Source organism: Mirounga leonina, unplaced genomic scaffold, assembly GCF_011800145.1.
Source record: "Mirounga leonina isolate KUSES-001 unplaced genomic scaffold, KU_Mleo_1.0 Mir_154, whole genome shotgun sequence".
Lineage (NCBI taxonomy): Eukaryota > Metazoa > Chordata > Mammalia > Carnivora > Phocidae > Mirounga > Mirounga leonina.
This window is the reverse complement of record NW_023270389.1, coordinates 13614949-13687037: the sequence shown is the minus strand read 5'-3', so window position 1 is coordinate 13687037 and position 72089 is coordinate 13614949.

Sequence of the window (72089 nt, the reverse complement as noted above, 5' to 3'; positions counted from 1 at the left end):
AGGACATTTTTTAAATTACATTCAAGAGGTATTTATTGTCTACTATGCCGGGCACTGTTCTACAAGCTGGGGGTATAGTACGGATGAAAGTAAACCCAAATTCCTGATGTCACAGAGCTTACATTTTAGTGGGAGAGAGACCATAAAGAAGAAGTAAAATGTACAGTGGGTGAGAGCTGCTCAATAGTAAGAGGTAAAGGGGAAGGGCTGGAATGGGGACGTAGGGGGTCAGGGAAGGTCGGCCTGACAATATGGATGCCCAGAGCCTACCGTCTAAGACCTTCCTGTGGAGATGACTGATTCCCGAATGGCGCTGAGCTTCTCTGGTCCACAAATAGGACAACAGAGAAAGTAAGAACAGCTAGGAATGGAGGGCAGCCCACCAGACAGCAGCACTGCGTGTTTGTGTCAGCCAGGGTGTTAGCCAGAGGAGCAAATGTCTGTGTCGGGCAGGCACTTAATTAGGATGGTGTCATAGAGGAAGTGAGCTTGGAGGAGCTCCTTGAAGAAGAGAAGGCTAATGTAATCTGACCACATTGTAGAGTTTCTCTGGAATAATAATTGTCTCGGGACAAACAGAATGCTCTTTCCATGGAATACATTAGCTGAAACTCTTCAAAAGGCAGCAAAGTAAGTGCATACTCACCAGCTCACCCTTTGCGGGTGGCCCAGGCCCTCACTGTCCCTGCCCCTCTCACTCCCTCCGTGTGGCCCCACTCGGGGAAACTAAGCAGAACTCCTTCAGCCAGTCCTGGCTTCCTGGAGGGGACGAGCAGAAGTAAGGCGCAAATACCAGAGCCCCTAAGCCAGAGGCTAATAAATAATACCAGCAACTTGTTATGCCAGGTCCTCTCTGTTTTCGTTCTGCAAAGCCGGAAGGGACCACAAAGATTTCCCCCCTTTTACAGCAAAATAGGATCTCCATTCTAAGCTGGTACTAGCTGGGGGCCACTCCTGTTCCCTACTGCTGTGAGGCACATATGGTTGTATGGCCAGGACCCCACAAATCATCCGGTAAGTTCATTTTTATTAGTAGCTTCTGCTTAATTAAGGAATGCACCATGCTCCATCAGTCAGCTTCTGTGCATTCGAGTCATCCCCAGTCACTCCACCACTAATAGATGTAGGTCTGCTGTAGGAAAAAGAAAAGACCTGGGGCATCCTGGCTCAGAAAGCCAGGAGGGTAACGTCTGACAGCTGGAGCAGTTCCTTTAAACAGGAGACCGTGACTACAGGGGCAGGTCGTGGGCGACACTCTGAGTGTCTTTACCCTTCAACTATGTGAACTTTGACACGTTGGACCAGACGCCTGTTAGATATACAGTGCTTGAACATATTTATATTAAATCCTCCATTGTATGCAGTAGAGTGAACCACAGTTTTCATTATTTAGAAAATGTTTTTTAATGCAAAGTATGTGGAATCCCATGAGGCAAAGTAGATGGACAAGAATGGGATTGGTATCTATTTTTTCACACTTTGCCCCTATGTAGATGCCTTCTTCAAGATAAGGCGCTGAGTCAAAACTATTTTATAGCATCTTTTGACTGAGTTGGTTTCCAGAAGCTTCCCAAGTACAGTCCATCTTCATTATTCACGGATTCTTTATCTGTGAATTCGCCTACCTGCTAAAATCTATTTGTAACCCCCAAATCAGCTCTCTCACTCCCATTTGTGGACATGCTTGGAGTGGTGAAAAATTTGGGTTGCTCAGTGCTCACCTTCCCGGCTGGGGCAGAGCTGACTGGAGGGGGTGGTGTGGTGGGAGGAGGCCCCGCCCTGGAGCCAGTTGGCCCAGGGGGTTTGAAGTCCAGCTCTGGTATTTGTCGCTGCAACACCTCCATCAAGTACCTAACACTTCAGAACTTCCTTTTCCCTTTCGTAAAATAAAACAATCTGTCAGAATGAGTTGTTTTTAGGATTTAAGATTATAAATTATGTGAGGTATGTATGTATATGTACATATTTCCGCTAGGAGCAGTGGTTCAGTATTTGCTCATTCAGTGTTTGTGATGACTTTATGGAACATAACTACCATAAACAATGAGAATTGACTGGAGTATATTCCCCATGGATAAAAGAGATATACAAACGTTTTCTTTTTATTTACAAAAAAAGAAGCCATATTGATAGGGAAATATTTATTGAAATTAATTTTATAAGAAAACAATGTAATTTAAAAATTGGCAAAAAAATATATGAACAGACACTGCCCCAAAGAAGATACAATGATGGCAAGGGAAAATAATAAAGCTAGCAGATGAAAATACGCTCAACATCATTTGTCATTAGATAAATGCAAATTAAAGCCACAGTGGGGTACTGCTACATACCTCTTAGAAGTATTAGAACCATAAAGAATGACAATACCAAATGCTGACAAGAATGAAGATCAACAGGAACTCATTCATTGCTGCTGGGAATGCAAAATTTCTTTTTTTGTGTGCATGATCCAGCAATCCCGTTCCCAGGTGAATTGAATTTATTTCCGAGTAAGTATATTTACCCAAGTGAGTGGAAAACATGTTTACACCCAAAATGCTTACTGTAGTTTTATTCATAATGATCAAAATCTGAAAATAACCAAGATGTCCTTCGACAAGTGAATGGACGGCACATCCATATAATGGAATACTACTCAGCAGTAAAAAAGATGTGTTAACTGATTCATGCAAGAACATGGAAGAATCTTGAATGTGTTTTGCTGAGGGAAAGAAGGCAAAACCAAAATGTTACAGAGTGTGTAATTAGGTGTAATTAGTTCTATTTATATGACATTATGGAAAAGGGAAAATTGTAGGGATGGGAGCAGATCAGTGGTTGCTGGGGAATGGGGAAAGAAGAGAGATTAAATATGAAGCAGCCACACGGGATCTTTAGGGTGATGGAACTCTTTTGTATTCTCTTTACTATGTTGGCGGATACATAACTATGAATTTGTTAAACCCATAGAACTGTATGTAACAAAGAGTTAAGCCTTCCTGTGTGCAAGCTAAAAAAAAAACCCAAAATGTTGATGATCCCAGGATAGAATGAAGAGTGTACCTATTTTACTATAAGAGTATGGCACAATGAAAGCTTTAGCAGGGAAAGGAGCCAATGTAATTAACTTTGGAAAAATAGTGTTTTGACTGGACACTGTAAAGATAAAGGGGAATAAAACAATAAACGAGGTACTCTGGTTGGTAAATTTTTTTTTTCTCATAGGTGTATGCATTATCAGTTCTGGAATTAATCTACATGTATACTCGAGCTGAAAAAATCAGTAAATAAATTGGAGATAATGGGAGCCAGCTTTCTCAATGTTCGAGAAACAAGTTATAAATAAGCAGGCAGAAGGGAGGAGAGGTTAGAATAACGCCTGTGTGGTGGCTTAGAGTTGGAGATACAAGTATGATTTATGTTAACATAAATACAAATAGATAAATACAGCAATAGAGATATGTGTTTATACCTGGATCATTTTAGCCCCGTCTCTGAGACAGCCTAGAAGCAATGATATGTCGGTAGCCACGAGCACGTCCAGTGCCCAGATCTTGGTTTTCAAACATCGTTCTCAAACACCAGAAACCAGGTATCCTTGGAGAAATAGCTGATTCTAGGCTTGAGCCAAAGCAATACAGGATGGCTCTAGAGCATCTTGCAGGATTGTAGTATTCTAGTGACAAGAGTAAGGGAGGGATGGGAAAAAAGGTCGGGAGACCATGCCAAAAGAATATAGGACTCAACCTGAAAGAATCCCTAGGTGCCAAAACTAGAATGATTGGAGGAACGAAGTAATAATGGTAGTATTGGACTATAATCCAAAGAATAATACATATACCTGAGTGCATGCTGATATAAGTGTGTAAATGGGGAAGAACAAACAAATCTTTGTTATAGAAGAATCTGGAATAATGTAGGTAGATATTTCCCCCTCTATGAGATGAAGCTTAATTCCCTTCCCCTGTGTCAGCCGGACTTAGTGACTCACTGCCAAAGAGTAGACTCTGCAAAGAGAAGCATAGTAACTTGATAGTGGAGAAGCCTGGCACATATGCCCCACCATAACCAAATAATCAAGATTAACATCACTTGTGATAAATTATATTGTTCCCATGTACTCCCTGATACCATGTGTACTTTACCTCTCTGTTATTCTTCCTCCCAAACTCATAAGCCCATTATGAAATAAAGGGCATTCTGTAAAGCTTCTGACCAGCAAGCACCCTTCTAAAGCGTCAAAGGTATGAAAAAGAAAGAAGGACTAAGAAACCATCACAGATTAGAGGAGACAACAGAGACATAACAAATCAATGCAATGCGGGATCCTGAATTGGATCTTGGCATAGAAAAAGGGCATTAGTGGAAAAACTGGTGAATTCCGAATAGTCTGTAGCTTGGCGGTGTTATATCAGTGTTAACGTCTTAGTTTTCGCAAATGTAGTGCAATTATGTAAAACGTTACATTAGATGAAGCTGGGCAATCCGGGAACTTTCTGCACTATCTTGGTGACTATTCTGAAATTCTAAAAAGTGTTCCAAAATAAAAAATTAAAACAAATGAATACATATGTACACGTATAAGTAAACAAATTGTTTAAGATGTTATTACAAATAATTTATTTTTCCAAACACAACAGAGAAATGGTATTTTAATGCCATGGGGCTAGAGGAGGGGGAAAAGGCTCAATATTGTTCCCTCTAATCTACAAATTCTATTGCGATTCTCTTCACTCGTTCTCCACTTCAGATATTATAGAGGAAGGAGAGAAGCAAGCATAAAGGAAGCTGAAGAATAGAGGAGAACAAGAAGAAATGACAAATGAGACTGTAAATACAATTAAAACTTTCAGAACTGTAAAAGCCACAGGTAACTAATTCTTCCCAACCACTTGAGTATCAATATGGTTCAGAAAAATAGGAATAATGAAGATCAGCAAAACCAAGGGTGGTTCAGAAGCTGTCTGGAAACTAGCTCTGAGCTCTAAATTCAACAGCCCTGCTTTAGCTGTCTTTGACCTGCCTCCCAATTCCGTTTATACACGGAATAATTACTGTTCTTCTCTCCTGGAGCACGAAATACTTTAGATCACAATGGCTGCTTTTGTTTTGATTTGCTACTCTTTAATTACAAACCATCATGTTTAGATCTTTTCAGGGCAGAGCAATGCCGTGATAACACCACTTGTAGAAACAGCAAAAAATGTGATGGAAAATCTGCATTAAAAATGACAAAGGTATGTCCAGGGTTAAATTTTGGCTTCCATACATTTGGCAACAGCACCAATGACAGCAAGGCCACTTAGTCCAATATTCATCCATGCTGAGTGGCGCTAAGCCCTCTTCAAGGAATAGCAAGACTAAAAGCCTGTTAGGAAGACTGTTTTGTGAAGTCCAATACACAGTTCACTTGAGAGGAAAATCAAATTCTCTTTCAGTCCTTGAGCGGTGAATAGGTGGCACACTAACCCCCTGCATTCTTTCAATAATGAGAAAAGTAAATCTAAGTAATACCTTCCAATGAATGAGGCTATATCGTCAAAACTACATAGGTCAACATTTCTCCCTGATGCTTTTTCACAGTCATTTTATCCCCTATGCATTTTATTATGATGATGGTTATTAAAGATCTCATGCGCTCTTTGGAAAGTGTGAAAAATAGCATTCAAACATTGAGTATGTATTTTTATAATATAAATAAGAGCGTCCTATTATTTTACGTATATTATTATATACATTCATTATTACAGTAAATACATGAAGGAAGTTTTAGACCGGCAGGGCATATCTCAGGCCATTTCCCCTCATTTATTCTGAGAGAGATTTTCTCCCTCAGGGACTGTATTAAGTTTTGTGACTTTTGGGGGAGAATATATAGGTGGCATGATGTAGCCTTAAGCCTCCTCCACTTGCCACTCTTTGTGAATTGAGTTGGATTATGTCATTTCCTCTGATGCCCTATAATGCAGCCTTAAGAATAATGACCCTGCAGTGCAGCTCTGCTGAAAATAGCTTTTCCACTGCCAGAAAAAGATGATTCATACTTGGCATAGGAGCCATTTCTGGAAACTGCCAGAACAAAGGACAGAGGTAATTCACTAAGAGGCTCCATCGTCATCTAACTCAATTTGGATGGTACATTTAATGATGGTACATCACTAAATACAGACATTTCCATTGATATATTTACATATATACATATGTACTTACGTCATGTACCCATCTGTTTTGTATGTATGTATTTATACTACAGATGTGTTTATGCATACACATATGTATGTTTTTATTTAAGGGCAGGGACATATCAGGTTGTATGCTACAGTTATTTGTCATTCCTTAATTTTAATCATGTGGTCTGAGATCATTTGAACAACAAGAACCTGAAAACAAGAGCTTGGTTGAAATTGGAACCCTGCCACCGTATGTATCTTGTTCCCAGAAGTTACTAAAACCTTGGGGCACCTGGGCGACTCAGTCGGTTAAGCATCTGACTTCTCTGCTCAGGTCATGATCTCAGGGTGGTAGAATCAAGCCCTGCATTGGGCTCCTCACTCAGCATGGACTCTGCTTGCTCCTCTGCCTCTACTCCTAGCTCTCCATTCCCTCTCTCAAATAAATAAATAAATAAATAAATAAATAAATAAATAAATAAATAAATAAATAAATAAATAAAATCTTAAAAAAAAAAAAAAGAAGAACGAAATAAATTACTAAAACCACACTGGGAAAAAAAAAAAAAAGGCATGCATGGTCATCTTTCCCACTTGTACAGCCTGCCACCAAATTTCAATAAGCTTCTGGCCATTTGAGTTATCAGTACTTCCAGTGGCGGGACTTTCCACCACTTCCTGGAGAAGACTGTATTCTCGGAGGCTAGAGGGAATTTATCTCCCCATTCCTACAGAATGCCTTGTATACCTCATTGACCACCCGGTTATGATATTCCTCCTTGGCTATGTGTCAGACTGCACATTTATTTTTCTTAATCTTTTCTCAAAAATCAATTCTCTGAGTCCCTTAATCATTTTTATTGATCTCTGTTGAGTTTTCTCTAATATGATGGCACCTCTCTGCTCCTGAACTACTTTACTCATCTTTACCATTCAACATTCAACTTCGGCTGGGTACCACATAGTATATAGCATGGAGGGTACCAGCTGAAAGTTTGTCTCACAAAACATCCACTTCCCACCATTGTGTGAACCTCAAAAATACATTCTATATACTGGAAACCTAACAACTTGCTGTTTGACCATGTATGGGATCTCGTGTTTGTTTGTTTTTTTTTCTAAATCCGATTCTGCCACAAACATGGCTTCCCATTACTAAGTAGTTAGTGCATTTTCCAGCTCACAACTCTCTGAATGTGTCAAACCCAAGTCTAACTTCCCATCTGTAATTCTACTTCCCATATCTTTACTAAACTGCATTGCATGTCAGCTGAAATTTTTTTAACTGCATTAGAAGGGGAATAAAATGCAGATTTATTTTCCAATTAAAACTTCCCTGTTTTACGAAGATGATAAATTAGTTGTGCATGCAAAGAATTCATCCGAGAAGTAGCAAAGAATACCTGGGAAGTAACACAAGAATCCGAGATTCTTGTTAGGTCACTGGGTTCCAGGATCTGGGGAAGGCCGGGCAGCTTAAAATATAAGCTCCACCAAAGGGGTGGGATTGATGATAGGCTGTACATGATGATAATTGCTACCATTTTGTGAGTGTTTACAAGGTGAATGCTGCTATTCTAAGATTTTTTTTCACACAATTTAAACTTAAAGCAAGTATTTGTGAGAGACACAATTATTACGGCCCTTTTTTTAAGATTATTTATGTATTTGGCAGAGAGAGAGAGAGAGAGCACAAGCAGGGGGAGTGGCAGAGGGAGAAGCAGGCTCCCCACTGAGCAAGGAGCCCCATGCGGAACTCGACCCCAGGACCCCGGGATCATGACCTGAGCTGAAGGCAGAAGCTCAACTGACTGAGCCATCCAGGTGCCCCTATTATGGCCGTTTTTATAGATCCAGAAACTAAGGTACAGAAACACAGAAGGTGCTGAAGGTCAGTCTGATTGGCTACCAAGTCTGCAAGTGTGGAATTCAAACTCAGGCAGTCTGCTTAAGGACCTGCAGATCTATTCACTTTTCAGCATCACAAATAAGCCCCAGCTAAAAAGTATAAGCAGACCCAGGTAGAGGATATATATTTCCGGTATCCCAGCCTTGGTTATCAAGACTTCTTGTGAGAAACTTTCTTTGAGAGTCAAGTTGCCAACAACGTTATGTCAACTAAGGATTGTTCAGGGAGGTAGACAATTCTGGCTATAAAACTCTGCTAATTACATGTGGTGTATTTTTTTTTTTTTTTAAGTTTTCTTTGGTTAACTTTTTTTATTAGTGAACAACAGCAACCAAAGTTTAGTGCTCTATGGAGGCCTCTTTAAAAATTCTTTGCCTGTGGGGTCATTGGATGAAAAGGAGGCATTAAGGAGGGCGCGTGATGTGATGAGCACTGAGTGTTATATGAAACTGATAAATTATTGAACACTACATCTGAAACTAATGATGTACTATAAGTTGGCTAATTGATTTTAAATATATAAAAAATAAAAATAAAAATTCTTTGCCTGGATATTGACAAATTGACTCTCTTTCAAAGGAATATTCTTAAGACGACCCTAGACCGTAAAATCTTTGTGAACTTTGCTTCATATATGTGCATCAAGTTTCTTCACCAGTTGTTTGTACAAATCAAGCGAGAAGGAAGGACAAAAATTTACCGGGAAAGGATTCATTCAGAAGGAGAGGCACTTGATCATTGGTTCTTCTCCATCTGCAGTGTCGCTTTGGCCTTCACTGGAAAAGCGAGAGCCAGTCTCCATCCCCAGATTCGGCTCAGCTAAAAGAAAATACACATTCATCAAATCTCTCCATTTGGATCACTTATTATGTTAAAGTGAAAAGTAGTATTTCAAGGAGATTCAATTTATGTTCCAAGCGACATAAGAATCATTCTTAAAATATGAATGATTCTCACAGTGAATTATTAGTGGCAACCTCTGGTCAAGTCTCTTAGAACTGTTCCAAGGAACTAAAGATGAATTTCCCATTTCTCATTCCCAGAGTTTAGAGGCCTACAAGAATGAGTGTTTTTAATCTCTGACTTACTGCCTGTTACTAAGTGATTCTGGCTATGTCAATAAATTTGTTCACAGCTCTAATTGTGTTAATGAATTGAACATAATTAAACTTACAACATGTCATGAGTTTCTTCTGGCAGAACTCCGTAGATTTTTCAAAAGAAGAGCTCTGTGGGAAAACAAATAAACGTACTGCACAACTTCTGCCATCATCATAAAGTAATCTTTAGCAAAGATTGAAATAAGGGATTCTGAAACTGACTTTTTAAAGAATTTTCCTCTTTGAAGTTTTATTCAGTTTGCAATGAGTGTGACCTGTCCTTTAATTAAATGCACTAGGTTGTAAGCTCCTTTAGGACGGAGGTATATATTATTTTATCTTTTCCCCCAGTACTTAGTAGAGGGCATGTTACATAAACATGACGGGGAGTAGATATGGCCACATGAACAAAGGCACTCTCAAAAATTCCATGTGGGGGCTCACACAGGGCAAGGGGGGATAGGGAACTTACCATTTATTTGGTCGTCTATGTGCTGGTCACCAGGCTCGGCGGTCTCACATACAAAATTGTATTTAATCCTCACAAAACCCACTGAGGCGATACAACTGTCCCCACTTTACATGTGAGGAAGTTAAAGCTCCAAGAGGTTGAGTAATCTGAGCTCAGACTTAGGTGTGAAGCTTGAGAATCAATCCTTTTCTGTCTGGCTCTAATACTTCCAGTCCTTCATGACTCCAAACTGTCCTCAGGCATTATGTATGGGGCAGGCATGCTTGTAGGGTGACTGGGTGGCCAAAATGCACTGTGGAAGTCATCAAGAGTTCTTTGCTTAACTTTGTTTCGATGACTTGTTCTTTCCTAGATCATTCTTTAGAAAATAAAATTAGTTGGCAATTAATTAAGATGTGTTTGCAACTTTTCTCAAGGTATTTTATTTACATGTTGTCTTCAAAGTTAAGGGCAATATTTCTTTTCTGTCTGCCACCATGCAAGGCCTGGGTCTTACACACTCTAAGAGTCTCGTACATGCAGATGTTTCATTTGAATTATTGTTTTTGTGATACTTCTGCCAAAAGAACACTGCTTGTAACTTAGACTTTAGAACTTGTTTGACAAATAAGGGAAAAGAGTCAAGACCTCGATAATATTTGTTATTTATGGGTCTGATAAAAGGGAAAAAGCCCCAAACCTCTGGTTTGGTCATAAGGTTTATATTCACTTAAATTTTGCAAAAACCATTCACAAAAAAATGTCATGACATTATTAGAGTTTTAGATATTCTCCTAAGGGTGAAAATCTTCAGAGACAGGGAGATGAGAAGGAGAAGAAAAGAAGCAAAGGACCCAGAGAAATTATAATAATTGTAATGTTTATATACAGTTTATAAATTCCTCCAACACTATCTTATTCCAGCCTCGTAAGAGAAGCCCCACGAAGAGGGCACAGCAGTTACCATTATCCGCATTTCATAGATGCAGAAAAAGAATAATTTAATGTTATACTTAAAATGCACAAGCCAAGATAGGCTGAGTTTATTCACTCCCCTCTGTACCTGTCACCCTCTGGAAGTGAGTTTGCCTTGGCTCATCTGCTGAGAAAGTGCTGTGAGTTCCAAGGAGACCAGGACCACAGGACGTGAAGGCATGAGGCTGACAGTGCGGCCAAGTTTCTCTAGCAGACACACACACACACACACACACACACACAGCCCGCAGAAAGGTCGGGCAGATTGGAAAGAGCTTGGGGACATCTGTGCATTGGGAGAGGCTAAAAGAACGAGAATGTAAAATGTATCATTGAGGGTAGATCAGATGGCAAAACAGCTTAATTTGTCTAAGGAGCCAAGTGTCCTTTTCACGGTCTGTTTAATGGCAACTTTTTCACAATTTTGTGCTTTTTCTTGGTGATTTTGCTGTTTGAAGTGGATCCCGAGTGCCATGCTCTACCGCTGTCTAGCCTTCCTAAGTACAAGAAGGCTGTGGTGTTCCTTACAGAAAAAATGCACGTGTTCCATCAGCTCCATTGTGGCATGAGTTACGGTGCTATCGGCCATGAGTTCAATGCTAATGCATCAACAATATTAAATAAGGTGTCTTTAAACAGAACACACATAAAACAAGATTAGGGTTGATCAGTTGATGAAAATGTTGTGACCAGAGGCTTGCAGGAACCTCACCCTGTATTTCCCCTAGAAGCAAAGGCTCCAGTTTACTACCTCAGTGTTCTCCGCCACTTTATAGAACACGACTCCTGCAAATAATGAGAATCAACTGTGTGTTTTAAGGGTTAGTCCAATGAGGATCTAGCTTGACTGTTGACTATGAATGGTACCAACAGACTGAATAGACTCTCAATAAATGTTCTAGTGAATGAATAAATGAAGCCAAAGGATTTGCACTGTGTGGCTTGGTAAAGATGTTAGCTAGAACCTATGTCAACTGGTTACTTAAACGAACTACGTGGGGAAAATGGAGGGGGGGGGGCAGGATAGCAAAAAATGGTCTGACACGGACTCCCAGAGAAAAAAATGGCAGGATAAGTACCCAATTGGCACTACCAAAGCAGTTTAGGAGAGACACGGAGGTTCAGAGAACACGGAGGTTCAGGAAAGATCTTCAAAAACAAAACAAACAAAGACAGACCTGGGACTCTCAGGGTGGAAAACTAGCAAAGCACCTCTCACTTTGGCCTGCTCGTGAGAGAGGGGGCTGAAAATGCAACCACCAAAGAGAAACTAGCAGTAGCTTCTAATACCTTACGGAAGCAGTCTGAACCTTAACACCAGGCAGGTGGCCAACGAGTCTTTCATGGGAGGTAAGTGGTGATTGGCTGTCGGAATCATTGTAGCAGACAGAATAATGGCCTTTGAAAGCTGTCCATGTCCTAATCCCCAGAACCCATGACTCTGTTACATGACATGGCAAAAGGAAATTCAGGTTGCCAATGGAACTGAGGTTGCTAATCAACTAACCTTAAAAGTCAGAGATGATCCTGGATGACCTGGATTCTCTGGGTGGGCCCAATGTTATCACCATGGTCCTTACAAGTGGAAGCTGGAGGCAGAAGAGTCAGCGTCAGAGCAAAGTGATGTGAGCAATGAGACCCTCCCTTCCATTGCTGCATGGAAGAAGGAAAGGAGTCATGGCCAGGGGATGAGGGTACCTTAGGAGGTGACAGATTGTCCCCCTGGAGCCTCCACAAAGGAATGCAGCCCTGCCAAGGCCTTGGTTTTAGCCCAGTGAGACCTATTTTAGGCTTCTGACTTTGAGAACTGTGAGATAATATGTGTTGTGTGAAACCACACAGTCGTGTGTCTGTAGTAACGTGTTACGGCAGCAGTAGGAAATGATTCCTCTATTTGTGTGGTGCTTCTAGCTTTTTCAGATACTTTCACCCATGTAACCGTGCATGATCTTTATCATCTCTGGATAAGACAGAGACTGTAGGGGTTCCCAAACTCAGAAGCTTGTGGCTACTTAGAAGTTGGACTGGAACCAAGTCTAGACCTTGTGTGCCTCTGTGAGAGCATTCCTTTAGTTCATACTTAGGAAATCCTAGAATCTTCTGGGATCACACCCAGATCTTTGGGGACCTTGGAGGTCCCTTGCATAATCTGAGAGATCTTTCTCAGGCCAGCGAAATAAGCAGGAAATCAAAACCTTGGCACAGCAGTTAACTTCGAGCTAGCACCATCCCGGGGGGGTTGCTTGATCAGGGCGGTAGGCAGAATTTTGCTCCCTGTGACCTTCACCCTCTGGTGTTGTGCCCATGAATATATTATGTTGCATGGGAAAAGGAACTGTGTGGTTGTGGTTGATGTTAGTATCAGGGACCTTAAGAGAGGGAGATTATCCTGGCCAGCCCAGTGTAGTTATATGAGCCCTTAACATGGGGCTTTTTCCATCCTGAGAGCAGAAGACGGGGAGGACTCGTGGAGACTGAGAAGGACATGAATGTACCAGTACCCGATGAGCTTGGAGGACGATCTGAGCCCCAGGTGAGAACTGCAGCCCGGACAGACACCTCAACTTTCACCCAGTGAGACGTAAGCAAAGAATCCAAATGAGCCACACTGTGTGCAGACTTCTGACCTACAGAACTGTGACATCATAATAAATGTGTGTTATTTTAAGCCATTAAATTGGTGATCATTTGTTATGACAGAAATAGCAAACTAATACAATAGGAAATGCACAATAAAAGAGAGAAATAAAGGGACATTATTCAAAAAAGGGTTAGACTCACATTTGTAACCAAGGGATCAGGAAGGATTCTGGATATGAGAGGATGAAATGGGACCCTCCAAGAGTGGATTTCAAAAATACAGTCGGGCGGGCGCCTGGGTGGCTCAGTTGGTTAAGCGACTGCCTTCGGCTCAGGTCATGATCCTGGAGTCCCGGGATCGAGTCCCGCATCGGGCTCTCTGCTCAGCAGGGAGTCTGCTTCGTCCTCTGACCCTATCCCCTCTCAGGTGTTCTCTCTCTCTCATTCTCTCTCTCTCAAATAAATAAATAAAATCTTAAAAAAAAAATTAAAAAAAATTAAAAAAAAAAATAGAGTTGGGCAAGTGGGGGTGGGGTGCAGAGAAATCTCCGGAGAAGGGAGCGGCTGGGGTAAAGGCAGCAGCACGAGGAGCCCAGGATCTATCTGGGGGCCAGCAAATGCTCTAAACATACGCAGGGCCACATTCTCCTCATCTGCATTCTGGAGGATGATTCTGGTACAGGCTAACCCAAGGATGAGGATCCAGAACAAGAATTCCAGCCTGGATGTCGACCCAGTCTCAAGACCTCCAGCTCAGACGAAAGATCAATTCCAGTTTGCGCTTATTCCAGATTAACCTCTCTCTGTGTGTGAAGGTCCCAGGACTGATAAATGAACCCTTACCCTGGGGCTGGTGGTCAGATGGGAGGGAGTCGGGGGTTGGCAGCAGTGTATGCCAGGGGCGCTGACTGCCCACCTTTCATCTTAGTAAATAATATTCAGCCCACCCATTCACTCTTAACCGTTCTGTTGTCCTCCAAAGTCCACTGGGGTATACAATTAATAAAATGAGCATGTTCTACTTGCGCAGAATGAGCAATTTGTTGCTCATTGGAGCCGTGAGTGAATGGCAATTTGTTAAGCCTACAGGAAAGGGACAGCTTCGATGATACAGGTCAATGCTAAGCAGTGGAAATGGTGACTCGCTGGGTGTTTCTGATGCCCAGTCATCAGCAGTGGCTGCAGGACCAGTGACCTCCTTGAGGTGACGAACGACTAACTGATACCAGTTGACTGATGGGTAACTTCCCACACAAGCCTGTTTCATCACGTGGGAAGACATGAGCTCCTAGGGTCAGAGAATGTGCCCCTGAGACTTCTCCACCACCTCCTTCCTCTACGGTCACATGGGTGCTTGATGGATGTTTTCTGCTGGTAGGGAGGGAAAATAAGACAATGATGGTTTCTGTGTGGAAGTCACATCCAGCAAATTGCCGGAGCTCCTCCAGTGAGTTCAGTCTTCAAAACCACGTATTTGCCCACCATTCACTAACACATGCCTATAGAACACTAGAACGGATTTTTAGCATCTTCTCATTGGTATAAAAGATAGAATTAAGTGGGAGTCTCAAACTTGTACTTTCAAAGTAAAGATCTGGCAAGAGGGGTGGGGATGGAAAGAAGTATCCAGCAGAGGCAGGAGCAGGGAAGCTCCATGTATATTGGGGACCAGCAAATGTCCTCAGAGAATGACACCTGATCCCATTAGAAAGGAATAACAGTTTTTTCAATATTTAATTTTTGATGCAATTGTCCCAAGTTTCTCTGGCTCGAACTCAGGAAGGCAGAGTGAAAGAAGCCAGCCAGCCCTGCCTGTGGAGTCAGGCGGACGCGAGTTTAAGTGCTGCCTCCACCAGGATGCCGGGAGGAATCCGGGAGCGCATATGTGTGAGCCTGCTTGCGGAGTGCTCTTCAAACACGCCTGCGGACTGGGTCTCTACATTCTGCAGTTCCTCCTCTGCTGTCTTTGAGAGCCTTGGGGGACAACTGGGACAGTGCCCTGTCATGGTAAATAGCGTAGGCTTTTTTTGCTCCTTGGGGGAGGAGGTTACAGCAGGGAAAATTCTGCCAAGTGGCCAGCAGCCTGAAAACGTGCCCAATTTGTGGACATTATTTCACTTGTGTCTACTCCAAGGGAAGTTTCTTTCTGTGCAAATGAGAGCCAGTCTGTCACCTTCGCTCAGGCATCCTGGGCTCACCGTCCTGTCCGTCACACATATGGTGCCTGGCAGGGTGCTCCTCCACTCCAAGGCCCTTTCTGGGGAGCATCTGCTAACCCTGCCAGCCTGATGCCTTCCAACCTCAGCATGACCTTTTCCCAGGTTTCTTGCTGAATCCACCAATTAGCTCGAATCGTGTCTGACTGCTTTGAACTATGTCTTGTTAAAACATGGGTGGAGGGGGACCTGGTGAAGTCCAAAAGTCACTCCAAGAGAACCAAGCCTCCTCATACAGCCCCGACGCCAGGATCTCTCCCTTCCACTTAGACCACTCCGAGGTCTTAGAGCTCGTCAGTTTGACTTCTGGAAGGATCTTGGTAGGGATTTTGAGCAACGCCTTCTTGAAGCATTCCTCAGGACATTTCCTCCAGGATCTTTCTACAACTGAAAAGCTAAACTGTGTGATTTTTTGAAAAAAAAAAAAGTAATAATAATAACTGACTCTGTGCTCAAGTAATCAATGATATATCACAGATTAGCTCTTCCTCAGCACCTCAGCTCATAGGATTCCTGTGACAGTCCCAAAACCTGTGCCTCAGACTAAAGTTTCAGTGGCTCTGTGTGTGGTTGCCAATCGGACTGGAGACAATAAATAGGGTTCCTTGCCCTTTCCCACGGAAGGTAGCTTTCGGGGTCCCCTGCACTTTTGCAAGCCAGGTGGAGGCAGGGAACAGTGATGTCCTGTCATTCTTGGAAAATCTATCTAGTGACCTGGTGTTTTGCCTTCTTTTGGAGTTGTTGTCTTGCCCTGATTCCAAATACTTACTTTACTTCCTAAGATTCTGTTGAGGGAAGTGCAAAACCTAAATGGGAAACTTCACATTCAGGAAGCCAATAAAAACATGCTTTATATAATATACGAAAGACTTCCGTAAACTCCAACGTGGCCCTTTGGAGGTTGTTTATTTTTTATAAGGGAAGTATTTCCATCAATAGATCACCTTTCTCTACTACTGATGTTTTGGTTTTTGGTTTTTTTTTTTTCTACTACTGATGTTTATTCTTGGATTTGGGAACTATTCTGGCTTGTTATACAGAGAAAGCGCACGCAGGATGTGCCAAGTAAATCTACCAGTCAGTTCCTCATGCAAACTCCTGAAACTTCTACCAGTGAAAACTTCCACCAACACAGCACAAACCAAACCTACATTTTTTAAGGAGATGTTTGCCTTAATGATTTGCAAATTGCTTTGATATCACAGGTGACAGGAGGAAGCAAATATGTATATATTTAAATGTATGTCTTTAAACCAAAGTTTTCTGTATATTTAAACAATTTCTTCTGCCCAAAAGGATTATTTTAGGTTTCCACACTCAGAGTAATTAGTGCATATGGTCCAGCTGTGAAGAAATAGCCGAGGACTCCTAACTTATTATTAATTAGGCTCATTAAAATGCAAGTAAGAGAACATTGCCTAGGTAAACAATACCTTATGTCAAAAAGTCATTACTTGACAAGAGCTAGTCTTCCTAACTAAAGTCATTACTGATATTTTGTGGAGGGTTTTTTTTAAGGCACTGTGGTGCCAGTTAACTACTTTTGACTGACATCAAGGACAGACGCGCAGAGCTGGAAGGAACCGGTGGGTACAGCCCAGCAATTCTTTTCACATCATTTCAAAATACGTCTGGGGGAGGTTAAAGGTTGACAGCCCAATGACAGGCCTTCTTCAACTGCCGTGGTGTCCCAGCAGGAGCGTGTCAGGAAAATTTTCTCGGCCCCTCTGAATTTCTTACATGTTCACATTTCTTTTCCTGTCTCCTAAGTAGGGAGGGATTGGCAGCTTTGTGACAAACACCTGGGAAAGTGAAATGTGCATTATCCCTGTTAGGAACCAGGGGGGTGGGGCGGGGAAAAGACACCTGAGCTCAGGCAGGAAGGCTCCCCTGGTATTTTGCCAAATCAGAGGGGACATCAGGCTAGACTAGTCCAGAGGGACACTGAGCAGTGGCCCTATGTCCTGTATTTTGGGGGACTTTTCCAAGGGAGCATATAGGTTAGCTGTGGTCTGCCCCACTGGAAACACGGCTCCACAGTGTGGTGGCTCAGGAATTAGCTCAGCCAACTTGGGGGAAAGCCCTCCTGGTCTGATGAGTTCGAGAACACGGGCTACACAGGATTTGAAGAATGAACACTGGGCTTCCATCCTTGGGTCCTGGAGAGTGCCCAGCTTCAGGATCAGTGCTATAGTCAGGATCTTTGAAGGTCTTAGGTATTATTATTCCCCAGGTATAATCTTGTCTCTGGGATTCTTTGTTTGAAAGCAACAGAGGTAGCAGTCCACATGCCGGCTGACTTCTAGAGTTCTAGGAAGGTTTCCCTGTCTTTAAAAGTCCATGCACGCGTCAGTATAAATCACTACAGGGATGCAGGCTCTGGTCTAAATGGATCAAAAGAGGCTATTGACAGATGCTGAAATGAGTGTCTACCTTTAACAACGGGTCAATTGATAAGTGTCTGACCTAGACTTTTGACTGACATGAAGAGCTGTCAAGAAGAAATCGTCTATTCTGGTGATGACAGTGAGGCAGGAGCAGAAGAGAGAGAGGAAGGGAAGCCCGGGGAAGGGCCTCACTCCCCGGTGAACACATCTGTGTCCCCCCAGGGGCACCCCGGGCAATGACATGTTTGATGATAACATTTGGCACTCGTGCTAGATAAAAGGTTGGAGGAGTCCAGTTAAATATGGGAGTTCTATGAATGACACTTGGAAGCAGTTAGTCTGTCTCAATCAAATAGAACATGATCAGTAATATTATTTTTAATTCCTGTTTCAAAATGATCAGAAGGAAAACATTGAATGTAAAGCAAAATTTTCCCATGCTGTCATATGGAAAAGTATGCAACTTTGAATAGAAATCTGCGCTAGCATGTTAGAGAGGTCCAGAAGCATCCTAATCTGTGCTTGTCCTAGCTCAGCATTCAGGCATATGACTTCTCCCGGGGGGGGGCGGGTGTTGTTAAGTATATCATATTTTTGCAATATCACTTATTCTATATTTTAATCCAAATAATGTCTGCAAAGTTATTTCCTTTAGGTGACGTCATATGTCCAGAAGCTGTAATTTTCAAGTTCAGCTTTTCACTTTTGAGTTGTGCCGCCCTGTCCTGCAGACAGGAGGATTCAGTTGTTAAATCACAATGCAACCCACACCCAGATGGTGCTTTGCTTGGTCGCTCTTGCCACTGCTCCACAGAGATGCCTCTTCCCCAGCCAGACAGGTCAGTGTCATCCCCGCTCCTTTACAGATGGGGGGTGGGGTGGGGAGACCGCAGCTCAGAGGGGTTAAGTAACCGACCCAAGTACACTCACGTACTTGCTTCTTCATATAATTGGAATTAAAAGAACAATGAAAAAGAGGAGTGTTTTGGAAAGAAGGTTACCATTTGAAGCTGTTTATTAAGACTCTACTCAAAAATAAACAACAAAAATTTAAAAATTTAAAAATTTAAAAAAACAATGTAGGTTCCACTCCTAAGAAAAAGATTCTACTCAAGAAGATTCTGAAAGGCTCTGTCCTACTGTGGTTTTCACCTAAGAGACAGGATCAAAGAGGGTTGGATGTTTACATGCTTAATTTTGATGATACTGAGGACAAGGATTGTGATGGTGGAGCTACTCTCAACATTGTATTTAGCTGATGTGAGGCACCAATGAACCAGTGAAATATTTACTTTCCTAATATGATACTACCAGCTGATTGACAGTTCCTTACAGACATTCTATAGATTCTATAGAATCCTATGTATTTAATATCTTCAGGATACTGAGAGAATAAGAGCATCATATGGATGAATTATTTTTTTATAAATGAAATATTGCCATTAATAGGTTACCTTCCACTACCACTTGTGTTTATTCTTCAACCTGAGGACTCCACTTGTAAAGAATACCTAACACAGCGCTTTGGTGCCATCTTCCCAGGTATCACCTGCTTCAATCGGTGTGTTCACTATCCATGAACATCTACTGAACATTTGGATGTTCAGGCAATGGTTAGGTGCTAGAAATACAAAGATGAGTAGGATGTGATTCCTAAACTCAAAACCCTTGGAGTCTAGATTGAATGCCGTGACCTGTATAACGCTAACACGATAAAGTATTATTGCTGTTGTGGCAGACTTGTGTGCAGAACTGGAAATGGGTCATAGGTTACTCAAAAGAGAAAGTCCTATCTGGGACAGCAAGTTGGGAAATATGGTACAGATGGGTTTTAAAAGCGAATCCGAGAAGATGGAAGATGCTGACCAACTGGACAGGGATGAAGTTAAGGGGGATGGAAGGGCATGCCCAAAAGAAGGGGGACGCAGAGCAAAGAGTCGTCAGTATGAAATGGGTAGGTTTGTTTGGAACACTACCGTCAGTGTGGCTTGGCTGTCCTCCCATCCAAGTACTAACCAGGCCGACCCTGCTTAGCTTCCAAGATCAGACGAGATCAGGCGCGTTCAGGGTGGTATGGCCGTAGACTGGCTTGGCTGTCCTACTCTAGATTGTGAGGCTGGACAAAGCAAGAGTTGCACACAGAGGTGGGAAAGTGGACATTGGTTTCTTTTTGGTCATCTCGCATTTACTCACCATTTTGGTCATCATAGCCCTTTATTTTTCATGTGGGGATCCATTTGTGCCATTTTCTGTCAATCGGTGTGGTTCCAGAGACTGCTTCCACTACAGCTCCAAGATGGCATATGACTCAAGTCTAGACAAATCAGAGTACTTGGTAACCAAGTGATTGGCTCAGGGCTGGGCACATGCCCCATCAGAACCAATAAGGTGTCACAGGATACCAAGAGACAGAGATGGTTATTCTTTCCTTGGTCTTGAAGTTGCAACAACATGAGGCTGGTGCTGCCGTAGCCTTCTTACTACCATGACAGGAGAATCCAGCTACCAAAGCGACCAGCCCAGAGGAATGCGAGCCAAGATGTGAATGGGGAGAAACTAATTCCTGGTGCTACTGTTTGAGCCCTAGATCACGTTCTCCCACAAAACTGCCAAGGGCTTTTCAACCACATGTTTTGTTTTGTTTCTGTTTTGAATCAGAAAGAGTCCTAACTGGTTGAGGCGGTTAAGTGTCAGTGTGTTTCCTGAGGCAAGGGGTGGGGTGAGGGGAATTAAGCCAAAGAGTTTGGACTCTGCCATATGGCAATGAGGGGGCCATGAAAATATTTAAATCAGGTGAAGGGCATGGTCATATTTTTATTTCAGAGAGATTGTTCTAGTGACAGGAGGGAGGCTGTCAGAAGACAGTCCCAGAAGAAGGAAGACTAGTTAGGACCTTAAGTGAGGGAAGTGAGGTCTGGGGTTAGACGGGAAGGTTCCAGAGCCTGGTGTCAGCAAGAGATATTCTATTTGCCTCATCATGTTTCATCTCTTGAGTGTATTCTGATCCAGATCCAGAACGATGCTCTTCATCTGCTCCCCATTTGAAAAGACTAAGAGACTAAAGTAAATACAACTATCGAGGCACTCCGATTCTGAGTACCCCCAGGGGCAGATTATGATCAGAGTCAAGCTAGAAATGGCAGAAGCATAGTTCACCAAGGAGTCATTGTATGTGTGTGTGTGAGCAGGGGGGATGGTCATGGAGCAGAGGGGCGTGAAGGAGGGAGTCTTTCCAGGTTTCAGTTTATTTCCCCCTTATTTCAAGCCGGTGGTAATATATGCACCTTTGGAACCCACAGTGAAATTGTTTGTAAAATTCATCAAAAGGAAAACTTTCAGGAAAAGTAAAGAACAAAGCTGGCATAACCCCCAGGAGGCCTTCGCACCGTGAGCGGCAGAACAGACCAGTCTGGAGACGGACGGGGCTGGGGTGGGGGCAACCTGCTTCTACACAAATGCTCAGTCCTTTGCTCTCTTTTTCTCCAGTTAATATTCTAGGAAAGAAATGCCCAACTCACACTTTGCAGGAGCACAAAGACCAGACCAGACAATTCCCAGGCTTGCAGGGGAGAGGGGGACTCGGGACACCCAGAACACCAGGTTAAGGCAACAAGAAGAGCCTGTTTGGATAGCTGCTTGTCCACCCTGCTTTCTGCCCCCCAACTCTGACCTCTGGGGACTGTGACGGTGGCTCCAGCCCCCACCCCCCCCAACATTCGGTGGATTTCCCTCAACACAGCGTCCTAGCGCAAAGTGATGGAAGGTGCAGAATGAGGCCATAGGATGAATTTTCCTGACCCCCCCCCCCCCCCGCCATGAGTCACCTCTACAAAGGCTCTGCTCCTCTCAAGGAAGCCAAGTCTATACAAATGTTCCAGTAATCTCTTCCTCTCATCCTTTTGTGCCTACGGGTACTGACAGTTCTGCTGCAGTGAACCCCTGACTCCTAAAGTGTCTCTAGGGCTCCCCAAAACCCACCACACTTTGGGGAATAGCCTCTGTAAGTATCCTCACTTGGGCATGCTGTCTGTGAGGACCTGACCTATACAAGGCTCCAGCGTATACGTCTCCTCCCTGTATTCCCAAGAAATTCACTCTATTTCCACTTGGAAATCAGACAGGTCCACAATACAGAGTGAGTTCTAGGAGGTAAAAATGTCCAGATACTTCCCTTCAGGAGTATAGAAGTCAGCAAAAGCCCACATTTTCCTATTGCCCCTAAGTGTAATCCCCTTTTTATTCAGTGCGCACTAGCACTTTACATATATTGTTTTATCTAATATAATTCTTACAACACTATTCTCAGATAGATGTTATTTTCATCCCATTTTATGGATGAGAACACTGCATCTAAGGTGAATAACTTGCCTGAAGTCGCACGTGAATGGCAGAAATTCAAAGTGGCCAGGGGCAATGGACCCGGGGTTCTCGGGTAACCTTGGTTGTCTGTGAAAATGGCAGACGCTGGCCTGATTGGCAGGGCACTCTTAAGACCTCTCTTACATTCAGTTTTCCAAAATATAAAGAGCTTTATTTATTTTTTTTTTAAAGATTTTATTTATTTGACAGAGAGAGACACAGCGAGAGAGGGAACACAAGCAGGGGGAGTGGGAGAGGGAGAAGCAGGCTTCCCTGAGGAGCAGCGAGCCTGATGCGGGGCTCGATCTCAGGACCTTGGGATTGTGACCTGAGCCGGAGGCAGACGCTTAACCGACTGAGCCACCCAGGCGCCCCTATAAAGAGCTTTAAAACAGACTATTCCACATAAAAATGGGAAGTCCATGATGACATCAAGACTTGGCACCACCCACTCGCCGACTTGACAGAAGAAAAAAAAAAGCTGGTGGGTTCTGCACCTCCCTGGTATTTAGCAGCGCGGTCTGCCTTCCTGGCCTGGGTGCCTCTGCAAACGTTATCATCGTAAGACAATTCCGCATGTGGCCATAGAAATGTTCAGTAATTGAGAATTGCTTCATCCTTGGCTGATATCTTTTTCTGTTTGTTCATAAAATGTTTGTGACTTTATCCTGGAGCGGGGGCGGGGGGGGTGTGTGGCCGGGGGAGGGAACGTTACCTTTTAAAGGCCTCATCTAACTTTCCTCTGAGCTAAAAAGGTACATTTTCCTCTGAGCTGAAAGATACATGTCTAGTAAAATTTGTTATCAATTTTCCCCTTCCCTTTCAGGGCTGCAAATTTGTTATCAAAATGCTTCCCTAACCTTCCCCTTCCCTCTCCATCACACACTGACACATCTAGCCTAAATTTGTGTCTTGCATCACCTCAGGAAACTCATGGCTAATTTCATTATTTGGGAGAGAAAAATGCAAATGAAGCCAGACAGCTGGTGCTTTCCTTGCAGCAGAGAGTGATGGAGGGGCCGAGGCCCACCTCATCAGAGGCGCGCCCACCCTCCTGCTCAGACAGGCCCTGGCCGGGGGCAGAGCACAGAGGCTGCCGAGCAGCAGGAACAGATGGGCTGGGGGGTGGGGGTGGGGGGATGGAGAAGCCCGACTTGCCGGAGAGGCTGGGGAAAGGTGGTGTGTCAGCTGCCTGGGCAGTTAGATGGAGCACATAGGACAGGGACGGGGCACTCGGGATCCTTCAACAACGCCCCTTCCTTAAGGGCACAGGGAGCCCTGGAGGTACTTGAAGGGGTTTGCTGGCCCCCCACAGCCACCGTTCCTCGGCTCTGGCCTACATGGCCTGGCCTACGTTTCATCTCCTGTATCTGTGCGCTCAACATCTGCTTTGTCCCAAAAAGGGGGGCTCAGGATAGAGAGAAAGAGAAAGGAAAGGGGGCTGAGAACTCATTTCTTTCCCCGAGTGGATCTCAGTCTGCAAACCCAAGCGTGCAAGACATCTAACTTCCTTTTTCTATAACTGAACGTATCTTTATTTTCTGATCCTAGCCTGCTCAAGTGATGGAAACTGTGCCACTCAGCATCCCACCTTCCTCTAGAGTTCACTGAAATACCGGAAGGCGTAGAAAGTTCCAAGGGTGGACAGGAAGTCTGTGTGCCTTCTGTCTGAATTGCTCTCCGCTGAGATATCCACCGTCCCCTTCAGCCTTTGGACACTGGTCCACACAGATTGCTCCTGAGGGAGTCTTGGCTGGCTGCTCCATTTCTTCTTCTTACTTCTAGGTCCTTCCAGGACGCATGGCTGTCAGCCTCGTGTGCCCGGGCTGGGCCAGGCTGGGGCAGATCCATAGGCTGTCTCAGCTCCATTGTGCCTTCTGATGCTCAGGTTCAGTAGGGCTTATTCCAGTCCTGCCTATTTTCCTCAAAGATGCAAAGCAGAAGGCAGGTTCCACCAACACCAGCACACTCTACAATTTTCTGCCAAGTCTCCTTAGAGAATCTTTATCTATTCTGGGCCAGAAAATCCATTCTTGCTCATTCTGTATTCTCCTAACATTTCGACCAAGAGCTGGACCCAAGGAAGAAGCAAGGAAACAAACAAACAAACAAACCCAAAACAGTGGTTAGGATTTCAAGGATGTTTCCTTCTCCTACAGAAAAGAGGAAAAGATGGGCATACAAAATGGAGCCCCTCAACCAGATCTAATTGGGATGGATTTGGGATGGATCTGGGATTCAGGCCTTCTTGAGCTATTCGGTTCACTGATGGGGTGCTCTGTGGTAGGGAAGGCTACCCTCGTTTACCCCACAGTCTCTGGCACCATAAACTGTCTCAGAGGCCCCTCAGGCTTCCTGGGGAATTTACATGACATTTTGGTCTGAGGAGCAGAATGGGATTCCTGTGGTCCAATTTACACCAGGATGGGAGCCTAAAATCCTGGAAATATTGAATACAGCTAAACATTGTTGAGGAAAGTTGGGAGAGAGGCGAAGGGAGGAGAAACTCAACGCATAGATTTAATCATGGCCTTCAAATCCTCCCACTGATGACAGAAGCCTGGAGAGGCCTTCCTGGGGACCCATTGTCATGCCTTTGGATTGTCCTGGGCCTTTCACATTTTAGAACACTTTTGAGTATCTCGCTTTGTACTCACAATACCTCCATAAAATAGGGTTGTTTTAAAGGCCGGGAACAATGCAAAAGGGTTCTAAAATATAAAAGGCCCAGTGCTGGTCCTTAGTGGCTCAGATGGGTTTCCTGAGTCCCCTCATCCTGAGCTGGGCTCTCCTCCCTCCCGCCATGCACCATGGGGCCCAGCAAACCTCCTCCTCCTCCCATCATATTCGTTAGTATTTCCTGTGTTGGCATAATCTTATCTCACCCTATGAATCTCACCTTGGCTAAGTGAGGGGCGCCTGGGTGGCTCAGGCGGTTAAGTGTCAGCTCAGGTCACAATCCCAGGGTCCTGGGATCAAGTTCCGCATTGGGCTCCTTGCTCAGCGGGGAGCCTGCTTCTCCCTTTCCTTCTGCTTCTGCCCCTGCTTGTGTTCTCTCTCTCTCTGTGTCAAATACATAAATTAAATCTTAAAAAAAAAAAAAAAAAGCCAAGTGAGAAAGTCCTTCCCAGTGCCTGAGCCCTGATCTGCTGGACTCAGACAGTATGGTCCCTGTGTTAAAGCCTAAAATGACCTTAGTTCTTCCAATCTCCTAAATATGCATTCAATGAGTCTGGTCTTTGAGAAACTGACCTGGTCTGGCCAACGCCATCCTGTCTTTGGTAGAAATGATGCACACATTATCGCATTTTTTAATCCTCCTTGAGCACATGTAAAGTATAAATCTTGCTGATGTCTCTGTGTGCATGCTGCCAGGTCTCCAAAATTATCTCCCACCAAAAAATGCAAGGTTTTTGATCTCTATTAATCCTGATACTATTCAGGAGGGAGGAAAGACTGAGATACAACAAATGTTTTGGCTCAAGGTCATGAGGCATGGAAAAAAAAAAGCCCGAGCTTTCATGCTCAGTTATCTAAGTTTTTTTTTTTTTTTTTTAACCTTTAAATACTTGTCCCTTCTCCACACGTCTTTTTGCCCTGTAGGCTACAGGTGCATGGCATCATCTTTATCCCGTCTTTGTAGGAGAAGACAGGGAGGCTCGGAGAGGTGGAGTGACGGGGACTGGGGCTGCAGGGGCTTCTCACGGCCCTGCCGCCTGTGGGGCACACTCGGGGCCCTGCTCCTGAGCTCGGCTCAGTGGCTGCGTGCCTCCCTTGCAGGGCAAACAGCTGCGCTGAAGTTCTGGAAATGCCGTAATAGCATTTGCTAACCACTTCCACATGATTTTTAAAGCAAATGTCACCCTGCATTGTAACAGCGAGCTAACAACACGTTAGCGGGTCCTTGTTCTCGTTTCATTCACTTTTCCAGCACTTGAAGTCACAGGGATGCCTGCAAGGACGGGCACGCTCAGTGAATGGCTCAGCAGCTGGGCCATTTATTCCTTCGCTCGCTCGTCCCCCGCTGCCTCCCCGGCTGGTTTCTGAAGTGTAGTCATTGCTCTGCTTTCTCTCCTGCCGCTGACCCGGGGAGAAGGTAGCAGTTGGTTTAAGGAAGCGTCAAATCTGTCTGCTCCAGCCACTGTAGTAAAAGTTGACCCCACTCTGGCCCAGCCACTCAGGAGTCCTCCTGCCCGCGTGGTCTGCTGCTGGGCCCATATGCAGAGCCTGAAGCAGGGGCTGAGCAGTGGCTCCGCAAGGGCCTTTGTCCGAGACTGTTAGGAACTGTGTCCCCAATTCCTATGTTGAACTCCTCACCCCCCAGGACCTCAGGATGTGGCCTTGCTGGGAAATGGGGTCATTACAGATGTCATTAGTTAAGATGAGTTCCTACTGGAGTAGAGGGGACCCTTAATCCAATGCGACAGTTGTCCTCAGAATTGTCCTTAGAGAACGAGGAACATTGGCCACAGAAACTCAGGAAGAACGCTATGTTAAACATGCTACCACCAGTGAGGAGCTGCCAGAGCTGGGAGAGGTGCCTGGAACAGATCCTTCCCTGGAGGCTCCAGAAGGAGAATGGCCCTGCTGACCCAGTGATCTCACACTCCTCGTACCTGGAACCGTGAGACGATAAATGTCTGTTGTTTCAGTCACTGTTTGTGGCCCTTTGTCTGGCAGCCCTAAAAAATGACAGATGCTAACATCTGATCCACTTTCCTCATTCCTTCCACCCAGCAGAGCGTCTGAAAGAGCCCCAAGAAGCCAGAGAACTCTCGGGGCTCTGGTGGGGTGGGGGTGGGGGTCCAGTGATGACATCACAGGGGTGGGCTTTCCACCGTCTCAGCCAGTGCCCGGTGCTGGAGACTCCTACATGACGGAAAAGCCTGGAGTTCCCTTGTGGAGCTCTATGGAGAAGGCCCTGAGAGGCACACAGTTATAGCCAAATTATATGTACCCTGGCTACCCTGGCCTGTAAAGGATACCATGACCATCCCTCCTCTATCCTGGAGCCCCCTGCACACTTACACAATAAGGCTGTACTCTTTGTCCAGTCCAGAGAGATTCAGACTCCCAGTGGTGTGGTTATCGATGTATCATTTTACGAGGTCCATCATAATAATAACAATCATAATGACATGAGTAACCCCCACCGTGACACCCACAGTGAGCATTCATTGAGTTTTACCTACATGCCAAGCCCATGCTTTATCTCACTTCCTTGCTAAATGACCTGGGGCAACTCACTTAACTTCTCTGTGCCTTAGTTTTCTAATCTGTAAAATGGAGTAACAGTAGATAAAGAATTTAAAAGTGCTAGCTATTATTATTACTCCTATAATTAATATCATAGATGAGGTAAGGATGATGTTCCCATTTTAAAGATGAAGTAGGGATGTGTACACAACTTAGCGAAGGTCCCTGTTAAGTAAGCGACACCTGTTTCCTCCTCCAGAGGAGGAGTCCTACTGCATGGAAGATAGCAAAGGGCATCAGGATCCCCAGGAGCAGCAGGCCCAGGACGGCACCCCACTGCCTGATTCTCAGGTGACAGGGTCCCCTGGAAAGACACAACTCAACACAGGCACGAGACGGAATAACCGTTTAGGCACACAGAAATGAGACAGAGCAAGATCAGCTCCAATAGTAAGCGTCGGTCCCCCATGGCCTTGGGGTCTCACCCTGCAGGTGGCCCTGCAGCTCACCCTGCCTCAGGAGCAGGACCCAGTTCCCGCCCCACGAGGAATAGATAGAGCAGTGGAGTTGACCGGATGCCATGTGATGCACGTACCTGAGCAGAACAGAGAAGCACACGTTCAGTTCAGATTGGGGAAGGATCCTCCCGAGGAGAAGTGCCCAGCATCGGCTGTGAGAACTCTTTATCTCCTTGTCAGGAAGTCTTCTGGGTTCAAGGCACATTCTTACGGAACTGTACAGAGGTCAAAAGACTGCACACACATGACTTCCTTAACCAGCAGTCCTACAACGAGAAACTAGCAGAGCCAGGACTTGCACTCAGGTCATTTTTTCTAATCATTATATGTTGACTACCTACTGGGTACATGACACTATGCTAGGCAGGCCTGCCTATAAAATTTCTCAGACACAGAAATCAAACTCTTCTTCAAAAAACTTACAGTGGGGTGCCTGGATGGCTCAGTGGTTTCTGCTCAGATCACGGTCTCAGGGTCATATCAGGCTTCAGTGCAGAGTCTACTTGAGATTCTCTCCCTCTCCCTCTGCCATACCCCTGCTTGCACTCTCTCTAAAATAAATAAAATCTTTAAAAAAAAAGCGAAAAGCTTAGAGTAATGGAGAAAGTAAAGGTATACTCACAAATATAATAAGTTCTTTATTTTAAAATCCGTCCTTTAATAACGTATTGAACTTACATCTATTGAGAATCTACTATTTGCAGGGAGCATGCCAGGCACTGGGACACAATGATGAAGAGAACAGCATTCTTACCTGCAGAGCTGACCATGGATCCACAGTGCAGCAAGCGAGCAAGGAAGCGAACAGTGGCGCTCAGTGATGTGAGAGGCCCCAAGAGATACGAACAGAAAAGTTCAAGATCTGAACCTACAGTCGTGGTCCTCAGTGGACACACAGTCTAAGGGGAGACGGAGAGGAACTGGGCGCTTTGAGCACCACGGACACCATGGGGGAGAGCGTGCAGGGAGAGCATAGGGAGAGGGCATCTAGAAATGGGGAGCCAGGAATGGCTTCCTGGTGGAATGATGCTTGAGTCAAATTTGAAGGAAAATAGGTCTTAGTCAGGTTAAGGAAAGGGGAAAACATTCTTCTCAGGAGCAGAGAGGACTCGTTCAAAGACACCGGTGTTGAGCAGAGTACTGCATGGTTTCGTGTGGCTGGGATAAAAGCCACGAGGAGGGAGCAGCATGTGAGGATGAGGTGGCCCCTGGAAGCATGGGAGGATGGAGACAGGGCTAATCCTGAAAGACCGAGGCAGAAAGCTAACAGGACACAGAGGCTCAGGTAAAGTTCTCCACTCAGCTTGGGAACATTCGGCAATGATGCAAGGAGAGCCAGAATTGGAAAGACACGAGAATAACCCGGATCCATGGTGTGGAGAACAGGCATTCTAAGTAAAGAAGATGCTTTGGCGTGGCTGGTGTGGGATTCACGGGACCCCGGGTCGGGGCTAGGCTTCTGTAAAGCTCTGGAGCCAGAATGTGCACCAAGAGCACATCGTCACCTGCTGTGCACCGTCCAAACTGAACCAGACACGCTCCTCATGGACATCCACACGCACATCAGAGCACGGGCAGACTCTAAAAACGAGCCGGTAACTGCAGTGACCATGCACTTTGTTGTCCCGAGACACTACGGAGAGGAAAGGAGGTGGAATACGTAAACTAGCAGGACGAGATTGGCACCTGGAACGGAGGGCCGATGTTCAAATAACCAGATAGATTGCATTGAATATTACAGGAGTGCAAGGCAGTGAGTAGGAGTGTTTGAACGGCACGTACTGGTATAAAATTGACAGGAGTTTTCTGTGGAAACATAATAGGGAAGGTTTGGAGAAGTGACCAGTTCACTTCTAAATACACACACACACACACACACACACTCCCATACCACACACACACCACAAACATGCACCTTCAATCATATATATAGGTAAGTAGATGTACGCGTGCATTATGGCTGCCACAAAAACGAAATGCTTGCTTTGTCATATGAGATTCAAGCTTGTTTTTTTTTTTTTTTTCTTTCAATTAATGGAAGGCAGTAATGGACAATAGTTAAAGGGTTTAGAATCATGTATATCTTAACTGGCGTGTGAGTTTCACTATTTAGCCCTTTGGCTGGATTGTTTAACTTCTGAGTCTCAGTTTCCTTATCTATGAAATGGGGATGACAGTATTCACTTTAAAGCATTATTGTGAGGGTTAGTTATATGCATTGCCTGGTACATAGTAAAACCTTCAGTAAAGAATATTTTATACATCCTTTTTTTTCAATACACATCATTTTGAATAGCTTAGATATGTATCTATGTACTATGGGGTTTCAATGTAGCACATACCACAAAAAATTTAGAAAATAAAGAGGTATATTACATGTAACAAATCATCTACTGAACTCAAATCAATCTAGCTTACATAAAAAGGAAATATTTTAATTTGTGTAACTGAAAAAATCAGGGGTTAAATCTTGCTTGGTGGAGGACGGTATGCAGAGACCAACTCCTCCTCATCAGGGCTCTGCTCTCCATCCTTAACCAGCTATGTTCCCGATGGAGCCAAAGTGGCTGCCAGGGGCCTCGGATGGGCGCATCACCAGGGAAGCAATCCCAGTGGGAATGGAGCTTGTTCTCGATTAGCTCTCCCCAGAATACTGAAGAAGTCTCGAAATAGTCCATCGTGGGCCTTTGTATTAATCTTGAAATTGTCTGAATTCTCTGACTGGTAATGTCAACGTCATATGTCCACCTCCTTGACCGAATCCAAGAGATGGGACTTCTGTCACCAGCAAATGGGACAACTGATGCTGCCTGGCACAAAGTAACCCAGCTTCTCTACATCCTACCACCTGGAGAGATCACTGCTATTTTTGGTGCAGTTCCTTCCAGATTTCTTTGCCTACACAAATATAAATACATAGGACCTTCTAACAAGGGTTTTTGCTACGAAAACAAATCAGACTGTGCACTGGTTGGTATTTCCTTTAATCACTTCCCGATATATCATGGGTTTTTTTCTCATGTGAATTAATATAAACCAAATAAATCTTTATTTATTTATTTATTTATTTGACAGAGAGAGACAGCGAGAGCAGGAACACAAGCAGGGGGGGTGGGAGAGGGAGAAGCAGGCCTCCCGCCAAGCAGGGAGCCCGATGTGGGACTCGATCCCGGGACCCCAGGATCATGACCTGAGCCGAGGGCAGACGCTTAACGACTGAGCCACCCAGGCGCCCCAAATAAATCTTTTTAAATGGTTGCCTAGTATTCCACTGTGTGACTGCATTACAGTTTCTTTCTTTTGTTTTATTAAGTTCTCTGAATGGGATGGACTCTAAGAAAGGTGACTAGTGTGACTGATTAGAAATCAGAGGGTTCCCATCTCCTCTTACGTGCAGCCTTGAACGGGGTGTGTGTGTGCGCGTGCACACGTGTGTGCAAGTGTGGGCATGCACGCGTGCCAGGGGAAATGCACCAGAATGTTTGCATGATCCAGAGTCATCAGAAAATGCCCACAGGCTTGAGATAGAAAGGAGATCAGAATTTGCAGCCCCTCAGTACGCATACAATCCGTTTTACCAGCCAAGGTTAGGAGCCCTGGTGAGCCTCTGAAGCACAGGCCTGACTCCCAGGCCTCATTACAAGGGGATGGGGACCCATCTCAGATGCTGACTCTCTTGTAAGACAGGAGAGCTCACTCTACGAGCTCACATCGGATGGCACTCAAGATAGAGGTCACACGAGCAACTGAAATGAATATAGGACTGGACATTTCTACAGATGCATGCAACACACAGATGAAGGACATCTGTAGGGTTCCCCGTTGAAGAAGGGGATCGCCAAGTCTGAAGTCGGAGACAAAGAGAGGCCGCTGCCTTTAAAAGCAAACAACAAGGGGCGCCCGGGTGGCTCAGTTGGTTAAGCGACCGCCTTTGGCTCAGGTCATGATCCTGGAGTCCCGGGATCGAGTCCCGCATCGAGTCCCGCATCGAGTCCCGCATCGGGCTCCCTGCTCGGCAGGGAGTCTGCTTCTCCCCCTGACCATCCCCTCTCTCATGCTCTATCTCATTCTCTCTCTCAAATAAATAAATAAATAAAATCTTTAAAAAAAAAAAAAAAGCAAACAACAAAAAGACACATCTTGACAAAAATACGTCGGTGACGCAGATGTCTCTTTAAAAGGTTCCGGGTCCACATTTCCCAAAGAACCGTCGCCGTGGTTTTTAAAAATAGCACGCTGCCTGCGACCGCGGGTGCCAGACTCACCGAGGGGGGGGCCGGGGGCCCCCCCCCCCCGCCCAGCGGAGGCTGCGCGCGCAGAGCCGAGCGCCCGAGCGCGCTGAGTCAGCCCCGGCCGCCGCGCTCCCCGCCCCGCCGCCGCCCTGCCAATCTCCCGCCTCCCCGCCGCGCCGGCTGGCCGGCGAGAGGACCAATTAGTGCAGGCTGGGATGCGGACATGGGTGCTCCGAGGACGCAAAGCCCTCCCCGTTCTCTTGGCAGAGGCCACTGCAAGGCCCGTCGGATGTCAACAGCTGTCCATCACTCGCTGCCGGCTCAGGGGGGCTCCCCCCGCACCGGGCCCGGGCCCCGCCGGGCGGCGGCAAAGCTCGCAAGCGCCGCTCGCTGGAGCCCCCGCCGCCCCCGCGGCCCGCGTGGCCTCGGGCCCCTCCCCGGAGTCGGGACCACCCGGGAGACCGGTACCTTCGGCTCTCTGCCTCCAAGGCAGGCCTCTGGAAGTGAAGGGAAGCACTTAAACGTATGGCTTTCTGGCCTCTTTTGCGGAAGAAGGGAAGGCCCTTGACATACCCCGGAGCTTCCGTCTTCAGAGCATCAGAGGGAAAGAATGCACAGATGTTCTAGGTTTGCCCATGCCCCCGTTCCCTGTACGTGTGAAAAAGAAATCGCTTTAGGGCGCCCGGGTGGCTCAGTTGGTTGAGCGACTGCCTTCGGCTCAGGTCATGATCCTGGAGTCCCGGGATCGAGTCCCGCATCGGGCTCCCTGCTCGGCAGGGAGTCTGCTTCTCCCTCTGACCCTCCCCTCTCTCCTGTGCTCTCTCATTCTCTCTCTCAAATAAATAAATAAAATCTTTAAAAAAATAAAATAAAAAGAAATCGCTTTATAACTCTCTCACTAGGGGTGGTGAGTGATCGGGTCCTGCAGATCTTGTTTGTGTGTGAATTAACAGGGACACTAGAAGATGACAAATATTTCTGACACGTAAAAATAGTTTTAAGGAGAACTCTCTTTGTACAAGAGTCTCTCCATAGTATCTGCTGACAAGTACATAAGGAGATGACTAACGGTGTTTTTTTTTTCTTTAATAAACTCAATTATTTTCATTTCATTTGAACTGAGAAATGGACATATAATCCAATAAAGCCATTAATTCAAAATCCTTCTCTCAAGTTTTGAAATATGTTACATGATTTGGCAAGCAAAAAACTTCTTTCCCAGCGATGATTTGATTAAACCAAAAAAGACCTAGGAGTAACTTTTAGCTGTGTTGGGAGGTGAGACAGTTTAGAAAGCAAAATCAGTGTAGTGGTATAGAGGGAACCATCTAAATTTTGTTATAAAGGAGAAAAATAGATATTTCAAAGCAGTGGACTATCCAAATGCAATGTTGCATGTTGCAGCTTGAATGTAGCATTTATGGCTTTTTTCGCCCCAGCCCTAAAAAATTATATGTGTATATGTGTATGTGTGTATGTGTATGTGTGCATGTGTGTGTATATATATATGTATATATATGTATATATACATATATATGTATACTGTCCTCGGAGGACCAGAAGAGGCACAGTTCCTACCCCAAGGAGCAAGACTCTAACTCATATAAAATGACACTACACAAGAAATGACAAGTTTTAAAAGTTATGCATGAATATAATTGGTGCCATAGGAGTTCAGTGATATATCAGGTACACTCAAAAGCCAGAGGATTACCACCTTTCTAACTTTCCAACCTCATATTTATTGCCCCCCCCCCAATTCCATGACCTTTCTCTCCTCCCATATTCAGGAACCTACATTGCCTGAAAGAGAACAATTCCATCTTAGAAGCATTAGCTGAAATCTACCACTCCCTTGACAAAACTTTCAATCCTCCAGCTGTCTTCCTCTCTACTTTGTCTACACTACTCTTCTTTTTAAAAAAAAGATTTTATTAATTTATTTGACAGAGAGAGACAAAGCAAGAAAAGGAACACAAGCAGGGGGAGTGGGAGAGGGAGAAGCAGGCTTCCCGCTGAGCAGGGAGCCTGATGCGGGGCTCGATCCCAGGACCCTGGGATCATGACCTGAGCTGAAGGCAGATGCTTAACCGACTGAGCCACCCAGGCACCCCAGGTCTACACGACTCTTAAGGAGAGCTCCATCTCTTGGTAACGCTATCGTTTTCCAATCTGTCTTCACTCCCTTCTCTCTCCAAGTGAGTTCTTAGTTTCCTTCATTCATCTCACCTACGGCCCTGCTCCCCTGTCTCAGACATGCTCGGAAACTTCAATCCATAGGTAACATATTTAATGGATGAGCTCGCCTGTCAACTCCCCCAATTTAAGCAGGTAGTCAACCATGGCATTATAGAGATGTCATGGATGAAAACATCACATTCCAATCTTTTTGGTTCAAAAAATCCAGATAGCAGGTAAGAAAGACTGGCAAAGATATGTGATGATTTAGAATATATTTTTTCTTACTGACCCCCAAGGGAAAAAAAATTCCAACTGGAGAGAAGAGAGAAGGAGGATGGGGAAGGAGAGAAATGAAATATGGGTGTGTCTTCAGAGAGTTAAGGGTAATAATCCTCTTGCTTCAGGTATTTGGGGATCTGAGAGCACAAGTTAGGTATTCTGGAAGGGAGTGAACCTTTCATAGGTGCCCTGCAACCAGAATAGTCTAGGGGCAAAATGGTAATGGCTGAAGGGTTACTGGGGGCGGGGTGGGGGTGTGGAGGTGGGAGGAGGCAGAGAGAGGGAGTCTCCCGTAGCCCACGATTAGCAAAAAGAACAGTGAACAGAAAAAGAACAGTTAAATTCCCTATGTCCCTAGCAGCCCCAGAGGGAGCTGTGAAAGTTTTGCTGGCGGGTAGATGCCCAGGGACATTTGCAACCAGTGTGAGGAGAAGCTGAGCAGGAGGAAACAGCCTAGGCCAGCCAGTGGAAATCAGCTATTATTTCTCAAGAGAAGCCACGTGGAGATAACACAGCAGAAAACCAGAGAGGGTCAGGGGAGAGGACTGGGTGGAGCATGGGGCATTTTTAAGGGCAGCGAAAATACTCATTACAATATCATAAGGATGGGGAAATGTCATTAGGTATTTGTCCACATCCACAGAATGTACAATACCAAGAGTGAACTGTAATGTAAACTGTGGACTTTGGATGATTATGATGTGCCAGTGTAGGTTCATCAGTTGTAACAAATGGGCCACGCTGGTAAGGGGTGTTGTTATGGTTATGCAGGGAGTTTATGGGAAATCTCTGTACCTTCCCCTTAATATTGCTGTGATTTAAGACTGCTCTAAAAAGGGGCGCCTGGGTGGCTCAGTTGGCTAAGTGCCGGCCTTCGGCTCAGGTCATGATCCCAGGGTCCTGGGATGGAACCCCATGTCCTGCTTCCTGCTCAGCGGGGAACCTGCTTCTCCCTCTGCCCCTCCTCCCTGCTCATGCCCTCGCTCGCTCTCGGTCTATCTCAAATAAATAAATAAAATCTCTAAAAAAAAAAAGACGGCTCTAGAAAATAAAATCTTTAAAAAAAGATAAACAGGGCGCCTGGGTGGCTCAGTTGGTTAAGCGACTGCCTTCGGCTCAGGTCATGATCCTGGAGTCCCGGGATCGAGTCCCATATCGGGCTCCTTGCTTAGCAGGGGGTCTGCTTCTACCTCTGATCCTCCCCCCTCTCGTGTGCTCTCTCTCAAATAAATAAATAAAATCTTTAAAAAATAATAAAAATAAATAAAAATAAAAAATAAAAAAAGATAAACAATTGGGAAGAGTTACATCTCAGTGTAGTACAACATTGGGCTGAAGACCCCAACTGTTGGTCAGACACCTCACCTCCACTGGAGGGCTGCAGTGACCCTGAAAGCCCCAGGAGCAGGAGAAAGGAGGACAAAAAAAAAGCCCTTGAACTTGTCTGAATTTGTGTAAAAAATGACTGATAAATGAGCCAATTTGCCTGAGTTTACCTGGAATTATCAGATAAGTTTCTAGCCCTGAAAAAGGAATAGGGGGCTCAAGATACCAACTGAACTTAGTTCTAGAAAAAAATACGTACCTTGTCACCTACCAGCTTTGGGGACTCAAGTTTGTGCTTACCACATTTCATTGTCTTTCTGATGTGTTGACCCTGTAACACCTCAATCTTCTTAATTCTCTATTTCTATCCCGCGGGTTGCTGAGCCCCACTGAAGAAAAGCACACCAAACGAAGGAGCTTGGGGGGCTGGGAGGGAAGAAAGGGAGGCTCTTAGGTCTACCCTCATTTGATGGGCAGGTTCAGACAGGTGAAGGGAGGAGGGGCAACATGATAAGAACTAAGGGCTGGATAGAACGTTACAATTTCCAAAGAAGGCACTTTATGTGCATTATTGCACTCAGTGCTCCCGATAATCTAGGAGGGAGATAGACACCCTTTTTGCTATGGACTAAGGACTTGTAGCCTGTCAGCAAGAGAGCCTAGACTTGACTCTACTGTTCTGACTCTTACTCTCATGCTCTTTCCACTGTCTCATGCTCAGGATCCCACTCTGGTGTCCAGAAGGCTGGCTTTGCTTGATGCAAGTTTCCTTTCACTCCTTCAGCAAAAGGTTGGCTTTCATTTTCAGCATCCCCTTTGATCTTAGTACTATTATACCCATTTTACAAATGAGCAAACTGAGACTCATTCGTTCAAGGTCATGGGACTGAAAGCAGATTTTCTGCTTCATGATTCGATGATCTATCCGTCATATCCTGCTAATATTAAGCTGTAATAGTACATGATTAATGTTACATATTTAGAGAAGCAAAATACTGCTTTATTCATGGAGAAAAATGGATCACTGGTTGAACTTTTTCCTCTGACTGTTATGAATGTCGCATATACATCACAATTCAAAATGGTTATAGTGGATTATATTTCCTTTCCCTTTCAATGCACTGCACTCAAATGACATATTTTAATCTGAGAAATTGGGAAATACAAATGTAGCTTCCATGACAATGCTTAGAGTAAGCAAAGCCTGACTCTCTAAGAAGAAAATGGTTCAAGTCAAATGCTTATTATTTTTAACCAAACAATGTCTCAACATTAACTTTGAAATCAGTGGCAACTTTGTCCGTTTGTTTTCTTAAATCATTCTGCATTGGTTTCCTTCTCTTCTTTAGATCATTTTGCTGCACTTGCAGTTTGATATCTCATTCATGGCTCTCCGGTCTGCAAACTCTGTTTAGTGCAAAGCTTTGCAGAAAAAAAAAAAAAATCTCTTATTTGACCATGAACTTTCGATGATCTAGTTAGCGTTACTGTCAAGCTTCCCGCGGTCTTTTTGAAAAGCAGGACTTGTCCGTGCTGCCCTCTGGCCAACTTCAGTGGGACTAAAGTACTAGCAAGAGCCATCAAACTGCCTGACGGCTTGTCACCAGCGAGGCTCCATTAATTTACACACATTTTCCACTGTTTGGCATCTACCATGATAACTCTTTTCTCTTCCAAGCAGCTCCTGTTTGCATTTAACACTTGGGTTAATTTTCATCAGAGTTTAAATTTAGCCATCAGTTATTTCTGGGGAGCTGTCAGCCAACATATGGAGAGAAGAAGAAAAAAAAATCCTTCTGAATTTATAATAAAGTGGGATCTGTTGAATGTGAAACAAAACCAACTGCAATATAGCGAGGCCCCGGTGGGGAGAGCGGGGTCAGCAAAGAATTGCAGAGTGGATTAGCTGTTCTATTCACCAGAGCCGCATCTGGGCACCTCGGAGCTTCTAGATATATCAAAAAATGATGGAAAGACACAGTTCAATTTGTCCCCATTTTATAAAGGATAATTAACCTGTCAGTCTTGCTACTTTAACAACTTCATTAAATTGGAGGCGAAATGGGTGCTGAGAAGTCTTGCCTTTATCCACAAGGAACAGAGGGCACTTAGTAGCAAGGAAAACCCACGCCCCGATAATACTGTCTGGTTCCTGAAAAATGGAACATGCGTCTTCCAATTATATAATAATCCTGCCTTCACTGTGACCTGCTAAAAGTAATTTTCTTAACTCGGAAGGCAGGGGAAATAATGTTACAGCCCAACTAGGCCAGAGAGGCTCACCACTTAAAAATTGAGGTTATAGGGTTTCAGATGCTGTTGGGCCAAACTCTTTAAGACCTGGAGCGTCGGCTACTAAAGGTGGACAGCATTTCACAAGTAATAAAAAGAAATAAAAACAGAGCTCCCTCGAGTTCTCAGCAGCTCCCTCTGCTGCCCCCCACACCGGCTTCCAGCATCTGTGTCTCGACGATAAATCATGTTTTTTTTTTTACTCCCTCGAAGATCTTAAACTTTAAAATGCCTTTATTCAAGAGTAAAGGAATATCAAAATCATTTTAGTGTTTGAAATCTTATGTAATCTTGGGCTTTTCTTTCTTAAAGCTAATAATATACTGTGTATTTTAAGTAATTGAAATGGTTTAATTAAGGTTTTAGTCATCTTCTCTTTAGAAATTCCACTCTGTATACGTGAATACAGAGGCACAGTAAGAATCATTACAAAATATTTTTCAAATCTTATTAAAATCGAAATTATGTCATTACCAGTTAAAAAGGAAATGGTTTTGTGAGGTTGTTAATTCAGTCCTGTAGTGTTGCCTTTGATTAATACAAATAATAATTTATCATAAGACAAAAATAAGAAATTTCAACTGGCTATAGTAAAGATAAAATTTAATATGCGTTTCTTGTCAATATAGTCAAAATTCTGGGTATGATCATATAATTTTCCAAGAAAAGAATTTTATTTTTAATTTAGAATGATTAAAAACACAAAGCAATTCGTATCTTCCCCATTTCTTTTTTGTTCATATTTTTATGAGATTATTAAAAAGGTAATACTTATAAAGCTAATATTACCTTTAAAGTTTATTCTAAAGTTATGATCCTCATGAACCATGATATTTTTATTTTAAATTCTTTTAAAATAATTCATTTTTGAGAATTCGTGAATGTATTAGGAAGGCAAAAATAGAGCAACTTATACTTCTTTTGGTACAATAGATGCCGTGTAGATGAAAATCCATTTTATTACAAGTGATTTGTAGAAAGACAGTGACAGAGTTCTTCACTAAAATATTTACATGCTTTATTTGATGAAGACATCAGAATTCATCTATTTTTTGATACATTTGAAACAAGATTTGGTATACCTTCTAGAATAATTGCAACTACTACAAAAGTTATTCAGTTAATATTTAAGAACATAGCTATTCTTTTTCATGCTTTTTACAATGAAAGTTGCCTACTTTCAGAGAAATGATTGTTTCAAAAAAGTGAGAGATGACACTCGTGAAGATCAGTGACATTCAGAGATTTTTCAGAGCACATTCGGTTTTATCATATCCATTACTGGATTTCTATTTACCTCACCTCACTAGGGATTGCATTTATCATAAAGGAGACAAATCATTTTTGTTACAGTTTTTGGGAAGGGCTGGTTCTCAGGCCTCTCCAAAGTGACTTCTTCCTGGTCCCGAACTTGCCTGTCTCTGCAGCTAGACAATAATTAAGATGATACACTTTGTATTGTTCCAACCTAGACCTCTGTCTGCATGCATTTGCAGAGAAGAATTACAATCTTTATTAGCCCCTCCCCCTTGGTACTGTAAAAAGGGGAACCGTGATTCAGAGTGGCAAATGTTCTTGCCACGGGTGCTTTTCCAAGTTGTACGTGATTCAAAATCGTGGCAGTGGACACACACCACCATGAGTCCTTTTCCGCAGCAATGACATCCCACCTTTTTATATATAGCACTTGGCATGTTTGCTTGCTGTGTCTTTTAGAGGAAAGACCCAAGGGCCATTGAGATTAGCAGGCTCCTCAGCCGTGTCACCCTCTCCAGCTGGTCCGGCTCCAGGGCCACGGCAGGCTGAAAAGTAAAGGACTCTGATTGCATCTGAACTAATGTCGGCAGACTGGGGATGTTAAGAAGGAAAGCAGCACCAGTCAGAGCTTGTTGGACATTCACTGTATAAATGAAATGGAACAGGGACAAGGGAGAAGGTTTTGTGAGATTCAGTCCGACTTCAGGGTCCAGAGGCAGGTGCATTTTACCGTGCCTCTGAAAGAGCTTATGGAGTGACCCACAACTTAACTGTAGAAACCACGTGACTCCACTTGCCCAAATAAAATATCCTAAACCCCAAACACGGCCACCTCTTGACTCTGTGAGAAAATTGGCTTCCACAGTTTGGAATGTACACATCTGGCTGATCCCAACTTTGTCTTAGATGAAAAAAGTGTTGTTTAAATTCAGCTGTGCATATCCTTCCTGTGTCTTATTCTAAGACAAAACATGGCAAATTTTAGGCGGTAAAGACAGCCCAAAGCTAAAATGAGCAGCGAGGACCACTAACTAAACATGGGAAGAAATGTCATTTCCTATTGCAACAAAATATTTAAATTGCCTCGGATTTAATCACTGTAATTTAGTAATTTTGTGAATGTAGGTCAGCCATTTATTGGCAGTGATGTTTTTTTTATTTAAAGGGCACATTTCTTTTTCACTAATAACCTTCAAATTTGCAGTCAGTTTATTCCAAAGAATTATAAAATTATCAATGAAGCATAAATGTAATTAGGTCTCCTTATATACAGCACGAGTAAAACTATCTACAAAGAGTTCTCTGAGCCTGATTTTAAGATCAAGTCCTCACAATTTGTGCCTGCATTAGTAATTGAGAATGAAGGGGTGGTTTTAACAGAAACAACATAGGTGTTTGCAGCAACTGTGAAAACCCGTTATCTGTGATTTTCTTTTTCTTATGTTATCACCAGACTATGTCGTAAAAATCACCTCCACCACCACCACCATCAAAAAGAGATGTGATAATTATCTGAGAAACTTAAATAAGTACATGTTGGGTTAGTTATCCGGCTATTTTTTGAAACTATGAATTTGGCTTTGTGTCTGGATGGGGAGCCACGCAAAGCCACAAGGCTCACGGGGACACAGGATGTGGATCAGTATCTCCTAATCCAAATTGTAACGGAAATGTCAGAACTAGTTCACATTTCCTTTGTTCACATTTCCGAAACAGAAACATCTTGAACCAGATCAGCAGCTGTCCACGTGTAGTCGCTCAGATTTGCCAAGACAACAAATGACCCATTTCCTTTCCCTCGGCTGAAGGTTTTGTGCTGTGTTTCGATGAGCATATCCCAGGCGTAAGAGAGGAGCTGAAAGTCTTCACTGTTGGTAGCAAAATTGCAGGTTAGGAACTGGATCCTGGTTTGGCATCACGTGAAATAGTAATGTAATCAGCATATGACTTGTTTTATAACTTTCGAAATACAGATTTGCATGGTTATTTGAGACATTAGTTTGAGGAAACCTTACATTTAACAAAATTAAAGCTAGATTGTTTTGAAATTGTGATTAATTCACACATGCTCGTATTTGGGGTTGGCTAAAAGGTAGATTTTTCAACGCACCAAGTTCAGTTTGGTTCCGAGGGTCTCTCTTTGCTTCATTTTGTGACAAATAACTAAAATTCTATATGGAACTATATAGCCTACCTTTTTGGTAAGAATGTTAAATCTCCACATTTTAGGACTCATTTCTATAAGTGTTTCATAACTCACTGTTAGCCAACCTAGTAAGTGTTGTGGGGCATCACTGTAAAATAGATGCTTTAGATAAATATGCACCGTTGTCCTCATGTTCTCTCTCTTTACTATCTGGCTACCCAGACCCTCTGACTGGCTACCACTCATCAGCGAAGCCCTAGTGATGATCTCCCTCCCCTAATTCCTATAGCAAATGAAGGTCACTCACTGTATATTCAAACACACACTTCCTCCTGCTAGTCATATCTCTCAATCTGGACTTGTCTCATCTCCCCAGTTAAGCGTTCTAAAACACTTTCCAGTCCCTGCAATCTCGCAGGCTCCTGGGTAGGCACTGAGGTAGGCTATCATCCTCACGATCATACACAGTAAGCAAGACAATACCCATTTTACAAATGAAGAATGATCTGAGTCTCAGAGATATAAAATACTGCTCATGGTGACCTGATTATTCAATGATGACATCAAGATTTGAAGTCAGGCCTTTTAAATTTCATATCCATTGGTATTTCTGCCTCACAAGTCCATGTGTGTGTCTTGAATCAAGCACAACAAATTATTCCTCTCTCTATTACCTCAGAGTACCTAGCATGGTATCATGCTCATAGTAAGTACCCAATAAATACGCCATGATTCCATAATTTCTTGGTATTCCTTAGGTAGAGTGTGACTCTATATGAAACTCAAACACTTCATCTTAATTATCTATTTACCTGTCTGTCCCTTGCATGAGGCTTTCTTTTATCTGATGCGTCATTGTACGCCCCTGGTCTGACCTGCAGTCCTCTCTCAGTATTCAAGAGATCCAAGGCAGGGAAGCACCTGGAAAGGAATGCAAATTTCGTCTGTTTTTACTAGATCACTAATATTAACTTCCTTTCTGGTCCATTGTAACTCTCCTTAGAGATATATTTAAAGACCACTGCCCTGTTTAACTACATAGGTAGATCTCTATTTGTTGTTGAATCAGGAACTTAGAAGTCACACCAGATGGGATTCTGCATACCTGCGTTTCTCACCTTGCATAGGCAGACAAAGAAACACAGACAGTGATCCACATACCAGACAGCAGTAAAATAAGACTTGTTCTTATGGGCTGAGTCACGTCCTCCCAAAAGATGTTGAAGTCTTAACCCTCAGTATCTGTGAATGTGACCTTGTTTGGAAAGAGGGTCATTGCACATGTAGTCAAGTTATGATGAGGTCATTAGGGCGAGCCCCAATCCCATATGACTGGTAGCCTTATATATGGGAAAATTTGACCACAGAGAGAAACATGCACAGGGAGGAATGCCACGTGAAGTTGAAGGCAGAGATCGGGATGATGCTTCAGAGAGCCAAGGAGCTCCAGAGACTTCCAACAAACCACTGGAAGCTAAGAGAGGAGCAAGGAACAGATTCTTCTTCACAGCCCTCAGAAGGGACCAACGCTGATGACATCTTGACCTCGAACTTCTAGCCTCCAGATCCATGTTAAAATTTCTGTTGTGTAAGCCTTCCAGTTTGTGGGTACTTTCTTATAGCAGCCATAGGAAATGAATAGACTTGTCTCACACTAGGATTTATAGACAAAGGCCTTTAATTAAATGGCTTCTGTCTCTTCTGAAAATTAAAAGAAAAATTATTTTTGTTAGGCTTGTTTTTTCGTTAACCCAAAGACACAAAAGTAGCAGTCATTATGCACAAATGTTATAAAGAAAATATATTAATTTTAGAGTACTTAAGATAAAGTCACTTTTGACCTATCATTTGAGTACCATGGAAATAGACCATATGCCGGTGATGGTATATGGCAGAATATGTTATTAAAGATGATGCAAGATATGATCATTTACTGTAGAGGTGAAATAAGAGAAAATACCCAAATATGACCATCATCTATCCCGTGTTTGTTCTGGATATCAAAGACATTGATTGAAGGTGAGAAGTTTAGGCAATCAGCTTTGAAGCTATGTAGAACGCTTACTGGATGGTACTAGAATTTCTGGAAAGATTGGGGGCTGGGAACTAAGGGGAGGCCTTGGGGGTTGTACTCTCTGCTCTGCATCCGCAAAAGTGGCTTCTCTTTTACTCGTTTCATATACTGGGGTCCTTCATAAGGTTTCATTTGAAAACAGGGCTAGGCTGCTTTAAAAAAAAATTGAAATTACTGCTTCAGCATTGTTTCCTGTCATGACTTTCAAACCTGCCAACCCTCCAGAGCCACAGGTAATAGGTAGCTAAGTAGATAGATAGGACAACCTCAAGTTAATTAAAATATAGTTTTCTGAGATCACACAATTTCACTGTATCCCTTAAACTCACTGGATAAAAATTTGAGCATATCTAAATCCACACTGAGGAATTAATGCTTATTCTGATCATAACTTGTTTTATTAAATTCAAACCTTTTGAAAGAATTAAATCTGAAAAATCTGATTTGAAAAATTTGAAAAGTTCAAGGACCTCCCGGCTCTGAGAATCCTCTGTTCATTTTGAGGACTCTTTTCTTAAAAATACTTTCTAATAAGTAATTTTTCCCCTTCTGAGTTGGAAATAATATGTATATCTTCTAGAAACAAGCTTATTTTCTGATTTGTAATGTCAGATCCTTACTGGTTGGGACTCTTAAGCCATGAGACCATGTAACGGGCACTCAACACCAGGACCTCTGGTGCTCTGGTCGCTACCGGACTAGAGCTAGGTCTCAGCCACTTTCGATCATTGCAGACAGGTGTGGTAGGTTTACCTGGGCTCTGTCGGGTTGTGTAGGATATGGGCCAGATACAGTTCAGCCTCCCTGGGCACACCCCCTGACTTCAGACCAACCACGCTCAGGGGTCCTACGCTCCTTTCTTACTACTTCAACCATGGCCATTTAGCCTCAGTGAGGTAACCCCCAACTATTCCTTCTTTCCACTCTTTTTATTCCCAGCCCTGTGTGTTCACTCAGGCTGTGCCTTTGTCCAAACATACGGACTTACAACTACTTCCATATTTAAAGAAATCAATCCAAAGTTCCTTAAAGTGAACCCAAGCCTCTTTGTCTCCCCATTTCTTCTCTAAAGAAGTCACATGTTGGACAGGGTCCATGATGGCACAAGAACCTGCATGCCTTTCCAATTTACCCCACTCAGTGTTCCCCCTTTCTCTCATTAGAATGCCCTCATCCTCAACGGTGCACCTGAAGTGTTTCCTGCAGGAGTTTCTTACAGTTTCAGGTGGGTCTGTCTTATTTTCCCAATTAGATTACAAACTATCTGAAGACATGAAACCAGTCCTTTCCTTAATTTGGGCTCCTCACAGAGCTAATAGTGCTGAGCATGCTTGAGTATGCAATTCATACCTAACAGGGAACACTGAATTAAATGAACTGAATTCTAAAGCTTTCGCAGACACACAAAACATGTCTGTGGTTTTTCTGCTTTCACAGCAAGAGCAGGAGTGATGGTAAAGTCAATTTCAGTGGATATTCTTGACAGGATAATCAAGATGACATTGATAGCAATATCAGGAATGTGTGCTCTCTGCCTTCCAACGCGGCCCACTCCTTCAGACTTGTGGCTGGTAATAAATCATTCACCTTTGACACAACCCATTTGGCAACAGAGTTTTAGCTTACGAAGTAGGAAGATCCTGAAGGTTGGAAATAGGGTCTCTCTGGTAAACCTTGTCTGATTCTGGGCACCTAGTAGGTACATCATAAATGCCTGTTAAAAAATGAATGGACTAATACAAGCCTAGGGCCATCATCAGTGACAACTGCGTAGAGCAAATGCCATTCATCTCAGTAAGCCAAAGATTTGTATTTTTTTCTAATAGTTTGGTCTTAAATTCGATAATAGATCATTAAATTGCCTTCAGACAGCTCTCTGAAGTAAGACTCTGCAAGCTTCGGCAATTCTCTTTCATATCCGGATCTGAATCCATTTGTTCCTTTTAGGAAGACAAATTAAAATACAACCACTTGAACACAAAACACAGAGCACTCTCGCGTCTGAATGCTCCTCTGTGGCTGTCACGCACACGGTTTTCCGCAATAGCCAGCTCCTCACTGTTCCCCTTGCCGACAAATTGGTGAGAAAGTGATGTCTCTCTAATTACTCAACACCTGAAGGCTATTTATATGGTTCACGGTGTTGAATTCATGTGTTCGGTGTCTTCGGGATGGGGGTGTCCGTCGACTCAATCCGAATAAACGGACCGTTAGTTTCTTGTAGTCTCTTGAAAGTCCTCTACCTAGTGCTCTGTGCTTCCTCGTCACCAACTTTGTCTTTCCTTACGATTTTCCGATTTAGAAAAGAAAATTCTACATATTTGGAGAGAGCTACTGCACATGTCTTACTCATTGCACGCCACCATTCTGTTTCTCCAGAGGTCTGACTGCGAATTTCAGAGATCACATAGGTAATGGGGCATTGGGGATTTCTGGAGTAGAACTAGCTGGGTCCCCGTAACACTTGCCCCTGGATCTCCTCAGCATTCAGATAGGATATTCCATTTGCTCTTATCCATGTGGTTTTAGTTGGAGCTGCTTCGTGTATTTCATGTGCTCATTCTGACCTTGCCTGAGGGCCTTGCCCATGGCCTCAAAGGCAGAGAGAATGCATTCTTTTCCCCAGCAAACCCTAAAGAAGCTGACAATGCTCCTGCACGTATTAGGGGCAGGAGTAATAGAACAAGTTGACTGCATAATATCTCATTTTTAACGTAGCCCAGGAAAGCAACCTCTTCTCGCACACACGCACACAAGCACGCACGTACATGGTAACTTAAGTGACTTTACGAGTTCTTTAAATCAAGATACTCCTTTTACTTGCTTCCCTGACACTCACAGTGAGTTTTCTTAGACTTACACAGGCCAGTATCTCCTTTCTGGAAAAAAGAAAAGACAGTAGTCCCTCTCCTTAATATAGGGGAGCCAAGAAAACACACCTGTAGTGGAGAATGAATATTCTAACGTTTCCGAACCTTTTGGTGAAGGTGAAGGGGGCTTGTTGAAAACATTGCTGTGAGCAGATGGACCCCTGAAACCATCTGCTATGAAGCAACTAAATGTTCAGTGATGCATTACGGAATTATTTAGCTCTCAAAGAGCCTGAAACTAGTTAGTAATGAGGGCATCTGTACCAAGAGCAAACAACCTACTTATATATGATCTATTACTTCGTAAACTGTTTGGAGACCCTCACTACTTAAAGAAGCAGAAGACTTCTTGACTGCAGGTATAAATTGTTACTAAAAGAAAATGTAAAGTATCATCTTAAAATTAGCATTTATTCTCCTCCTTTGAGTCAAATAAACTTTTTGTTGAACCCAATTTTCTCGCATTCCTCCATGAAAGTGTAGCTGACTAAGTCTTTTGGATGCCACTTGAATCCAAAGGAAATAAAGTGTATTTTCTTTCCTCCAAATGATATCCCCTGGATATTTTAGTATCTATATCAATGTATCATCTTTTTCAAAATAAAGTTTTTTATTTTTTCTTATTTTTTTTTAAAGATTTTATTTATTTATTTGAGAGAGAGAATGAGAGAGAGAGAGAGCACGAGAGGGGGGAGGATCAGAGGGAGAAGCAGACTCCCCGCCGAGCAGGGAGCCCGATGTGGGACTCGATTCCGGGACTCCAGGATCATGACCTGAGCCGAAGGCAGTCGCTTAACCGACTGAGCCACCCAGGCGCCCCAAATAAAGTTTTTTTATTATAGAAATGATATGTGTCGCTTATAAAAAAAAAAGTAGATAAATAAAAATAGAAAAAAAAAGTTACTCCCAAAGACAATATCACCATTAATACTTTGGGGTATATTTTCTTCAGGTCTTTTCCCATACTTAGTTTGAAAACAAACAACTAAATTTAGTTCTATAATCCCTACAAAGTCAGTGTATTTCAGAAATTTGGTTTTTTGATGTACAACATGATGGCACATTCCTTTTATTCATGGTCTCCTGGAAATACATAAAATTCAAACTAGCATATCCATAAAATGGAATAGTATTCAGCAATAAAACAGAACAATTAATATACACAACAGCATGGGTAAAACCCAAATGCATTATGCTAAGAGAAAGAAGCCAGATCTAAAACATTCCATGCAGGATGGTTGCATCTGTATAACATATTGGAAAAGACAAAACTGTCGAATAGAGAACAGATCAGTGGTTGCCAGGCATTAAAGATAGGGACAATATTTGAAGTATGAGGATTTTTTTTTTGAGGGATACTGTAATTATTCTGTATCTTGTTTGAGGTGGGAGTTACACCACTATATGCATTTGCCAAGTGCATAAAACTGCCCACCAAAAAGACTAAAGTTTACTTTATGTACATTAAAATAGAAATTAAAAAATATATATTCAAAAGCCATAGAAATTACCAGGTCTCAGCTTTACCCTTGCTTAAGGAATTGTTTAATTCATTTAATAATTATTTATTGAGTACTACTCTATTCCAGGCACTGGTAAGTCCTGGGGATAGAGTAGCGAGCAGACAAAACTCCTGCACTCAGGTAGCTTACATTCCAGTGGTGGGAGACAGTAAGCAAAATAAACAGTTAAGTTATATTAGTTCATGGTAAGTGCTATAGAGAAAAGTAAAGCAGAGAGAGGAATAGGGAGGAGGGCATTTCTAAGATGGTAACATTTGAGCCAAGTCTTGAAGAAGATGAGAAGGTGAGTCCTGTGCTATCAGGGGGAAGACCACTAAAGGGGAAATGAGCTTGGTGCAATCCAAGAACAAGAGGAGATGCGGCTGGCCTGGGGGCAGGAAGGCAGAGGAGTGGGAAATGAGGTCAGAGGCACAATGGCGGTGGGTCTGTGAGCATCCTACACCAATGTAAGAACTTGGCTTTACTCTGTGTAAGAAGGGCTAGTAGAGGCTTTCAAGCAGAGGAGCAGTATGATCTTACTTACGCTCAAAAGGAATCAGTCTGGCTGATGGTTCTGGTCGGTGGGGTGGAGGGGGCGGGAGAGAGGAATAAAAGAGGGAAACCAATCAGGAGACAAGTGCAATCCACAAAGGGACGTGGGTGGTTTGGACCAGGATGGTGGTACCTGAGCTGGTGGAGACTGGTTGTATCCTAGGTATATCTGCAATTAAAGATAAAAGGATTTCATCACAGAACAGATGTAGAGTGTGAGAGAAAGAGAAGTCAAGGATGACTCAAGGCTTTTGGGTTGATTAATTGGAAAGATGTATTTCTGTCAACTATAATGGAAAAGATTGAAGAAAGAACAGGTTTGGAAGAGAAAATTGCGAGCTTGTTCTTTAATTTGTTACATTTGAAATGTGGACTCCTGAATGGAGATGTCTGCTAGGTAGTTTGATATATGAGTCTGGAGTTCAGGGGAGACATCCAAGGAGGAGATATAAATTTGGGTGTCAACAGTATATAGATGGTATTTAAAGTCATGGGATCCATTCAAATAATTTCCCCATGGGTGTATCCAAATGCTCGCACCCTTGCAAAACAGAAAACAGTTCTAAGCTTCTATATACTACATCTTCCCCAACCCCTGGAAATCTCAAGAAGAAGCATGAAGTGAGTTTTTGAAACATTTAACCGGAAAATGAGAAATCAGCCTTGAAATAATAGCAATGGAAGCTTCTCCTTTCATATCCTGCTGCCTGACAATTTCCCTTTGGCTTGATCCCTGCTATACATATAATATACCGTCTGTTAACTGTGTGAAGAGTATTTACACAGCAATGGCTTTTATTGTTAGGTCACCTAGGAATCTGCTGTGTCTATGCGATATATATATATGTGTGTGTGTATATATGTATATATAAGAAACTACCACTGTTCTTGGATTGCACCAAGCTCATTTCCCCCTTAGTGTTATATATATATATATATAGAAGGAATTTTTTATTTCAGGCAATTTTTAATTAAAATCATTTTCATTTAGCTATGTATAGAATTATTTAGAAGTAAAACTACAGAGAGAACCTGAAATATGCAAATAAACCAAATTCACAGTGTGCAACTATGTATAAAGATACATTTACACAAATAATATATGTAAAAGAGAAAAATTAGCTTTTACTTCTCAGTCAGTAGTTAACAAGAACGTCTCCTATGTAATTCATTTTTATAAATTAGATGTTTATAAAAGCTGGTCTTAAAAACTCATTAGTTTTATTTATATTATTCCAAAATAATATTCTGAAGAGAATGTTAATTTCTTTTTTTTAAGATTTTATTTGTTTATTTGAGAGAGGGAGAGAGGACAAGCAGGGGGAGTGGCAGGCAGAGGCAGAGGGAGAAGCAGACTCCCCACTGAGCAGGGAGCTCGATGTGGGACTCGATCCCGGGACTCCAGGATCGTGACCTGAGCCGGAGGCAGTCGCTTGACCGATGGAGTCATCCAGGTGCCCCAAGAATGTTAATTTCTACCATCAAAAACATGGATGAAAGCTGTCCAAGATGGTGGCAATGGAGATACTGAATTTAGCTCTCCCACAGACACACCAAATCCACAGCCACATACAGAATAATTCCCACTGAAAAAAAATTTTTTTTTTACAAAAACAGCAGCTTCCACAACAAGGGATAAAGGGCCACATCTAGACTGTAGGAGAAGCAGAAACAGTCTCATCAAAAAACCCGCCACCAAAACCCCCGTATAATAGGGAGAGATCTCACGGATCCAGAGCCTCTCCCTAAGAAGTGGGGTTTATGCCATTGAGCAACTCAACCCTTGGGACCTGTAGCAGAGCACTGAGGCCCCGCAAATGCCAAGCTTTGGAAACCAGTATGGTTTACGTCCAGGGGACCTGAGGACTGTGGAGATCTGCAATACCCTTTTGAGGGGGTTGCATGTAGACTCACTTGTCCCAGGACCAGTGGGGTACAAAGGCAGCAGTTCGAGAAGTGATGGGATTATATGTGAAGGAAATTCATTTGCTAATTTTAAAGCATCTGTTGAAGAAGCAGTGAAAGTTGGAACTTTCTGGGGACGGAGGTTCTGGTGAGCACCGTTGTAGTCTCCCTCTACCTTGCTAGCAGAGACAGCCACAATGGGGACACAGCCTTGCTAAAGTGGGTGGGTGAGTGCAGTCCACACAGGGGATATCCCTTGGTTGCCTTGGTGGTCAGAGGGGTTTGTATTTGTAGACACGAGACTAAAACAATCAGAAAGATAGTCTGGCAGAGAAAGACACATACCATATGATTTCACTTATATGTGGAATCTAAAAAACAAAACAAACAAGAAAAGAAACAAAAGCCAAGCTCAGTACAGAGAACAAACTGGTGGTAACCAGAGGGGAGTTGGGTGGGGGGATGGGTGAATTTATTGGTGAAGGGGATGAAGAGGTGCAAACTTCCAATTATAAAATACTGAAGTCACAGAGATGAAAAGGACAACATAGGGAATATAGTCAATAAGATTGTAATAATGCTGTGTGGTGACAGATGGTGACTACTCTTAGCGTGGTGAGCATGGAGTAATGTATAAAATTGTCAAATCACTGTTGTACACCCAAAACTAATATGACATTTTCATTTATACTCCAGTGTTTTTTCCTAAAGTGCAAGACAGACCAGTGGATTTTAATATAACAAACTACAGAAAGTTCATGTTTTAATTACCCTTAAGAAACTACCACTTAGGGCACTTGGGTGGCTCAGTCGGTTGGTTGGACGTCTGCCTTCAGCTCAGGTCATGATCCCAGGGTCCTGGGATCGAGTCCTGCATCGGGCCGACTTCTCCCTCTGCCTCAGCCTGCTACTCCCCCTGCTTGTGCTCCCTCTCTCTCTGTGTCAAATAAATAAATAAAATTAAAAAGAAAAAATAAGAAACTACACCTTATTGAGTTTTGGTGTACCGCCCGAGAAAAAAAAAAAGACAGATAGTCAGGCTACCACCCTCAGCACACTGCATAATAGCCTGAAAGACACCCCCATCTGCCTGTGAGAAAGGCCCATCTACCTGTCCTAGAGCTTCAGCCTGAGGGACAAGCTCAGATCCACCACACATGTAGGGGCCACAGAGCTGCTCTCAGGGAGCACGGGCAAGGAGACACCGTCTTTGAACCTTCACTTGGCCTCACCACAGTTTGCTGATGCCTCCCAGAAAGGAGCTTATACACTCATCTGAAGCCCTGATTTTTGCAACTGTCGCCCAAGGGACACCTCCAGATCTCCATCCTGGGAATGAACAGAGTCTACGATTGCAGTCCCACAGGACTATATATATTTGCAGACCTTAAAATTTGCTGCCTGACCATCTGGCTTCCAATCAGCCTGAAACTAGATGTTATCGAAATCACTCCCTTTGGAACACGGGCGGGTCTTGGCACACCCTCAATAACCAGGACCCATCAAGGATGAATCAGAAACTCATATCCAGAGAATAGACTGGTGGTGATCACAGGGGAAGGGGGATGAGCTGTGGGTGAAATGGGTGAAGGGGGTAAATTGGTGATGAATAAAAACTAGACTTCTTATGGTGATCACTTTGTTGTGTATACAAATATTAAATTATCATGCTGTATACCTGAAACTTATATAATGTTACATACAAGTTTTACTTCAATAAAAAAAAAAGAAGAACATGGAAAATGTTCTTTATTGAATTAATAATTAATGACTTTTATTTCTGCTTCTCCTGAGCTTACCAAATTAAAATGACACTTTCTTTTTTACATAATTTGAAGGTACTATCTTTTACTGAGATATAGCTGAGAAAGTTTTCTCTGGTAAAAAAAATCATCTGAATTTAAACACTAAAGATTTTTCCAAGTTGGGGCAAATAGTTCTCAATCAATTAACGAATCAAATGTTCATCAAGCCATGTTTGACAATTCTGACACCCAGTTGCCCTGCATTTTGCTTCTTGCTTTTAGAAATTTTTGTGACCAGACACAATACCTCTGCATTACCAAATGCAATAAATTTCTCAAACATTCCAGAATTGATCCTTAATTTTGATGTTATTAATTTGAGTAACACATTTAATAAAAGCGCTTTAATATAACAAAACATTCTTCGGTATACAAACATCTCAGAACTCTTAAGCATTCTTCTTCACTTTACTGGAAATAAAGAACTTCTAAAACTCAGTTCTTTAATTCAAAGAGCAAATTTGAATATAATGAAATTATAATGAAATTGTAAAGCAACAGAAAAGTTAAAAATACTAGAAAAGACAACTAGCCATCTCTCACTACCCTCAGAATTAAGCCAAGAAAATATTTTCTAAAGGGTATATGCATCCTCCCCCCACCCCCCATCTGTGTGGTTGGGTCTCTGTTTGATGTTATGTTCTCGTTTTGTGTTTCACTGCTTCGGAAACAAAGTTTCTAAAATACGGGTGATAAATCTGAAGGGAAATTCATGCGTGAAGCCTCAAACAGGTTCCCCCAAACCACAGAGGTGAAAAACAGCTCTCCCCATCTCCCCACCGCAGGCTCCAACAGGGTCCACGTCACCTGTCAATCCATCACTAGTCAATCAAGGAGAAAGGCACGATCAGCAGCTTAATGACATCCAGATGGCACCTGCCTCTCATGAACTGTGTTCGGGAGTCAGAGTCTGCCTGGGAGTAGGCTCCATGTTCTATCCCCAGGTAATAATGAGATGTTTTTGTATTCAGACGAAGCTGTAAGGGCTCACACCTCTGACAGGACCCCCCCAGCCCACACCCTCCGCGAAGAGAGGAAGATTCTTGGCATCCATTGATTTGACATAAACAAAGTGGTCTCCGAGCATTAAAACAAGTGACCTCCCTTCCTCCTTTCCAATCTGATTTCAGAATGATAGGGTGTTAATTGACCCCACAAAAGAGATGGGCAAGTATGAGGGTAAATAGCCAGCCTGCATTTCCAACTGCTGAGAAGCGCTGCTGACATTTAGATACGGACTGAAGCGCTCTTCTTCGCTCAGGTTTACAGGAGCCTTCAACCTTGACCTGAAGGGAACACCTTTTCTGGAAGTGACAGGTAATTTAGCCTTCTTGCTAAGTTCTGGGGCTCTCTGGTGGTGAATTATGTATGGTGCTTCTATGATACAGACACCTGTCCACTGAGAGCCAAACCAAAGCTGATAGATTCCTCTTAAAGACCTTAGATTAGATATAAACTACCTTTTTCCCCCTAGAAAAGTCGTCATGATGCCAATCACTCTCCCTTCCTTTCCTCCTATGATTTCAGGGATCTGAGCGAGGCCTAAAACAAACTGAGCCATGTTTGCTTTTATGAAATGATTCTTTGGGTAGCACTCAGCTTTCTCTCTCTCTCTCTCTCTTTTTTTTCATCTTTTTCTGAAACAGTCAAGAACCGTTTTATGTTCGAGCACTAGACTTGTGAATTGTGAATTACCAATGTTTGTCCTCCCACCTTCATGCTGTGTCTGAAAATAATCCACTATGCCATATAAATAAATGCATTATGTTAATTAAATCCGAGTTTCCAGCAGGGTCGCCAACCAGTTCAAAAGCAGGTTTTGGACTAAAACAAGCAGAATTACATCACACTATCCTCCGGTGTATGTTGTGATTCGAGACAGGGAAATCGAGTGTTTTGGATCTGGAAAATAGGAAAAGGGTGATGTCAGTGGCATTGCCAAAATCCTGGAGGGTGTAGAGAGCGGCTAGTTAAAGAGACATTGATGAAGTGCTTTAAATCTCTTCATTCATGACGTGGTTTAAAACTCATTGTGGGTGGTAGGGAGAGTAGAGGGAGGGAGTGAGCGTTGTTCTGAAAGGGATGGCTTCATATTCTCCAGATGTGGTTCTCCAAAATAAACTTCATGTTTACGTCTCCATCCGATGGCCCCTGGCCAGCCGGACTCTGGCCTCCAGGGAACCACCGCAAGTATAACAGGAATGGTTCAGAGGATCTGGTGTCCTGGGGAAGGCCTTTTGAAAGGTGATTTTTGTTGCTCACTATTTATCATACTGGTGGCAAAATAGCAAAGAGCGCACTTGCACACGGGAGCAAATCTCTTTCGGAAACATGATTTGAGGCTGGAAATTTGCTTGGTGCTCTTTCCGTGAAGTGTTCAGCCCAGTGCTAAACTTTGCTCTTGTTTTTGTTGTTGTTGTTGTTGTTTTGTTTTGTTTTTTCCTCTGGAATTGGAAAGAAGGCCTCCCTGGTTCTGTAGCAGTAGTCGCATTCCCACTCTTGCCCAGGGTGGTCCAGGAAGGAAAATATGGTCACCTTATGACTCAAGGGCAGCCAGGTCCATATCCATTAAAGATGGGATGTAAATGGGGGCAAATCTCCTGAGATGAGCCCCTCCCACAGCCACTGTTCTCTGGAGTGCAGATGGAGAATCTCATTAGGAATCTAATACAATAAAGACATGTAGATCTTAAGGGTGGGGGTGGAGTGCAAATCAAATTAGCTTCATTACTTTATTCTGCACCTCACAGCGCTTCTGCCAGTGGACAATTGCATTAGATCAGCGAGGAGATCAAAAGGCAAAAAACTCCCCGGAAATTCATTGTCTGAAGCAAGACTGGAGCGGAGGAGAACTGGGGAGGGGGTGGCGGGGGAGGCAGGAGTAAATTGTGTTGACCCAAGACATAAATTGAGTACATCTCCCACACTTGTGCTGGGCCCTTTTCTTTGCTTTTCCAACTCCCAGGTCAATGTCTTGCTTTACGTGGGCCGTGGGAGCTGGAGCAGAGAAGCCTAAAGGGAGAAGCCAGGAAACAAAGCTCCTACCTCTAACTTGGCTATCGAGCCGTTTGAGCTTTGAGGGTTTTGCGTGTCCACTTTTTAAATTTCAGAAGGCCTCTGGAATGATTTAAGTAAAAACACAAAACCATTGCCGAGATGTCTCTAGACTTCTTGCCGATAACTGAAATACAGCGGGAGAAATGTTCCAGAAGGAAATGTAAACATATTTGGTTAAAATAGGGGGCATTTGTACCCTTACAAGAGAGAAACTGCAACCAAGGGTATTACTGTTCTTGCAAATTTAACTGTGGATAAATATGATAGCAGAATGAGCTTCACCATAATTCAGATACTATATTTATTTAACAAGAAGTTCATTGAGGTACTGAGAGTTGGAGGTGGACAGAAGTGAATGACATGAACCTGAAAGTAAAGAAATGCTCAGAACAACATCAAAATAATGGGTGTATCAAGAGAGTATAGGAGCCAACTGAGAGAGATCCCAAGAGTCAAAGCTGGAACAAGTCAAGTAACAAAATAAAGTACTACTAGAACCCAAGGTATAAAAGAAGTTTCTAGATGTCCATGAGTCCACACTGACATTAATTAATAAATGGGGGAGAAGTGACACATATCTTGTGTTGCAGAATTCCAAATAATTTATGTAGACAGTCCATCCTCCAGGAGGTAGAACATAAACTCCCTACTTCTTTAGGTATAGGCTGCATAAAGGGACTTCCAAAGAGGACAGTAAGGAAAGTGGGGAGAAAAGAAAGTCTAATTTCACGATGGAGAAACTTGACAAACACTCCCTCAGCTAGTTGATCTAGGTCGACAGTAATAGAGATGTCATGTTGACAGTATGTACCCTTGATACGGTGTGATGAAAATGTCATTTCACCTCTTCACCATCCTCCTGAAAACCCAGAGCCCCGGTTGAACCATAAGAGAAACATCAGACAAATTCCAATCGATGGGCCTCCTATGAGGTACCTGGCCAGTGCTCAACAAAACTGTCACCAAAGGTCAACAAAAGCAAAGACAAAAACAAAACAAAAACAAAGACAGTCTGAGAAACTGTCACAGTCAAGAGGAACCTAAGGATACATGAGGACTAAATGAAATGTGGGATTCTAGGAAGGAATCTGGAAGAGAAAAAAAAATTAGGTAAAACTAAGGAAATCTGAATAAAGTATGGATTTTAGTTAATAATAATGTATAAATATTGGTCCATTATTTGTGACAAATGAGCCATCCTAATGCAAGATATTAATAAGGGGGGGAAGCTGTGTGCTTGGATAGATGGGAACTTTCTGCACTATCAATTTTTCTGTAAATCTAAAACTGGTCTAAGAAATAAGTCTATTTTAAAAAGTGAATAACATGCCTCTGCTCTGAGAGAACTTTCAATCAAGCAGGAAATATTCCAGAGACCTCTATAATAAATTCCTTTCATGTAGGGTTGGTGCTCATCAGAAAATCAAACCATCAGAGTATTGCCAAACTGAACTTAGAGAATTTAAGTTTAAGATTAAAAAAAAATTAGAGAATAGTTACTGTTGACATCATCTAAAGCTACTTTATTGTTTATTCTATAATTGCAGAAGAAAGGTTGTAAGAAATCAACTAGGAGGTTTTTGGTCTTTGTTTTTTTGTTTTTTACTGAGAGGTAGGTCTCATTTCACTGTGTGATTTTTAATTAAACACTCTTTACACAAACCAATAATTGGCATATAATACTATCCAGTGGTCATCTGCATTTCTCTCTCTCCCTCTTTTCTCTCTCACATACATATAAACACTCTATCCCCAACCCCTTCACCCAACTCTGTGAAGATAATTGTAGTTGATCTAATAACCTCTTGGGTCGAAGGCCCTTCTGGAATGCCATGCAATTCATCTACAAATCAATAGATACATATTGACAATCAACTTGGCGCAGCTGCTAAGGGCAATACAAAAGAGAATAGAACATAACATAAAACAGTTAAAGAAAAATGTAAGATGAAACAGAAATTGCAACATTTGTGTAGTGAATCTCCAAATAACTGGTATAAACAGAAAATCTAACTACTTCAAATGACTGTTCAGGGGTACTGCAACTTAAACCAAGGTTTTACAGAAAAAATGAACTGGAGCCAGGTCTTGGAAGAGCATAGGGTTTTAGTAGGGTAGGAAACTGGGAATTCAGGAAAAGCACACCATAGAAGTGTGGGAAAGGGATAACATAAGAAACAATGACTTCAAAAGCGTGGAGGTTCTATGTCCAAGAATGGGCCATTAGAGCTGGTTGAAAGACTATGGAGGGCACCAAAATGTTTTGATGATTTTATAGAAAATGGGAATTATAAATTGTGGATTCATCAATGATCAGCACAATACCATTAAGAATTCTTTGGTTGGGAAGCACCTCCGTAACTCAGTCAGTTAAACATCTGACTCTTGGTTTTGACTCATGTCATGATCTCAGGGTCATGAGGTCAAGCCCCACTTCAGGATCCGTGCTTAGTGCTGCATTGGCTTGAGATTCTTTCCCTCTCCTTCCCCCTCTGCTCCCCGCCCCCCGCTTATGCAAGCTCTCTCTCTCTCTCTCTCAAATAAATAAAATCTTTTTTTTTAAAAAAAAGCATTCTCAGGGGGCCTAGGTGGCTCAGTCGTTTAAGCATCTGACTTCAGCTCAATTCATGATCTTGGGGTCCTGGGATCAAGCCCCGCATCAGGCTCCCTGCTCAGTGGGGAGTCTGCTTGTCTCCCTGCTCCTCCCCACTCATGCTCTTCCTCTCTCTCTTTCTCTCTCTTTCTGTCTCTCAAATAAAATATATATATATTTTAAAAAAGAATTCTTTGGTTGGGCCACGCATAAGTCAGAATGTGACAGATTTGTTTCTTATAGGACAAATCATCTCATGAATACATATATACATGTATATTCATATATATTCTGACCTTATTTAACCTACATGATTTGGGTGATCAAACTTCAGAAATTCTATATAATACTTATGCCATGACAACCACCTAGCCATTCCAGAGTTAGCAATTTTATACACAGGGTATCCCTAGAGTGTGAAGGACCTGGGACAAATATTTTTATGAGACTCCAGTCTATATAAACAATTTGATTAAAAGATTCAGAAACCCAAGTGAGATACAGTGAAGATTTAGAATAACCGGTAGGATTTAGAATAATGGGTAGAGGTAGTAACCAGAAAAAGGAGCTGGCTTCTTGATCACACTGAGCCAGAGGCTTACTTGCCTCTGCACCTTTACCTTAGGTGAACTACTCCTGCATCCTTTTTTATTCTTGAGCCGGTTTGAGATGGATTTTTCTAATTACTTAAAACCATGGAGACCCTAATGGGCAAAACCAGACTTAGCTGGAGTTCTCATTCTAGGAAGAAAATAGCACTAACCAGAAGGTAGATGGGCAGTCTGCTGAAACTCTGAAAGCTAGGTCTTTCCATGGTTATTCCAACAGAGCTAGAAGGAAACAAGTAGCATTATTCCAGTCCTTGTACATTCACCAAAATGCCATCAGCCTTCATTAATTAAATTCTTCCTATGTTATTTTTATTTTCCTGACTCATTGGCTGTATCATATCTGGGGATTTGATGAGATGTAACCTTTTTTTTTTTCTCATATTGCCCCAATTTACTTGTATTCTTTGCCCAAAGAGATTATAAGCCTCTTGATATGAAGGTCTGCAATTGGCAACTTTCAAGGAGGGTCCTCAATGACCCCTCTCCTTTGAGCCACAACCTTGTGGAATCCCCTCCTCTTGAGTATGGGCTGGGCTGGTGACTTGCTTTCTAACAAATAGAATACAGCAAAAGAGATGGAATATCATTTCTGTCATTGGCTTATAAAAGACTATGAGTCCTGTCTTGCTGGACTCTTGCTCTACAAAGGGAGAATATCCAAAGTCGCAAAATATAATGTGAAAAGGATCATTTAAAAAATACCATGTGCTGGTGTTTGAACATAATAAAATATGACTGATGAGAATAGGTTTGACTCTCCTTCGATTACCTTTTGGTCTGCAAGGGAAAAGATCATCTCTGTAGCACAAGCCAGTATCTACCTTTTATTATTCCTGAAGATTGTCCCTTAGGGACTGGCTGAATGAAAAGCATACTTTTCCTAATGTCTCCCTCGGCATTCTTTTTTGTTTGCACCCCATCCCCCATCTCATGCCCCTCCCCTCCCTCTATTTCCCCCCAACAAAGCATTTGTGTCACTCTGTTCCTACATTCGGGTTCCTACATTCACCTCTTAACTTCTGAACTGAACTTCTGAGAGAGTTTAAAGGGGAGATGAACTGACAAGGAGATGTGCTTGTCTCAAAGCTCGGCTGTGCCTGTCTTTAATTAAAAATGGTATCGATTTTTCTCTGCTCTAATGATAAGCACTAGTCTGCCCTCCCAATGTTAGTCACTGACAGTTTAAGTATGAAACAAAGGGCATTTATTCAGCACTTAATGCAAAATTATGACTGATTAAAAAGTGATTTATCACAAGAACTACATCTGTAGAGGCTTCGGGGTTGTTTTTTTTTTTTTTTTTTTTTTTAATAATTCTCACTTTCACCAGAGTTTGGAAGGGATAGCTGGATGATTGGAACAATTCCCTCCTTTCATTCAGTCCTCCTTCCTTGGCTTCAGCACAGAACAAAATTAAAAAAAAAAATAATTTACTGAATTCAGGAGCATAAAACATGGGAAAGAAAAGAATTCTAGAAGTCAGACCTGTAGCATATCCTAGATGCCAAATGGTCAGTTACCAAGTTGCCTTCAGGCAACAAAACACTCGGTCAGAACTTCTTCAGAATTTCATTCTGACACCCGCCCCTCTCTTCTCCTATTCCACATAGTATTTGACACTGTAAAATTGACCCAACATCCAAGATGAAAAAAACACACACACACACAAAACCAGTGTTAGAAACTTGAAGACATGAGAGCAGGGGAAGGAGATTATGCCCACATAATGCAGTCAACCTTCATTAAACCCTTATGAATTCTCCTCTTGCCCAGCCATGCATAGGTAGGCCAGTATGTCCCCCCTTCCCAGGCACAATTGGGGGCAGTGAATCTTTTTTGGTTAAGAATACAAGTTCTGGAGCCGGATCCTCAAGATTCAAATCTCATTTTCCCCACATATTACATGTATGGCTTTGAGCACATTACCTCACTTTTCGATGGCTCCGCTTCTCCACCTGCAAAATGGGGTGAATGGTATCACCACCATGTCAGGTTAATGGGAGTGTTAAACAAAACAATTAGAATGGTGTCTGATGCTTAATGAATACCCCCCAAACGTTAGTGAATTTCATTAGCTATCACATGCTATCTATTACAAGATATATCTTGATTTCAGAGATGTTAACATATGAAAAAAATCTTCGAAATGATGAAATACTATACGTACTTATGGCTGATAATGCCTGCTTATTTCCAACTGTGAACGCTAATCCAAGAGTGAAAAGAGAAGTAATCGATGCTGTTGACTTTCATAAATATCCATACGAAGATAGTAAGAGTTGGTACCTTTTACACCCATGTCTGCTACCTCATGTCATGTGCAGGTGGCGTATGGTAGAACAGACTCCTGGATTTGGGTATTAGGAAGACCTGAGTCCCCACACCAGCTCTGAGAAGTTACTTCCTGCTCTAAGTCTCTCTGTAGCAATGCCCACATTACAGTGTCTAATCCCTCGAGCAAACAAGCTTAGCATAGTGCTCAAAAGCAGGGGCACAGACAAAAATTGGGGGAAAAATTTTTTTTTGGAACGTTTTTGTATTTTGTATGAAGTTTTTTAAAGTCTCAACATAATCAGTGCAGGGTACATAACTTGAATCAACTACATTATACTTCCTTCACTGTTCAGAATTTTTAAAACCTTCCACCAAGGGGCATAATGGAAGATGAGATGGGGAGCACCCCAATCTCTTTAGGATATGGGGCTTCCGCAGGTCTTAACTCATTGCTGTATCAGCAGGTGGGGGTCAGGAGTAATAAAGAGAAAATATATAGCAGCTATAACATCGGGAATGGTATATGGCTCATTGTGTTCCCTCTATGCGGCCTTTATTTTGCGGTCAAAGCAGGAATGCAAACAAGTCGATGACTCGCTAAATATCCTAGACTTTATTAGCAGCAGAGCCCCTGGGAAAGCCCATGTCTTATAAACATCAAGACAAGGGTTCCTTCCACTAAGGCATGGAAAAGTTATAACCTACATTTTTAGCATTAATGGTAAATGATAGCAAGCACAAAATGTGAGATAAATTGTTAATTTAGAGAACAAGTCCCACTTATGGATAAATTCCTTGCATGGTGTTTTTCAAAGCAACATTATGTGTGATAATAATGAAATATCTGTCTATATCTGTGTTTGTTGTGGGAAAATCCCCAAGAATCCTGAAATTAAGGGAAGAATGATAGGCTCATCAGATTTCCTACTAAAGATTTCCCTAAGAGAGGAAAGCATGTATATGAGATAAGATGATGGAAAGTAAAGAGGAGAAGAAAAAAAAAAAAAAAAAAAAAAGAAGACCCAAGTTTGAGAAGACAGCAGGAACAGCATGATACCCAGATATTACTAAGTGAAAAAATAGAATTAGGAAAAGAAAGGAAAAAAAAATCAAGAAAAGAGAAGGCAATCCAGGAGCAAAACAAATGGAGAAAACTCATTCATTTATTAAGAGATATTTACTGTGTACCTACTATGGTCTAAAGTGTGTTTTATGTACTTTGAATACATTACTTAACAAAGTGGACAAAGATCCCTGTCCTCATGGAGTTTACATCATGGCAGGGAGATGCAGGCAACAAAAAAAAATAGGTAATATATGTATATGTATATATACATATATGTATGTATAACTATATAGAATACAGATCTGGTTAGTGCAACAAGTGTTACATATGATGTGCAGGAATACTTCTCAGGTTGACATTTGGACATATGCTTGAAGGAGGTATGGGCATTAGTGAAGCATACAGCTGAGCAAAGAGCATTAATCCAGGAGAGGAAACACATTCAAGGTGGGAGCATCCCTGGCACATCGGAGGAAGAGCACTAAGGTCAGTGTAGCGAGAACAGAGTGAGCAAGGAGGACGGAAGCAGGGGTTGAAGTCAGAGAGATCATGGAGACCCGGATCAGAGAGGACCTATAGACCATTGAGGAAGGACTATGGCTTTTACTCTATTTTGAAGAACATGATTAGACTTAAATTTGGAAAGAGATACTCTGGCTGATGTGTAAGGAAGCAATGGTGGAAGTAGGAAGACCAGTTAGGAGGTCATTGCGGTGATGGACAGGGGCAATGGGTTAACTTGATCTAGATTTTAGTAGTGGAGCAGGTGAGAAGTGGTCAGATTCTAAATTCATGTTGAGGATAGAGCCAATAGGATTTTCCCAGAGATTGGATGGGATGAAGAGAAAGAAAGAAATCAATGATGATCTCAAGAGTTTGGTTTGAGTACTAATATTATGAAATCACCATAAATTGAGATGGGAATTTTTTCTGTGGGCAAGAGGGACTCTCGAAGATTTAGTTTGGAGCATAAGTTTGAGATTCAAAAGACTCAAGCTAGTCATTCAAAAGAAGATTGTTGAATAGGCCACTGGATGCTCAAGCCTTGAATTTGAAGGTAATGGGGACTAGATGCAGATTTGGGAGGCATCGGCATTTAGATAGTACTGAAAGCCATGAGACTGCATGAGAGCGCCAAGTGAATACATAACACAGCAAAAAAGACCAAGCGCTCTGTATTGGTCTTCCTGGGCCACTGTAACAAAATACCACCCAACACACACTTATTTCTCATAGTTCTGGAGACCTGGAAGTCCAAAATCAAGGTGCTGGCTTATTTGGTTTCTTCTCTCTCTTTTTTTTTTTTTTTTTAGATTTTAATTATTTATTTATTTTAGAGAGAGGAAGAGAGAGAGAAAATCCCAAGCAGACTCCTCGCTGAATGCAGAGCCTGACATGGGGCTCAGTCTCGCAACCCTGAGATCATGAACTGAGTGGAAACCAAGAGCCAGTCTGAGCCACCCAGGCACCCTTACTTGGTTTCTAATGAGAATCTAGATCAGAAAGGAAGATGACAACTCAGAAAATAATCAGAAATAAAAGAAATAATCATTTCAATATAAAGTCTAGAAGGAGTGCAAGAGCAAATAAATGCAACAGAAAATGCCTTGAGAGAAACAGAAAAGGAGAAGGAGTAAAATTCTAAAAAAAAATTTTTTAAGCAAAATGGTCCTGAAAGGAGAGTGATAGCTATGGAAAATAATCAATGATATTCCACAATATATATCACAGGAATCCCAGAAGAAGAAAACCATATCAATGGAACAGGATAAATGTTAGAAATTCTATTTCAAGGAAACTTTCTTGAAAGACAAGATGACTTAAAATATATTGAAAGGGGGCACTGAACCTAGGAAACCTGAACCAGAATGGCCAACACTGAGATATTGTAATAAAATTACTGGACATTAAGTTAATGAAAAAAAACCCACAAAACTTTTGTCCATACAAACAAAAAGACCAGGACGAAACGGATATAGTTTTGTTACTAAACTTCTCAACGCTAAAGCTTTGTTCTAGGGGACAATGGTATAATATTTAAGTTACTCAAAGCAAAATATGTAAGCCAAGAATTTTATATCCAGCTAAATTTACTTTCAAGAATAAAGGCTACAAACTATAATGTATATGGAAGATTTCAGGGTATTTCCTAAGAAATCTGATGCTAAATAAACCTCAAACAACCAAAATGATAAGGACATCAACATGAAGATAGTTAAATATATAGTTACCTATGGAAACCAGCTTAAATAATAGTTTTAAGGGAGATATTACAAAATGGAAAGGATTTTACTCTAATAATACCAGCACTGCATACTTATACAAATATGGGCAGAGCTCAACTTCTGGTTGTGGACATGATGGAGTGACTGTGGTCCCTTTATCTCTGAATTACTAGAAAGTGGGGTAGGGATCTCACTCCCAGGGAAACCAGGCAAGTGACCCCATCTATTCTCCTTGCAACTAGAGACTTGTAGCTGAAACTCTGGATTAAACAGACTAATGATATTAGAAGTAAAGTCCTTATATATGGAATGCTCTTTACATGATGTCCCCAATTTAGGACCGCTTATGGAAAATAAGCCAATATATAACCTAATGATAATGAAGCATGGCTCCCTGGAGAATGTCACCTAGGCTATATAAATCTGAGATATAAAATGATATCCATAGCCTAGAGATTCTGTGCTCTGAGTTCACTTAGGGACCTCAGCTAGTATATTGCCCCAGAGGACATGTATGCAATGTAGGAAGGAAGCACCTGGGGAGTTGAGAATTGTCACAGACCTCTCCCTGTTCTTCTTGTGCCTCTTGATTGCTTGTATCCTTGAAAGTATTAGTAAAGCTTGATCCTCTGAGTTGGTTCTCTTGATGTGTTAGTTCAATTGCCAAGTGGGCTCTGTGTCAGGTATGCAAGTTTGGGTTATATCAAAAAATTGATCAATGTGATTTATCATATAAGTAGAGTAAGAGTGACAGATATAAACACAATACCATCTCATAACTCAATAATCACTTATTCCATAAATATTTATTCAGTGCCTCCTGTGCCAGACACTGTTCAGTACTCTGAGTACAACAGTGGGCTAAGCACTACACACACCACCACCACCAACAACAACAACAACGACCAAGCCCCTGCTCTTATGGAACTGACATTCCAGTCATCTGAGTCTGGTATCTATGCAAAAATTCAAACAAAGATATTTCTCAGGCATTTCGATGCATCAAATGGTAGCTGCATATATCTTGCTATAAAAATGATTAAAATCTCATCAATATGTGTCTAATTTCCTGAGGACATGAAGAATTCTGACTTATTAAGATTTCCTGTGTGGGGCGCCTGGATGGCTCAGTCGGTTAAGCGTCTGCCTTCAGCTTAGGTCATGATCTCTGGCTCCTGGGATCGAGTCCCACATTAGACTCCTTGCTCAGCAGGGAGTTTGCTTCTCCCTCTGCCCCTCCCCCTCTACTTGCTCTCTCTCTCTATCTCTCTCTCTCTGTCTCTCAAGTAAATAATAAATATTAAAAAAAAAAAGATTTCCTGTGCAAGCAACTTAGTCTAGCTAATGGGAAGAGTAGATAGACTCAAGGAAGGAGGACATGTGGGATATTGGTTATTGCGTTAGTCGACTGTTATCTGTTAGATTTCTCCAGGACTCTGACGAAGCCATCTTTAATTCAACTGCAGCAACCAAGCAGCTAAGAGAAGAGCCCAAACTTTTGCGTTCTGTTGAAGCCTAAAAGGACTGACTGATGAGGAAGTACAGTCCAGTGAATCCTCTCCTAGCGAACTGTAATTATGTATATTTTGCATGCGGTGAAGAAGCCTTCCTGGAAAATGGCGACAGCTGATTCTGTACAAGCCTCCTGAGAATGTCATCAAGCTGTGGTAGGAGACTTGTCTTGGAGACTGTGAGCGTGACATCTCTATACGGTCAACTCCCTTTCTCCCACATACTAGAAATCAAGGATGGGGCTTTCTGAGCATTGCAGGAATGAAAACTTCAGTCATAAGCAAGAAGCCCTGTTGGTAATCACACTGAGTTCTCATTTCCTGATGGATGAGGTAGATGGCATTATGTCATAGCTTCTAAAGCTCATCAGGCATGCCAGGACTATGAAGCAAAAATAGATTCCAGGTCTTGCGCTAAACACTAAGAACATTAGAGCTAGGGTCTCTGCCCTGCTGGATGGCTTCTAGTCTACCAAGGAAGATTGACTTTGATGTGGTAAGCACTGTAATGGAAAAGTTTTTAACAGACTCAGCATGGTCTGATGGATGAGAGATGGCTTTCCTGAGGAGATTATATTTATGTTGAGATTGAAAAATGAGCTGAAAAGAAGGGAGAGGACATTTGGCAAATACTCTCAGTTGGCTGACCACTACAATTTCCAACCTCTTCTTCTTGCCTGCCTCTACCATATAAATAACTTCTAAAAACTTATTCTCTCAGACCTCCTTCAAACTGGGGCTGCCATGCAACATGGTTCTGGCTAACGAGACAGTGACAGAAATCCCTGAGAAGGGTAGCACTTCCCTAATAAAAAGACAAAACCTTGCAATGAGAAAGCTTTTTCTGTCCTTTCACCTTTTTCCCTTTTTTTTTTAAATTAACCTCTTTTCTTCCTCTCTGGTACATTGACTTGATGCCCCAAAGTACAATAGCCATTTTGCCACAATGAGGTGACAAGCGTGAGACAAAAGATGACGAAGGAGAAAATATTGCAGGGGCCCCCGAGACATTGTTGTATAGTTTCCCCAAACTTGGCCTTCTTTTACAACTGGTGCAGACTTCTTGCTACTGAGAAAAATAAACTCTGTCTGTAGGCTAATGCTATGTGGATTTGGGGTTGTTTGCAGCTAAGTGGTAAAGGAAAGGAGAAATGAGTTGAAGCAGTAGAGCAGGGCTTATTTGTGCTAGATCTGATAGGATATTTTAAGGATTGTACCAGTCAGGGTTCAGTCAGAGAAGCAGAACTGTGTGTGTGTGTGTGTGTGTGTGTGTCTCCATGTGCATATACATACACATTGATTACTTACATAATTGTGAGGAATCGCTGAGTAAGTCTAAAGTCTATAAAGCAAGCAGTCAGGAAGAGAAGATCATGAGTAGCTGAAACCCCACAGGCATGAGCTGTTTGGAATCTCTAAGCTTGGGAAAAGCCTAAACCCTCTTTTAAGGGAATCACCTGATTAGGCCAAGCCCACCCAGGACAATCTTTTGACTAATTTAAATTCAACTTATTAGAAACTTTAATTACGTCTGAAAAATCCTTTCACGATAGGACCTAGATGACTGGGGACTGAGTTCAGCCTCCTGATTTGGAACAACAAAAGCCGTCACATGGACTTTATCATAGGTCAATGGGAAATTTTTGAGGTTTTTTTTTTTAAGATTTTATTCATTTATTTATTTGAGAGAGAGGAGAGAGAGAGAGAGAGAGAACATGAGTGGTGGGGAGGGGCAGAGGGAGAGGGAGAAGATGACTCCCCACTGAGCAGGGAACCCAATGCAGAGAGAGCTAGAGAGAGAAAGAGAGAGAGAGCGGGTACATGCGCACAAGCAGGAGGGAGGGGCAGAGGCAGAAGGAGAAGCAGGCTCCCTGCAGAGCAGGGATCCCAATGCAGGACTCGATCCTAGGACCCTGGGATCATGACCGGAGCCAAAGGCAGACACTTAACTGACTGACCCACCCAGGTACCCTGAAGCTTTTGAGTTTTAAGCAGAGATGTAGCATGACCACATTTGTAATCACCATGGCTAAAGTGTAGAGGGTGGATTGGAAGTGGAATAAGTTTGGAGAGTAGAAAAATTATGTAGGAAGTTATTGCAGGAACCTGGGGGCAAGATTATGAAGACTTGAACAAATATGGTGAGGGTGAGGATAGAAATGAAAGAAGAAACTTGAGAGTCAGTTAGGACTGGACGTGATAAATGACAGTATATGAGGGAGATGGAAGAATCGAGATAACCTCTGGCTTTCTGATGTGCAATAGGGATTGTTCACACTTACTGGAACCTACAGGGTTAAAGAGAAAATTATGCCATTTACTAAGATACTGATAAAGAGGAGTGAATTTAGAGAGAAAGATTATAAATTCCATTTGGGGCATGGTGCCTGTGAGGAGCCAACGAGATCTATTCTGTGCATTTGTGAGGAGACAGGTAAATGGTGAGGGTGTGTTGGTCTCGGTCTCAGAAGAGCAGTGTGGACTGGAGACATCAATGCAGCAGTTGTTGGCCATGGGTAGTGGAAGTCATGCAAATGGATTAGTGGATCTGGAGAGAAGACTAGAGAAGAGGAGGGGTCCAAGGCAGAACTCCAAGTACATCCAGTGTGTCACTGTGGGATGGCAGAGGATCTGGCAGGAGATCAGGTTGTGATCTCAGGGTTGGGAGATGGAGCCCCGTATCAGGCTCTTCACTCAACGAGGAGTCTGCGTGAGATTCTCTCTCTCCCTCTCCCTCTGCCTCTTCTGCTCATGCTCTCTCTCCCAAATAAATAAATCTTAAAAAAGAAAAAAGACTGATACTATCATGTACCCAAACATACATTATTATATAATATTTTATGATATTTTTTGTGCATGTACTAGGCACCAGGTAAATTCCAAGTACAGGTATTAACTCCTGTAATTCTCACACAACCCTCAGAAGCAGTTACTCCTATTCCATGTCTAAGTGATATGGGAAGAAGTTTGGAGCAGGATAAAGGGAAGTGCTAAATGCCAGGTTTTGGGCCAGGGATTGTGTGTTATGTGAAATAGGGCGGTCAGGGTAGCCTTGCTAAAAAGTCTATACGTGGACAGAACTTGAATAAAGGAGCCAGAAGAACAGGGAGGAGGTCACTTCAGCCAGAGCAAGGTGAGCAAGCATGAAAGAACCGGAGAGATGTGCCTGGAGAGGTAGCAGGTGCCCAGCAGGGGTCAGGTCTTTGAGGCCATTGAAGGACCCCAGCTTTCTGCCTAGTGAAATGGGGGTTACTGGAGGGTTTTCACAGAGGACATCTTTTGATTCACATAGTAGAAGGATAACTGTCTGTTGGTTTGATGAAAGATTGTATGGGAGTGCACTGGCAGCTAGAAGATCAGTCGGAAGGCTGTTGCAAAGACCTGGCAAGAGATCAGCTGGTGCTTGGGTCAAGGAAGTAGTAGTAGAGGTGGTGGGAAGAGTTCGGATATATTTTGAAAATAGAGCTAACAGGAGTTTCTGATTGGACGAAAAATATGAGAAAAACAGGGGAGTCGAGGATAAGCAATTAGAAGAAAAGAATCGCCATGGATTAGAATGCAAAAGACTGTTAGTGGAGCAGATTTTGTGTAAAAGTCTAGAAAAGTCGTTTGGGACATGTCAAGTTCACCATGAACTGCTACGCTATACAGTCCACCATATTGTTTCCTCCGGGATCTTTTTTCTTCTTTTCAAGGAGACATATCTGTGATATTTATTCACACGAAAATAATATCTGACAACTAGTTACAGATCATTTCTACAAGGGTAGACTTAATCCTATGTTTTGGTTAATTTGAAAAAAACCTGTGCTTTAACAAAAATTGTATTCTTTTCTTCTGAATTTCCTTGATGGAAGGTGGCTAGGACGGGTTTCAGTCTGGACAGAGCAGAGGTTGGGACTCCCTACTGAACTCAACTGGGCTCTGGCAGCAGGACTTGGAGAGTGGAGGGTTCCCAGATGTTTCCAGCTTCCTCTTCCCAATCCCTCCACCTTCCTCTCTCCCATTTCTCACCATCAAGCATCCTTGAACTCCATGCCTACACATCAGATGAGGCTCTGCCCTAATCCTACAAACTGGAGTTTCCCAAGCTTTGCGGGTTCGAGACCCACCCTTGGTCCTGGCAGAATGTGGAGGAGAACAGGATGCCTGCTCTGGAGGGAGGAGACAGCAGGTGCTCCCTTCCTGTTCAGTCCCTCCACCAGTGAATCTGCATAAACTGAACACCATTTTTCTTATTTTTTATTAAAGAGAGAATATCCTTTCTACTAAGAAGCTTTTGCCCTCCCCCTGTGTGACACAATGCATTCACCAGTACTGTTTGTCTCCCTCCAGAGCTTGGCTTGCATTACAAAAGTCACCACATTCGCTGAAAATAGCTTCCTCTTGGTTAGTCCTGTGGTGCGTGTGTTTTTGTTTAGTTCAGGCTTAATCCTGATAGAAGGAGAGGATTTTCCACTTAATCCTGCCCTTCATAATTATAAGAATAAAATGGACTGAATGATTACAAAAGACTAAATTAAAACAATCCCCATACATCCATCAAGACATTTGGATATTAATTATAGACACTAGCATAAAATAAGCACTAGAGAATGGCTGGATTATAAAAAATAAGAATCCCTTTCATCTTATATTCCAGCTATATTTTGAGGAGAGTCAAGATGATAACCTCAGTGAATAAATCGACGATGCGCCTTATCCTAATATTTTGCTTTGGATATGTTTATCACAGCACACCTGAAACTGGCCCTTCCTTTTCTTGGATCATGCCCCTTCAGTTATACCCTTTCTTGCTTCCTGTCCAATTCTTCCTTTCTACTGGAAGCTTCCTCTCAGTCTGTAAGTTTTGCTTATGGCTCTCAGGCAGAAAGCCCTCCCTGATGCCTGTGATGTCTGGAGAGCAGTCATCGTCCAGTACATCTCGTTCCCTTCACCCCTGGGGTGCCCAGAACTTCCTCCAGGTGTTGCCCCTATTTCTTTAATATCCGCTAACTTCTTACCCCTTCACAACCTACCCTCCATCTCTACCATTCTACTGAAATGGCTGTCAGAGAAGAATGTTTTATCACATAATTTAAAGTAATCAGGCACAATCTTCTCATAACAGTCTTGGTACTGGTTTCCACACATCCATTCTTGAAATTCCTCCTCACCTGGCTTTCATGATATATCCATTCCTGTCCTGTCTTCTCAAGCTTTCTTTCTGAGTTGCTTTTCCTGTTTTTCTCACTATAAGTGCTGCTGAGTTACCATCTCACTCGCTCACACAGACTTTCAAGGGCATTTCATACTTCATTGATTTAAATTTAAATTCCTCAGTCCATCATTCAAAGACTCTCCACAGATTGACCCTAGAGTTTGAAATCCAAATAGATGACAGAGTCTGGGTGGTAGAGAGCAGGGAGACTTGAACTTGGGCCATTGTGTGTTGCCCTGTATGAAAGGACAGCGGAAGGAGAGGTCCCTAAGTGGAAGGATGAGTGTAGAGCCCGGGGCCATGTTGCTATAAAACCCAGAGGGTAAGGGAGTCAGAAGCAGAGAGCTCCCCACACATGGATGCTCCCCACATTGTCAGTCAGAAATGTCAGGAAACAGGTAAAAACTACTGACAAATGTGTCAGTGAGGCCAAGAGCCAATGGGAATTCCAGCAGAGATGACCGAGCTGCTTGTGAGGATACACGCTGGGACTGACAGCACCACAGTGTGCTGGGGAGAGTTCTCCGCGTTGTGCTAATACTTTTTTATGTCTTATAGCAACACTAAGGCAGGTGCTCTGAGTTACCTCTACTGCACAAGTCAGGAATCTAAAGGAGACAGGAGTTAATCAATTTGTTCAAAGTCTCATAGCTAAGAGGGGCAGAGTCAGAATTTGAACCCAGGCCACTCCAAAGTCCATATTCCTAGCCAGGATGCCACCTGGGGACTCCTAGTCATCCTTCAAGACTCAATTTACATGTCACCTCATTCGTGGAACATCTCAGTGCCCTCAGTCCGAGTTAGAGGTGCGGGGTCCCTCTTCAATGATCCAATAGTGCTCAGAACATACCCCTACCGTATTGTTCGATTAAATTATTCAACTGAAAATAAAATTTTATTTTTATTTTGTCTAGATTTGTGGTAAACTTCCCCAAGGCAGGGACTATGTTATGAATCTGCATATCCCCTCCCCTAAGCATAATGGCTAAAACATAGTAGGTGCTCATTAAGCATCTGTTCCACTGAGTTAAATTCAAATAAGTTGAAATGATTTATCACATTGTTAGGGCTCAAAAACAGTGTTAAAAAGAAACACGAGGGCACCCGGGTGGCTTGGTCGGTTAAGTGTCTGCCTTCGGCTCAGGTCATGATCCCAGGGTCCTGGGATTGAGCCCCGCATCAGGCTCCCTGCTCAGTGGGGAGTCTGCTTCTCCCTCTCCTCCTCTCCCCATTTTCGTGTGTGCATGCACACACACATCCACTCTCTCTCTCCCTCAAATAAATAAAT